At 40.6% G+C, this 72,089-nt stretch overlaps 1 protein-coding gene across 1 annotated transcript; it reads left to right on the top strand.

Moving 5' to 3' along the window:
• The first annotated feature begins 16,104 nt into the window (after window positions 1-16,104).
• Window positions 16,105-64,504, top strand: LOC118851355 (sodium-coupled monocarboxylate transporter 1-like). The gene is made up of 15 exons (XM_036760800.1): window positions 16,105-16,455; window positions 17,456-17,521; window positions 20,228-20,279; window positions 25,732-25,799; window positions 27,562-27,716; window positions 28,856-28,996; window positions 38,943-39,072; window positions 41,694-41,782; window positions 44,199-44,311; window positions 47,350-47,417; window positions 48,126-48,212; window positions 49,937-50,148; window positions 51,488-51,591; window positions 53,672-53,751; window positions 64,403-64,504. Exons 1-15 carry the CDS (start codon window positions 16,105-16,107, stop codon window positions 64,502-64,504), a joined length of 1,818 nt encoding a protein of 605 aa, XP_036616695.1.
• Window positions 64,505-72,089: the final 7,585 nt, after the last annotated feature.

Raw genomic sequence — 72,089 nt, 5'->3', positions numbered from 1 at the left:
CTTTGCAGACTCAGCAAGCCTGTGTTATTTCACTTTTTATGACCATGATACGTTAGAGGAACCTCCTGAATAGATTGTAAATACTGTGGAAAATATTATACTATTTTATATCATTTTTGTAATTTCAATAAGACTCAGGGCCTGAACTACTTAACCAGAAGAAAAGCCTGATCCTAACAGTCTCTTTGTTCTCTGAGTAAGCTCAGAGATATCTCTATCTTGTATCAACAAATCCAGATGGAGCATTTCTTGCTCTGTCCACGGCCATTAAGGGTGAAAACCTTGACCCCAGACACTATCTTGAATTATGTGACTTTTCCTTATCCTAATATTTTATGGGCATATACTATGTTGTGGAATGTTAATGGCCAATTAAACACGGAGATCCTGGGGTTGTAAATCTAATTGACACTTTGACAACTATCTAATTTGTTGTATTTACAATCTATTCCATTAAGGAAAATCCTCTTCTTGTATCATGGTTAAATATACATGGGGGTCATAAAAATGAGATCATACAGGCTTGCTAGCTCTGCTAAAATAACGTATATAAGTTTTCTCATTCCTTTGTTCAGGCAGCCAGAGTTTATACTCTGACTCCTTGTATGTACAAGTAAGCTAGCTCCGCTATGCTTTAAGGGAAAATAATAAACAACATGGATTTTTCTATCACCTAGCTCTGTTGTTTCCTTCAACCAAATTTTCAGGTTTAACAGTTATGGTGCTGTGACTTTCGGATGGAAATGATGGAAACAGGACAACGCAGCCCAACCTTGCCAATGCTTTTGGGCGCCATAGGATTAATTTTTCCTGGAATTTTGGCCTTGACAAGGTGGGGTAAGTTGTCTCTCTTCCCAGCTTCCAAAAAGAACTCCCACAAAATTGGTTGAAATCTGGAAATTCCCTTTAAGCTAGCTCTGGGGGCAGGGATCAAATCTGTGGTAAAACACAGATCTGCGGTCAAACGCACATAGATCCCCTGGAAACACTGATTGATCTAGAAAATTAACTATGGATCAGTCAAAAACTAGAATTAGAAGTCCAACTGTTCCTCCACTCCCTCTCTTCCTTCGCTTGGAGGCTCTGGTCCTGGGGAGAAAAACTGCACTTTGCTTTTTCCCTCCCCTTCTGCCTCCCAGGAAAGGCTCTGATCCAGAGGGAGGTAACTCTGTTCTGCTACCGTTGCCTTCTCTCTCTCTTCCCTCCCCACCCCTTTCCCCCTTCCCTTAAGGGCTCTGTTTTTGCCTTCTGCCCTATTCCTGCTTCCTTCCCTTGAAGACTCTGATTATGGGGAGGATAAATGCATTTTATCCTTACTCCTCGCCTTCCTTTACCTGTCCTAGTCCTCCTCCATCTCCCCTTTCCCCCTTCCTAAGGGATAAGATATGGAGAGTCAGAAAAATCAGGAATGCCAAGGCTTCCCCAAAGACCATAGGGGTGCTAATAGCTAACTCTTGAAAGCTTCTAATTCTCTGTTGTTTGAACTCTGAGCTCAGTCTGTATTTGTTCTGTATTTGTTTTGTTAATTGTCTGTTAACTGTCTGTGTGAGAGTGTGTGCTGTGAAATGTCTATACCGTGTAAAATCTGAAACGCAGGTAGCCAGAGAATTCTAAGGCTGCAGTTAGGGAAACAGAGACTCTATTTCCTTTTTCAATGTTTGGCCTGGCCAGCCGAACTTGAAGAAAAAAATAGAGCTGAAACATTTTAACATATTCTGGGATTGATTATTCATTAAAAGTTTGGAAATTGGTTAGTTGGATTTTGGGACAGAACTCCTGAGACTGTAAAATCCCTCCAGGAGCTCACTGGTGCTAAAACACCCTCCCAATGCTGATCACTTAGGTGAAGTTACTTGAGTTACCATCATTGAGATCTTTTACTATTGTTGTCTTGTCTCTGACCAAGCCAGAGCTGCAGTAAAAGAGCAGCTAAAACAAACTCCTCTCTCCTCCCAGATCAGATTAGGAGAAGATAATGCAGGAGAACTGTAGGGAAAACTTAAATCACCTTTCCCCACCTGGCAAAAGGAGGAGAAGGACAGAAATTCACAGACTGACAGTATTCTGACAGTCCTGTGCCCCTGGGTACCTTTGTAGCCCATCCTTGTTGGCAAAGTTTGGAATTGTCACCAGGTCCTATGCATTCTGCCCACTCTGTCCCCAGCAGCTGCAAACCGCCCTAGGCTCAGTAACTTTTGCAGTTGTGGGGGAAGCGTGAGGTAGATGGATTTGGACTTTCTGCCTCCCAGAATTGTCACCACTGGGATACTAGCTTCTGCTCTAGGTAACTTCTCTAGGTAACTTTACACTTCTTGTTCCAATTGCAAAACTGTATTTTAATCTCTGTTTGACCTGTTTCCTGAGTTTTAAAGGGAAAATAATAAACAACATGGATTTTTCTATCACCTAGCTCTGTTGTTTCCTTCAACCAAATTTTCAGGTTTAACAATACAACATATCAGATAGTTGACAAAGTGTCAATTAGAATTACAACCCAGGATCTCTGTCTCCAACTTTTGCCATAACTCTTGAAGCTAGGAAGGCTCAAGATAAGGCAAAAGTCATATAATTCAAGATAATGTCTAGGGCCAAGGCTTCCATCCTGGTAATTAGCTTACATTCCTTGGAAATGTCTTAGGGGCCCAGGACACTCGCCAAACAGCAGGAACTAAGTCTGATTTTCTTACACAAACTGGGGTTTGCAGTTAGGGGCTGGGGGCAGGGTTTTTCTAGCAATAGCTGGCTACTCAAGTATCACCCCTCAACCTTAAACCTCTTCATATATGGTGCGTTGGCCGGGAACGACAGCTAATCTCAAGTTTTTCTCCAGCCAAGACTGGAAGGTAAGCCTCTCCCTAACCCAAACCCTTTCTCGTTCTCCAAGCATTTTGGAAGTGCTTTTCGGGCCTGACTTCCCAGGTCCCCAGTAGGTCAAACAGCTGCTTGCTGTCTTGGACTCAGCCTGACGCTCTCAGGTACTCGGTCCAGTGGTTTATGTTCAAGGCCATGGACCTGGGCACACCTTCTGAAGCATAGAGGACAAGGATGGACGCCCTACCCGGAAGTGCGCCCCCAATTTTCCCAATTCTCTCAGCGAGAGGGAATGGGAAAATCTCAGGTACCTTTTTGTGTTTGTTTTTTTCTGTCTTGCTTTGTTCCTTTTTGAGGCTTACTCCCAGATCCTCCTTGCAGAGGAAGGGACTTCCAGCCCCCTGGGCTCACAATGGGTCAAACCTCCTCGATTCCCAAAAATTCGCCCTTAGGCTGTCTTTTACAAAATTGGAAAAAATTTAAGTTCTCTAAAGAACTTAAAAAGAAAAAGCTGGTATACCTTTGCAATACTTCTTGGCCACAATATCGCCTAGAGGGCCATGAAGATTGGCCTGTTTTTGGGACTTTACAATATAATACTCTTTTACAGTTAAATTTATATTGTCAGCGGGAAGAAAAATGGACAGAAATTCCTTACATAATGACCTTCATCGAGCTGTCTCGGAACTCTGTTCTCAAAAAGATTGCAAAATGCTCATAGCTACAGTCCCCCCACAAAGGGGCAATGGGGGTCAACAGGACATTTTGGATAATCCTTTCCTTATGGCCCCCAGGGCTTCAGCCCCAGCCCCTCCTCCTGTTCCCCAACCTCCTCGGAGCACCTATGTTTCCTGTGCTCCCCCTTCCATGGCCATCCCCTCTTTCTCTTGGTTTCCTGTAGTGCAACCCTCCTCTTATCCTGCCTCCTTCACAGTCCAAGTCTCCTACCCTGCATCTCCTCACATGGCCCCTGCCCCCTTGGCAACCCCTGCTCAGGTCCCAGCCAAGGGTCTTGTTGCGGTGCCTCCCTCTGTGGCCCCTTCCCCTGAAGGGACCCCTACTCAGGTTCTGGCCTCACGGCCTGCCCCTATTTCAGGCCCTGCAGTATCTACCACCATGAGCCCTACCCCTGAGGCAACCCCTACTCAGGTTCCAGCCTTGGGCCCTGCCCCCAAGGCAGTACCTCCTCCCCTGGCCCCTCTCTCTGAGGTGGCTCCCACTCAGATCTCTTTGGTATCTCCCTCTCTGACCCCTACCCCTCCTCAGGTACTAGCTGATCTCCCTTGCCAGGCAGATGCCCTGGCCTTGCAGTCTAATCTACCTCAGCCCCAAGCTCCAGGTCCCACAGCGCCTTCAAGGCTTTTTCCCCTGAGGGAAATGCCTGCTTCCCCTGCTGGGACAAGGAGAATGCATGTTCCATTCTCCATTTCAGATCTCATCCAAATTAAAGAAAAACTGGGGAGATACTCAGAAGATCCCACTAAGTTTACTGAGGGTTTTAGGGATCTGTCCCTGCAATTTGAACTTTCTTGGTGTGATTTGCATATCCTTTTCTCTACCTGTTGTACCACTGAGGAGAAGAGGAGAATCTGGGAACAAGCCCAAAAATTTGGGGATCATTTGGCTAGCAATAACCCAATAAAATATCCCCCAGGTACAGCTGCTGTTCCCACCAGTGACCCAGGATGGAATTATCAAAGGAGTGAGGATAGAGAAAAGAGAGACCATATGGTAATTTGCCTGTTAGAAGGCCTAAGAACTGCATTTCAAAAGCAAATAAATTTTCAAAAAATCAGGGAAGTTACTCAGGGAGAAAAGGAAAACCCTGCTCTTTTCCAGGCCTGGCTAGTAGAAGCTATTAAGAAGTATACAAATTTGGATCCTGATTCTGTTGAAGGGGCAGCAATACTTAACATGTATTTCATTAATCAGTCTGCCCCAGATATTAGGAGGAAACTGCAGAAATTGGCAATGGGACCCCAAACACCTCAGGTCCAGTTGCTGGAGACAGCCTTTGGAGTCTTCAACAATAGAGACCTAGTTGCAGCAGAGGAAAGGAAACTCAGGCAAAGAGCTAGAGACAGAGAACATGCTCAATTCTTGGCTGTTGCCATGGCCAGGAAAAGACCCAAGGAGCACCCCTCCAGGGAGCCCCCTTGGAAGCCCATTGGGTTGGGCAGTGGGGAAACCTGCTTTCGATGCCACAAGGAGGGTCTAAGGAGTGCCCCTCTAGGGCGCCCCCCTGGAAGAAGCCTCCAGGATCCAGGCCTCCATGACCGTGCCCAGCATGCAACCAGGAGGGACACTGGAGGTGTCCCCGAGGTTGGAAAAGTGGTAGAACCTCCTCCCAGTACCCTGTCCTCCAGTCTTCTCAAGACTCAGAAGGAGGGGAAAGCCTGGGGCTTGGCTGTGCTCCCACTTTCTCCACCTCTCTCTAGGAGCCTGGGCAAAATCGAGGCAGAAGGTAAGGTTACCCACTTTATCACGGCTATGTTCTCTTGCTTTAACTAGTGGCTCTGGCCCCACATGCCCCTCGACCCATCAGGTCATGGGCATCAAGGATCTGTTGTCTGAACACTCCTTCTCTGGCCCTGGCCCCCTGTTGGGAAGGGACCTGATGGTGAAATTGGGAAGCCAATTTTCTCTAGTTAAACCTCATAACTCCCTTTTCCCTCTGTTTACCAGACCTCCCCATGTTCCCTCAGAGGTGTGGGAGAAGGTTGAGCCAATTGTTTGGGATCAGGGAATTCCTGGGCAAGCTACTTCTGCCACCCCAGCCATAGTTCCCCTCCATAGCCTTCAATATCCAATTAAGCCCAAGGCTTGGGAGGGACTGCAACCATTAATTGGCACTCAAGGCCCTGACTCACTCCCTCTAGAGTGGGGCCCCTACCCAGCACAAGCTTTTGGGACTTTGAAAACTAAACTGATCACCACTCCAGCATTAGCTTTACCCAATCTAGAAAAACCTTTCACTCTCTATGTTGGTGAAAGGAGAGGACAGGCCTTGGGAGTCCTAACCCAGGCTTTAGGACCTGACTCCAGACCTGTTGCCTATTTTTCAAAGCAGTTAGACTCTGTGGCTACTGGATGGCCTGCATGCATCAGGGCCGTAGCTGCTACAGCCACTCTAATTGAGGAAGCTTCTAAACCTCTAGCAGACCAGCCCTTAGGAGCTCTGACTCCCCATAGAGTTCAGAGCATACTGGAAGCAGATGGCCACCAGTGGCTGGCTAGCCACAGGCTCACCACATATCAAACCTTGCTCTTAGATACCCCAGACCTAATTTGGATGTGCTACACACTCGTGAACCCCTAAGCAGTGTGGTACACAGAACTAGTGATTAGGGGAGCTAGGTATGAAATAGTCATCTTTAATTCCCACCAGGGATATTGTCTTCTCTCTATACTCCTATACTGCCTGTTTGCTGCTTGTTTGCTTAACCTCTTTGCCAAGTTTGTCTCCTCCAGGCTCCAAGCCATCAACTTCCAGATGACCACTCAGACCATGCACCCCTTGAACTGGACCCATCAAGACAGGAACAGATCTACACCCCTTGCCAGCAGGAAGCAGTTTCAGAAGCTGAGATCTTCGTCCCTGACCCCAAAAGAATTTGGGTCCTATTTGTTTGAGGGGGGAATGATGAGGGCCCAGTCTCTGGGAACCCCCTTGAATCTAGAATACAGTCTCTGGGAGCCCCCTTGAACTGTCCTTGAATCTTCCAACTGGATCTGGCCTTCCCCTAAGGCCACAAGCCTCACATTATCATTAGGCCCAAATCTCTACCTAGCCTAGCCCTTTGTTGTTCAGCTACTTCCCACCCTTAATCCCATTACCTCACCTTGCCCTCCTTGGACTTCCCCTCAAGACCCTTCCTAAACCCCTCCTCTAGTCACCCCAGACCACCCCTCAATCCCTCCTACAATCTTTGTGTATATAATCTCCATCTTGCCTCCGTGAAGGTGCTCAGATTCAATCTAATTCAGTAGGTTGAATCTGGCCCGCTTGTGGAAACAGGCGTCACAAAGGGGGGGATTTCTTAAGACAGCCCATTGTGGTGAATCCCTAATAAACTTTGTCTTTTCCCTTGGCTGAGAAGGCTTGAGTTGAATTCTTTCAGCAGGACCCGGTACGTCAATATTTTGGAGTGTCCAGCACCTCTCAACTTTTTACCTCTTCATGGACACTCATGGACGGTCAAGCAGAGAATTCACATGATTGTGAGTACCAGCTTTTCCTATACATTCCTCATTTATGCCCTGTTTGATAGTTCAGGAAACTAACCTCAATTCTAAATTCCAACCCTTGAGAATGTATTTCCCTGTAAAATTCAGCACAAATCTTTATATTTTGATTTTTTTTTTACTAGTTCTAAGAATCCATCCATGTAGGGGACAACTGATAAGGAGATTTTCTTTTCCACCCCAGTTCAAATCCTTATCACTTTTGAATCAAAGTGGCCTGGACTATTACAACAGCTTCTTAATTGGTTGGCCTGCCTCAAAGAATTCCTCTCTCCAGTCCAATTTCCACACAGGTGCCAAAGTGATTTTCAAAAAGTACAAATATGACTATTTCATTCTCCCCCTCTAGTGAGAGTCGCTCCCCATTACTTACAAGAACAAATGTAAAATCCTCTGTCTAGCATTCAGAGTGGTTCACAACTTGGCCGCTTTTTGCCTTCCATCCTTATTACTGTTCCTCATGTACAAATTCAATCTCCAGCCTCTGTGCCTCTAACACCCAAATGGTGCCAACACCTAATAGAATCCAATATAAGCCAAGACCAATTCTGTTTGACAGACTTCCATGGCCAACTCAATAGAAGTGAAGAATTTTTTAGACCATTATAATAAGTTTCCTTTTTTGGTTCTGAGCTGCCCACTTTTGCTGACTCTTCATATAGCCCTCTGGAATCTAACCATTTGAGAAGAAAATTAAGTCTATCAGAAACAAAAAGAGGTATTTGTGCACATTTCTGTTCAGGTCTGTGTTTATAATCACCTTATATATCATATACAGTAAGCTTTAAGTTATGCCAGTACATCTATTCTTTAAACTTAACAGAGTATTCAGTGCTTCACACAATGCCTAGAACATAGTAGGTATTTAATAAATGCTTGTTGACTTGACTTAGTTTTAACAACTATATTAACTACCCAGTCTAGGACCGAGCTAATTTTAGCCACACTGGACCACTTGAGATCCTACAAGAGAGAAGAAGGAGCATACATCTTGTCTGAGACCAGCAGTTGAATTGCTCTTATTTCCTCTGGGAATTCTATGAATCCCATTGGGACTCATCCAGGGACTTCTAACTGGCTTCGAGTAAAGTTTGGTGTTTCTTCTCCTTGCACTGCTACTGAATTTAGCATATAGAGTTTTGGTCTGTGTTTAAAGACATAAGAGCCTAAGAAGAGGAAGTGACCTCAAGATCAAGGAAACCTCCAGAAATGCAAAACAAGGTAGGTGATATGTCTTTGCTCAGAAAAAGGAATATAACCTAGTTCCCTGTAATAAGAGTGGAGCTGAAATTAAGCTCCTGTGGGTCAATAAGCTTTAAGGCAGATGTCCTGCTCTGTAGATAAGATCAGTACTGAGTGTCTTACTTGAGGAGGTATGGGGAATAGAATATACAAAAATATCTCTTACCCAGGAAAAACTGACAATTTATCTCAACCACTAGAGAAAGGAAACTTTCAAATTCTTTAGCAAAATGGATGGGCTAAAAACTTAAAAAAAAAAACCAAACATTTTGTTTTCCCCCCAAATTATATGTTAAAACAATTGTTTAACATTTTTTAAAAATTTTCAGTTCTAAATTCTATCCCTTCCTCCCTCCCCTTGATGAGGGCACAGTCTCTGGGAACCCCCTTGAATGTGGAATACAGTCTCTGGGAGCCCCCTTGAACTGTCTTTGAATCTTCCAACTAGATCTGGCCTTCCCCAGAGACTATAGCCTCACATTATCATTAGGCCCAAATCTCTACCTAAACCTTGCCTTCTATTGTTACTATAGATATACATGCCTTCAGTTACTTCCCAACCTTGATACTATCTATATCCATGCCTTCAGCTACTTCCCATCCTTAATTCCATTCTCTTGGTTCCTGGACTCTGACCTCATCTGGTCCTCTTTAGACTCCTCCTCAAGACCCTCCCTAAAGCCCTCCTCTAGTCACCCCAGACCACCCCTCAATCCCTCCTACAATCTTTGTGTATGTAATCTCCATCTTGCCTCCATGAAGGCACTCAGGTTCAATCTAGCTAGGCTCAGATTCAATCTAGCCCAGTAGATTGAATCTGGCCTGCTTGTGGAAACAGGAGTCACAAAGGGTGGGATTTCTTAAGACAACCCATTATGGTGAATCCCTAATAAACTTTGTCTTTTCCCTTGGCTGAGAAGGCTTGAGTAGAATTCTTTCTGCAGGACCTGGTGTGTCGGTATTTTGGGGTCTCAAGCACCCCTAAAAACATATGGTTCCCCTACAATCATCATTTTTGCTTTAACTTCTTCACCCTCACCCCTCCTTAAGATGATAAACAATCAGATATAGGTGCTAAAGTTTTTTTAAAAGGATCCTAAATTAACAATACACTCAATAGATTTTTGGTAATGTGAATGAATGATTACTATTAATGAAATATTTGTTTTTGTCTTATCTTATGAGTCTATGTTTATATATATATGTATATGTATATATATACATATACATATATACATATATATGTCAGAAAATCTGAAATGAAAATCTTATACAGGAGTGGGTGAAGAAAGCCTTTATTAAGATTCTCAAGAAGCCGGCACACCACATATCTTAAGGTACTGAGGGCGCCTAGTACAGAAGCAGAGCTAGCTTTATATAGCTTTATGTTTCACTGTCCCTCCCTTCCTGATGATGATCAGTCATCATCCTTCCTGATTGCATTCTTCCTTATACTCCCACTTCATATCACTCCTTAACATGTTCTCCCCTCCCCCCACATACATCTGCATAGATCGCATGTGCATTAAAATGGCCCTTAGCTCCTGCTGGGGAGGAGAAGATAATGTTAATGAAACAATTAACCATCCATATTTGAAGCCTGACTGACCAAGTCACCCTATCTTAACCACAAAATATTGGAGATCAAAACCAAAGACAAAGAGAGATAACATATACAATGGGTATTTTCCTTTTGTTAACAAGCAAGATGATTTTTTTCCAGTGATTAAATGCTACACTAATGAATATGTTCTTAGTATAGAATGATGATGATGAGGATGTGTTTCTAGCATGAGTTGCAGTTTACCCTACTGCCAAAGCAGACTCCAAAGCAGTCACAACTGCTGAAGTTTTGTAACCAGATTACTGTTAACCATTCTGAAAGTAGTATCTTCAGTACTGAGATCATTGATCCTGAGAGAAAATAGCCTTTGCTCTTCCGGAGTTCGAGGCAAAAGGACAGGACAATTGTGCTAGTAATCTCTTCCCTGACCAAAGAAGAGGATGTACCGCTTCCAAGCTTCCAAGCACAAGACTGTGCCTTTAGGCAAGATAAAAACAAAACTAGAATGTCTGTCATTTCTAGAGCAAAACAATTGTAAGTTCATTCATGATGTTTTGGAAGGAACTGTGAAACATTTAGTGGGGAATGTGTGATCTATTGTAACCAAAATTTTGAAATGGCCAGCTACTTGTGTGGTCACATCCAGCTTCGGTGGCTACAAGTGTCTATTTTTAGTTAAAAAAGCTTTCTGTTGATTTTGTTGTTTTCACATTGCCTAAATTTCCCCTGTAATCCTTCTCATTCTCCCCCCAGAGAGCTATCTCATATAACAAAATATTTTTATAAGAAAAAAAAGAAGTGGAAGAAAAGAAAAACAATTAGCAAAACTAATCAATATACCTAAAACATTTGGAAATATATGCAAATGTACCACTCTGTGGAATTGTCTTCTCATATTTCTTCTTTGAGGTCAATGCTTGCTTTACCAAATTTACTTTTGATTATTTTGTAGTCAAGTTCTTGCTGTTTACACTGCTGTAGTCGTTGTATATGTTGTTTTCTTAGTTCTGTTTAACTCACTTTGCATCATTTCACGTAAATTTTCTCATGCTTCTCTACATACATTATATTTGTCATTTCTTACAGTACAGTAAATATTCCATGACTACAGATGTATTCTTGAAGAAGGCATTTAACAAATGCATGAATGGTAGACCAAACACTTGTAATGTTTGATGTGCAAATTGTTACTACTGATGATCATATTGGTCTGTGCTTTGATATCACTAGCTACATTTTGTAAGGTAATAGAGAGATTGGGTTCCTGGTACTGATAATTTGAGTGGGATGGGATGGCTATCTGACTGCAAGATCTAAAACTGAGAAAGAATCCATCCTCCTTATACCTTGCTTCCTACTATGTACTCTTTGATCCAGTGACACTGACCTCCTTGCTGTTCCATGAACAAGACACTCCTCTAGACTCTTGGCATTTTTTCTGGTTGTCTCCCATGCCTGGAATGTTCTCCCTCCTCAACTCTACCTACTGATTTCATGGGATTATTGTAAATCCTATCTTCTATAGGAAGCCTCTTAATTCTCACACTTTCCATCTGTTAAAGATTTCTTATTTTATCCTGTATATAGCTCGTTTGTAAATATTTTCTTTGTTTGTTGTCTTCGACACTAGACTGTCAACTCCTTGAGGTCACAAATGTCCTTTTTCTCTTTTGGTATCCCAAATACTTGGCACAGTGCCTGACACATAGTAGATGCTTAATAAATGTTTGTTGTTTGATAGATAAATGGCTGGGAATATGTAATGGTAATCAGGATGGGACTTTTTTTTTTTTTTGCTGTTTTCTCTTTTTGAGTACTAAATGCCTTTAAAGAGTCTCACCTTTGTTTGAATGGGGCAGGTAAAGTGGACTCCTTTTTGTTTTGGAGAGTATTTCTAAGGCAATCCAGGGTCATTGATTGGAAACAATGTACGTGATGAGGTGCTACCCTAAATGGTAGGCCCTGAGCCCTCAGGGCCCTGAGCAGAGTATGTGGGCTAGAAGGCTAGAGGGGGTACACTCATTGAAAGAGTGTTGGTGAATAGACTCTGGGTAGCTGATTGAAGGCCCCCCCCCTTGAAAAAACCCAGATGTTGGTGCTTCTCTCTGGTAACTATGTTTGCGGTGTCTTGATCAGACAAAAGCCTATCTGTTTTTGCTTCTTTCTGGTAACTATGTATGTGGTACCTTGATCAGACAAAAGTCTATCTGTTTATATGATCTGTTTGTAATTTGTGTTTGTATTTGCTCTGAAGTTCAGGGTGCTGACTTTTTTCCCCCTGCACTAAGTGAATGATATATGTATGTATGTCTAATTAAAGTAAGATTGTTAACCCCTTAAAGTTGCTTTCCTTAGGAAAGCAGATTAAAGAACCTTTGTTAGCAGCCCTTCTGTGTGCTGGTGTTATTGGTCTTACACAGCCACAGTAGCTGCTAGCAACATTGTTACAGAATGGATTATTAAAATGACTTTTTCTTCAACAACTTGTGGATTCACAAAATCCTTATTGGTTTTTCAGGTCCATGCCCCATGGGAATGAATTCAGGGCAAAACCAAAAATAACAAGACACTTAGTTGTTGGGTATTGAGGTTATTTCATTCTTTAATTTTTCTACTTATTACATTTACATCCTAGCCATAGAAAAAACTTATCCATATACAAGTGTTTTTTTTTTCTTTTAAGTTATTTATATGAAGCAATGTGGCATCCTGGAATATGCCAATGCTGGACTTTGGTGTCAGAAAAACCTCAGTTCAAAACCTCAGATACTTATTAGTTGGGTAACATCAGGCAAGTCACTTAACTTTCTGTGCCTCAGTTTCCTCATCTGTAAAACAGAGATAATAATAGCACCTACTTCACAGGGTTGTTATGAGGAGCAAATGAAACTCTCCTACTCCCTCTTTTCCTCCTCCCTCTCTTCTCTCTCCTTCTGCTTTTTTCCCTCCTCTTTCTTTCTTCTTCTTCTTCTTCTTCTTCTTCTTCTTCTTCTTCTTCTTCTTCTTCTTCTTCTCCTTTTCCTTCTCCTCCTCCTCGCTCCATATATACACATACAAATATTACTTTGAAAATCTAAGTATTATTATTATTATTGGCTCTGGAGTTAAGATCTGGGTTCAAAACCTACCTCTAATAATATTTCTGTCACTTTGGACACATACTTTTACTTCCCTAAACCATGGATTCCCTTGTAAAATGAAAGGGTTAAATTAGTTTGCTTCTCAGGTTCCTTTCAACTCCAAATCTATAAGCATAAATCACATTACCTTCCTGGGTCTCAGTTTCTTCATTTGTATAGTGAGCGTGTTTCACTATATAGTCTCTGAGGTCCCTTTCTCTAGAGTGAGACTGATGAGGTTAGGGAACCATATGTTTTTCGGGGTGCTCGAGACACCAAAATACTACCAACAGACCGAGTCCTGCCAAATGAATTCCATTCAAGCCAAAGAAAAACAAAGTTTATTAAAGATTTCGCCCCAATGGGTAGACCCTGAGGGAGCCTGAGCATTTGTGATGCTAGTGTCAGCAGGCCAGATGGAATGTAAGCTGAGCGCCCTCTTGGAGGCAAGATGAGATTTAGATATAGAAAGATTGCGGGAAGGATTGAGGAGTGGTCAAGTAGTCTGGGGTGACTAGAGGAGGGGTTTGGGGAGGGTCTTGAGGAGGAATCTAAGGAGGGTCTTGAAGGGACTGGGGTTATTAGAAGTCAAGATTCCAGGAACCAAGAGAATGGGATTTTTATGGGATCAAGGGTGGAGTGCACCTAAAGAGGGCTAGGCTAGATAGAGATTGGGTCTAGTGATAAAGAAAGGCTTATTTGTGGCTTCAGGTGAAAGCCTGATCAAGTGGGAAGATTCAAGGAGAGTTCAAGGGGGTTCCCAGAGACTGTACCCCATCAAGGCAGCTAGGTGGTACAATGGATAGAGTATTATAGCTGGAGTTAGGAAGAATTGAGTTTAAATCCTGATTTTGAACGGTCTCACATTACTTGTGTGATTCAAGGCAAGTCACTTAACCTCTCTCTGCCTTTTCTTATCTGTAAAATGGGGATCAGTTTTCTTATCTCTAAAATGGGGATAATAATAGTATCTACCTCCCAGCACTCTTGTGAAAATCAAATGAGATATTTGTAGATCACTTGGCAAACTTTAACGTGTTATATAAATTTTAGTTATTATTATTTGGCTAAAATTCTATGATCTTCTGTAAAATGGGGATGATAATACCCAAAGTGCTCACCTATCCCACAAGGCTGTTGCTAGGTTCAAATGAGATGATGTACAGAAAGGATTTTGCAATTTTAAAAGAACGATATGAAGAAATGAAACAACATTTATTAAGAGCTTGTTAAGTGCAGCACTGTGCAAAGCAAAGACAGGCCAGCAAGACAGTACAAAAGTCAGTTACCAGTACCATTGGGAACATTCCCCAACTGGGGAATTCATAGAGTATGCCATTATTATTATTATTTGGAGCGGGGCAAGGCAGGGCAATTGGGGTTAAGTGACTTGCCCAAGGTCACACAGGTAGTAAGTGTGTCAAGTTGTTGAGGCCTGATTTGAACTCAGGTCCTCCCGACTCCAGGGACAATGCACCACCTAACTGCCCCAGGTTGTGCCATTATTAAGGGGCTTGATCTTGATTCCCAGGCCAGATTGCCTTCCAGAAAGAATGCACCTGACTGCACTGCCAGTAGCCAGGAATGAGTGGAATTGTTGATTTTATCTTTCATCTTCTCTGTCCCCTCCTTCCCATTCCCCAATCCCAGGTTAAAGTGTGGTGAAGTGGTGCCTCATAGTTGCTCTTGTCGACCTGAGAAGTTTGGTTAAAGGAGACAACAGGCTAGGTGATATAAAAATTCATATAGTTTTATTCTCTTGAAGCTAGCCGGCACATGATCATGGTTCTGATTGATTTTGAGCAAGAAGGACAAGGTTTTAAAGTTTCCCAACTGCAGTTTTATGATCTCCACATCAAAGAAAAGAAGTTCTTAGGTAAACAAGGCCATCAACAAGATAGGGTCACTTAGGCAAATGTAGACAAGGTACCTTCTGTCGATCTTATCTGGTCTTTGAAGCTGCTGATAGAGAAAGGGGGATTTTTAGAATAGAGCAAAAGCGGTTTGGATTCCCTGAACATTATTGGGGTTCAAATAATCTGAAAGGATTGACACTTTAAATTACATTCCTGTGATTGTTAGTTGAACTCCAGACCAGAAAAAAAAAAACCACCGTTTTTTCAGGACAGAAATTTCTTTACCAGCCTGCTACACAAGACTCCTGTAAAATTCCCTCTACTTCCGTTTCCTAAATTTGTCTGACCAGGACATTCCCAACTCGCTGTTCGGGAGACACCCAGTAGGCTCTCAGTCATAATGCCCAGAATGAATCCCTTATAATTTGTCAAAAAGGATTTACCCTCACTCAAGATTGGATGAATTTCCCACAAGTTGTGTGTAAACTGATTTTTCGGTCAATTTAATTGTATTTGAGAAGCACTTTGAGGGACACGCGTTTCCTTCATTGATTTGCTTTGTAAATTGAGGCTAAGCAGCATTCCTGAACCGGAAGCAGGAGCGGTGGTGTTAATCTTCCCACAAAGCTGGGAATCGCAGAGGTAAGATTTGGACCCATATTTTATGGGTCCCCCCCCCCCTTTTTAAACATTTGCATTCTCTTTCCCTAATAGGGTGACCAAAATTTTGTGCTGGTTCAAGGTTCAAATACGTTCAACTCCTTACCTTGGTCACCAATCTGGCTTTGGACATTCAAATCACCAGGGTCCTCCCATCCACCCCCTACGCGTCTAGCAAAGCAAGCAGAACCGGAGAAGCCAGCCTGACCCGAGCCTAGAGAGCCCAGCAATTTAGCACAGACAGAACTTGCCTAGCCTTGTCTCCTCTCGCCTCTGCTCTCTCACACCACTCTCTCCTGGTTCAGGCGCCTTTCCGAGAGGATCGCTCCCCTGCGTGGTTCAGCAGGAGCCTCAGCCACGCTCATCCCATCCCCAAGCTGAACCCGCCGGGTCCAACGTCTGCCCTTGGGGGGTAGGGGGCGGCAGAAGCGTGGCGCTCCTGGAGTCTGGACCACGTGGGAGATACTCGGACAGATCCGCAGACTGAAGATCTGGAAGTCAGCCCTCCCTGGCACGGACGGCTGCCGTACCCGGAGCAAAGCAGCGGCCTAAGCGGACAGCTCCCCTCGACGTTTTTTGGGGAGAAGAAAGTTTGAGCAGCGCAGCCATGAGCGCGCAGCAGGAAACCAGGACCTTCGTGGTGTGGGATTACTTGGTGTTCGCGGGGATGCTGCTCATCTCCGCAGCCATAGGCATTTATTATGCCTTCTGGCGTGGCGGCCAGCAGACCCAGGCAGACTTTCTGATGGGCGGCCGGAAGATGACGGCGCTGCCCGTGGCGCTGTCCCTTACTTCCAGTTTCATGTCCGCCATCACGATCCTGGGTATCCCCGCCGAGATCTATCGCTTCGGGGCCGTATTCACCATCTATGGGTTCTCCTATATCATTATTGTGGTCATCACCTCGGAAGTCTTCCTTCCAGTCTTTTACAAACTGGGAATTACCAGCACCTACGAGGTAAGGAGATATCACTGCCCCTTGCCTTTCGGAGTTTAAGGAAAATGGGGAAGAAATGTTATCAAACTGAGTTTAGATTTAGAGCAGGAAGTGGTATTATAGAGTATCCCTCTAACAGAGACCCAGAGTCCAACCTCTTCAATGCACACACGAGGAAGCTGCTCCAGAACAGGTTAAACCAGTGACTTGACTAGTGACTAGGTCACCAAAATAACAAGGGGCGGAATTGAGATTCAAGCATAAGACCTCCGACTCCCAATCCAGAGCGCTTTCCTTTGCATCCCTGCTGCCTCCTCTCTAGGTAAACAAACGCGAAATTATTGGATTCTTCTGAAGAATGTTAAGTTCTTTTTGGAGGGGCTAAGTGACTTGCCCAGGGTCACATCGCTAGTGTCTGAGGTCAGATTTGAACTCAGTTTCTCCTGATGCCATGGCCAGTGCTCTAGCCCCCCTGTTAAATTCTTTAAAAGAAGGGACTGTTTTCATTTTAATCTTTGTAACTCCTGGCATCTTGTATAAAACCTTGCACTGAATAGAAGCTTAATTAATAAATGCTTGTTGGGATAAATTGTATTGAAGAGTAATATTTTTAAAAATGAGCTGGAGAATTTTGATCATTTTCCAAGAGGTTGCTTTGTCATAGCCCTTGGTGTTTTCTACAAGTTTAGACAGGTTTGGTTGAGCCTCTGAGAGAATGTTCTTGCAGAGTGAAGGACGGGGCCTGTTGGCAGATAGTCTTGATGCTTAGGGGTGCCTGAGGCAACTATCCGGTGCTGAGCCAGAGGAAAGACAAATCTATCAAAACCTGGCTCTGCCAGATGTTAACTCTGTGACCTTGGGCGAGTCACTTAATTTCTTAGAGCCTCAATTTCTTCATTTCTAAAATGACAGGGTTAGACTCAATGACCTCGAGGGTCCCTTTCAGCTCCAAATCTGTAATAGTGTGGATAGGGTGGGTCATACATACTAACCATTTTACCTTCATTTTGATCTTTGAAAGTACCTAGAGCTTCGTTTTAACAAACACATCCGGCTCTGTGGAACGGTTCTGTTCATCATTCAAACGGTAAGCGGTTCTCCAGTGTGTCCTGCCCCCTCCCCACCCCACTCCATTTTGTTGTCTAAAATGTTTTTTTGCAAAATGCTTCTAGTAATGGTGCATTTTGTTTATCAAAACACTGCTAGATAGTGGAATGTGTAAGTGAAAAATGGACAAATTAAAAAGAGAGCTGGAAACAGGAAGAGGATGAACAAGTTTTTGCCATTGCAGAGGCCTGAGCACAGAGATATTGAGAGCTTAGCTTCCTGAAATGATAGTAACACACTGAATTTCTCACCTGCACAAGTGGTAGAGTTCACTTACTTTGGGCGATAGCTCTTTATTCTTAATTCTGTGAACTAAAAAAAAAAACAAAACTCCATAAATGTAATTCAGGTGACAGTGGTGTTTGAATGATTCATTGAGAATCAGGAAATACTAAGAACTCACAAGTCCCTATAACTTTAAAGATTGCAAAGGATTTTCCTCCTAACTACCCCAGGAGGCAGCTGGGCCTTAACTATACAAAGGCTGGTGAATATACGAAGGCTGTGAATATACAAGGCAAGTGATGCCTTCTGAATGGGGGACTCCCATTGTAGGAACAGGTTCCATCACCTGATCCAGATGGCAACTATGACTTCATAAATAAGCTGTAAGCAACACAATGTCATTATAGATTGTGAGCTAGAAGGGACATTTGAGGCCATCAAGCTCAATCCTCATTATCTTACAGATTGGGAAACCGAGACCCAGAGAGGTTAAGCCCAAGCCCACACCAGTAGTAAATTAATGTTAGAATATGAACCCTTTGACTTCAAGGAGTTGCCTGAGGCACGGAGATGTTTTTGTCTGGTTTTTTTTTTGTTCTGGTAAATGTTTATTTTTTTTAAACTTTTTAATATTTATTTATTTTTTTAAGCACATTTTATTTTTTTTTTGTTCATTGTTTTTTTGGCAGGGCAATTGGGGTTAAGTGACTTGCCCAAGGTCACACAGCTAGTACATGTGTCAACTGTCTGAGGTCGGATTTGAACTCAGGTCCTCCTGACTCCAGGGCTGGTGCTCTACTCACTGCACCACCTAGCTGCCCCTCTTTTTAATATTTATTAAAAAATTTTTTGAGTTCCAAATTCTCTCCCTCTCTCCAGTCTGTCCCGCACCCATTGAGAAGGCAAGTAATACCAATTATACATGTGAGATCATGCAAAATATATTTTCTTATTAGAGATGTGGAGATGTTATGTAACAAGCTCCCATGGCTACTGTCAGTCCTAATTTGAACTTAAATCTTCCTGACTCTATTTTGTACAGCAGAAAATCACAGAATCCTAAATGACCTTAAAAGCCGGCTAGTCCAAACTTTTCACTATACACTTAATGAAACTGAGTTTCAAAGAGACTAAATAACTCGCCCAAAGTTAGGACGAGTCAGGATTTGAACTCAGGACCACAGCCTCCAAACCTAGTACTCTTCTCTATGACACTGTGCTGCTTCTCGTGTGGTCACTCACTTTAAAGAGTTACTCTTATTGCCACCACTGTCTCCATTGACCCCTTTGTTGTCACCCTCATTTCACAGATGACAGTGCTAGTGCTCAGAGACTTCGCGATCAGAGCTGGGTTTTGAAGCCCAGGTCTCCAGAGCGGCGCTCTGAGCTCCGCTGGAATGAGAGCGATGCCCGCGATGTGCCAGGCGCTGTGCTATGGGGAGTAGGGGCTATTATTATGCTCATTTTACAGTTGAGGAAACTGAGGCAGACAAGGTTAGGTGACTTGGCCAAGGTCACACAGCCGGTAAATTTCTGAGGTTGGATTTGAACTTAGTTCTTCCTGATTCTAGGCCCCAGCTCTCTCTATTCACTGCAATACCTAGATGCCTTGAGAAAAAAATTTTGAAAACCTTTATGATTTACTCTAGTAATTGCAAATTATGTTGCCCCAAAGACAAACATGAAGACACTCATCAAAGTCCTACAAAATCAAAAAAGAAAGGGGGAAGTAGGAGCATTGGAAGCAGGGTTCTAGAGCTGGAAGAACTTCAGACGGCCATCTAGTCCAACAAGACATCTCCTTTATAATATCCTCCCCAAATCTGGTTATCTGGTCTCCAAATGAAAACCTCAGTGATGGAAGGTGAAGAGAAGGCATTGTTTTTGTTGAGTTACATCCAACTCTCTGTGATGCCGTTGGCAGTTTTCTTGACAAAGATCCTGGAGTGGTTTGCCATTTCCTTTTCTAGCTGATTTTACAGATGAGAAGACTGAGGCAGACAAGGTTAAGTGACTTGCCCAGGGTCACACAGCTAGTAAGTCTCTAAGGGCAGATTTGAACTCAGGTCTTCCTAACTCCAGGCCCAGCACTCTATTCACTGTAATATCTAGCTGCCCTCATCTGTAAAATGGGGATCATAATAGCCCTTACCTTATAGGGTTGTGGTGAGATAGATACCTATGGCATTTTGCAAACCTTAAAGCGCTTTTTAAATGCTGGCTATTATTATTATTATTAAATATAAGATCCATCAAGCACAGATGAATTATTGGGTTCATTCAGGGAGCCCAGCTGTGCTGGAGATAGAGCCAGATATACTGGAGAACAGGAGGGATTAGGAAGAGATGGTGGCTCTTTGCTCCATGACCAAAATAGAGGGAACTTGAATGCTAAGTGGGTTGTCGTTAAAACGTTCTTTTGTATTTGATATGTACACATTTCATGATCTCACTTTTCTAGATTCTGTACATGGGAGTTGTCATTTATGCTCCGGCTCTTGCTATGAATCAAGGTAAATCTTTGCACAGAAACAGTGTTTTTATCTCTTATGGATGGGGGGGAGGGGCTGACAGAGCACCAAGGTGGAGGTGAGCTTTGGATGACCTTCATGGGTTCATAGGATCCCAGAAAAAAGATCAAAGTCTCATAGATGTGGTGCTAGAAAAGACCGTTGCTGTCGTTTGGTCATGTCTGACTCTTTATGTCCCCATTTGGGGTTCTCTTGGCAAAGATACTGGACTGGTTTGCCATTTCCTTCTCTAGCTCATTTTATAGATGAGGAAACTGAGGCAAACAAGGTTATGTGACTTGCCCAGGGTCACATAGCCAGTAAGTGTCTGAGGCTAGATTTGAACTCAGGAAGATGAGTCTTCCTGACTCCAGACCTGACACTATGGTGCCACCTAGCTGCCCCTGGAGTGAGAATATCATAGAGAAATTCCTGGAGGAGAGCCTGGAGTGGTGCCTGCAAAGGACAAAAGGCATGGATGGCCTGAATTTCCTCTTCCTTAAGATGGGGGCACTGGGAGGAACCTGCCAACCAGAGGGAGGGGCTGGAAGGGGAGAGGGTACTTTCAAAGATGAAGTTCAGGGATGGAGATTGGACTTCCAGAGGGAAGAGATAACAACAAAATGACTGGTCCCGACAGCAAAATGTCCATTGAGATTACAGGTCATAGGATGATATGAAGAGGTTTATGATGATAAGTAGGGAACCATATGTTTTTAGGGGTGCTCGAGACCCCAAAATACTGAAATGCTGGGTCCTGCCGAAAGAATTCGACTTAAGCCTTCTCAGCCAAGGGAAAAGACAAAGTTTATTAGGGATTCACCATGTGGAACATTTTATACCATTTTATATCATTTTTAATTTCAACTAGACCCAGAGCCTGAATTAATGAGTAACTGGATGAAGATCCAGGACCTGGGCTTCTTTGTTCTCTCTAAAAGTTTGCTCAGGAAATACCCTTACCTCTGTCAACAAGGCCAGATCAGACTGATCTAAGGACATTCTCACCCCTGTTAGCCATTGAAGGATGAGACCCTAACCCGAAGAGAGACTACCTCGATTAATATTAACTGACCTTTGTCAACATTCTTTCCATTAAGGAAAATCCTCTTCTTGTATCATGGTTAAACATACATAGGGGTCATGAAGGTGAGGTAACACAGGCTTGCTGGGTCTGCTAAAATAATGTATATAAGTTTTCTCATTCCTTTGTTCAGACAGCCAGAGCTTAAGCTCTGACTCCTTGCACGTACAAGTAAGCTAGCTTAGCTGTGCTTTAAGGGAAAATAATAAACAACATGGATTTTTCTATCACCTAGCTCTGTTGTTTCCTTCAACCAAACTTTCAGGTTTAACAACCATTATGGGTTGCCTTAAGAAATCCCACCCTTTGTGATGCCTGTTTTCACAAGCTGGCCAGATTCAATCTACTGAACTAGATTGAATGTGAGCCCCCACCCTGTGGTCTGGGGTGACTAGAGGAGGGTTTAGAGAGGGTCTTGAGGAGGAGTCTAAGGAGTCTAAGGTCAGACTTCAGGGTGGGGAGATAGTTGAAGGCTACCTGGAGATGAAAGACAACTGAAGGCTAGGGTAATAGGCCTAGGGTATAGATATTTTGATGAGGATTAAGGGTGGGAAGCAGCTGGACAATAGAGGGCTAGGCTAGATGGAGATTTGGGCCTAATGATAATGTATGGCTTATGGCCTTAGGGAAGGCCAGATCTAGTTGGAAGATTCAAGGAGAGTTCAAGGGGGTTCCCAGAGACTATATTCCAGATTCAAGGGGGTTCCCAGAGACTGTGTCCTCATCAGATAGATTTATACTTCATCCAATCTCCTCATTTTACAGATGAGTAAATTGAGGCTTATAAGAGGCTAATTTATTGGCCCTACATCCTAGGACAATAGATTTGAAGCTGCAAGGGACCTCAGAGGTCATTTCCAGTTGAAAAACCCCACTCCCATTTTTCAGAAGAGAAATAAAACAGGTAGTGGACTTCATGTTTGAAAGAGTAGAACAAGATTCATGTAGTTACCATTCTGCTCTTGGTCGAGCAGTGAAACACAGCCTCAGCCTCCGGGCTGATCTCAATAATAGATACAGTGATGTTCATCACCTGGTATTGATAGAGCATCTTGGAATCATTGCTGGAAATGACATTGAAATTTCATGATTTTTATAATAGATTTGATAACAGTATTAATCAGATGTTTTGGAAGTCCTGTGGAATCACCGTAAGAATGGAACTTTGTGTATCTAAATGGCCATTCTATACGGAATGTTCGGCATGCCCTATAACATTGTCAGGAAGTGCCAACAATGACTTAATGTCACTTTTCATGAATCTGTAGTCAGAAGCAGTCTTTATAAATTACCCATTTGTTTCTAAGTTCAAAGTTTTTGGTTTAAATTCAGATTTAATTTTGGTTTAAATCTAATTCTAAAAATATTAACTTTGATTTGTTAGGATATATGGCCTCTATTCTCACTAGTCCCCAAATCACTGGATTAGGGGCTAAGAGGGTTTTGTGGAACATTTTATACCATTTTATATCATTTTTGTAATTTCAGTAAGACCCAGAGCCTGAATTAAAGACCCGCTTGAAGAGCCAGGACCCGGACTTCTTTGTCCTCTAAGGTTTGCTCAGAGAATATCTTTTCTCTGTATATAAGGCCAGATAGGGCTGACCTGAGAACATTCTTTCTCCTGTTAACCATTAAGGGATGAGACCCTAATCCTGGGAGACTGCCTCACTTAATATTCTACAAGTGTATACTTTAACTGACCTTTGTCAACACTCTAGTATTTACAAACCTATTCCGTTAAAGGTCTTGTGGTTAAACATACATGGGGATCCTAAAACTAAGTAACATGCTGAATTGTGATGGTTCTAAAAAAAAATACAAAAACCTGTTCATTCCTCTGTACAAGTCTGGCTCAATCCATGATCATGTCTGTCCGCTATGTTTAAAGGGAATGAATAAATGTATAAGTAATATAAATTTTCTATCACCTAGCTCTGTTTGCCTCCTTTAACCAACTTTCAGGTTTAACAGTTGAGTGGGAGGTTAGGAAAGGCTACTAGAAAAACACCTGTGCTTTATACCTTGTGACTTAGGAAGGTTAAGACCTTACAGTGACTTGAGGTTGAATAAGACCAAGAAGGCTTGCCAGAAGGCGGGCACAGTGATGAGGACATACAACAAAAACTGCTTAAGAAATGATGCTCGATTGCAGTGGGTGGTGGTGGCCAATGCACTGACTTTGGTATCAGAGGACCTGGGCTGGGGTTGAATCCTGCTTTTGTAACTTCCTGCCAGTGTGACCTTGCGCAAGTCATTTCAATCACTCTTCTCATCTCTAAAATGAGAGCGTTGAGCTAGACAACTCTTAAGAGCCTTTCCAGTTGAAAAAGCTACTGTGATCATGTTTGGAATGGAGTGAGACATTAAAAAAAAAAAAGAATATGGGACAGCTAGGTGGTGCAGTAGATGGAGCACCAGCCCTAAAGTCAGGAGGATCTGAGTTCAAATACAGCCTGAGACACTTGACACTTACTAGCTTGTGTGACCCTGGGCAAGACACTTAAACCTGACTTCACTTAACCTCACCCAAAAAAAAAAATTTCCACCCAATTACATGTAAAAACAGTTTTAACATTTCTTGTTTTTCCCAAGTTTTGAGTTCTAGATTCTATCTCTCCCTCCCTCCCCTGCCTCCCTGAGACAGTAGACAATCTGATATAGGTTATTATAACAACAATCTGGCTAGCAGCTACTGTTGGGGTGAAAGACCAACACAAGACCAGCAACAAGAGTTGTTGAAGAGGTTTGGGGTTGAGGGGTGCTCGACACCCCAAAATACCGACATACAGGGTCCTGCCGAAAGAATTCGACTCAAGCTTTCTCAGCCAAGGGAAAAGACAAAGTTTATTAAGAGTTAGCCAAATAGGCCTGCCCCAAGAGATCCCACCCCTTGTGACGCCTGTAACGCAAGCAGGCCAGATCAATCTGAGCTAGATTGGATCTGACCACCTTCATGGAGGCAAGATGGAGATTATATACACAAAGATTGTGGGAGGGATTGAGAGGTGGTCTGGGGTGACCAGAGGAGGGGTTTAGGGAGGGACTTGAGGAGGAGCTTGATGGGACTGAGATGAGGTCAGACTCCTGAGTGGGAAATAGACAATAGAGGGCTGGGGTAACAGAGCTAGGGTATAGATATTTTGATCAGGATTAAGTGCGGGGAAACAGCTGGACAATAGAGGGCTAGGCTAGGCTTGGCAGAGACTTAGGCCCAATGATAATGCAAGGCCCATGGCCTTAGGGGAAGGCCAGATCTAGTTGGAAGACTCAAGGAGAGTTCAAGGGGGCTCCTAGAGACTGTATTCCAGGTTCGAGGGGGTTCCCAGAGATTGTGCCCTCATCATTGCCAGCACAGGTTCTTTGCTCAGCTTTTCTAGGGAAAGCAACTTTAAGGGGTTAACAATCTCAGTTTAATTAAACATACATATACCATTCACTTAGTTCAGGGGGAAAAGATCAGCCCCCTGGACTTCAAGGGAAATACAAACAGAAATTACAAACATCAACAGACACACCTTGTCTGGTCAAATCACAATTCATAGTTACCAGAGAAGGACCAATATTCAATCTGTCTGGGATACAAAGCCGGGGGGCGGGGTGTGGGTTCAATAGCTTGCCCAGAGTCTCCTCACCCACATCCTTTCAGTGAGTGTACCTCCAAAAGTCAAGTGCCAACCTCAAATCTTATATATCAGTCTCAGGGCCCTGGGGCACTTGAAGCTCATCATTTAGAGTGTAAGAAACCAGTGTGGGAAAACTCCAACCACCAGCACAACATCATATACAATTCAATGACTCTTGGTGCTGAGAAAGATCCCACTTTACCTGCCCTTTTCAAACAAAGACCAGAATCATTAAAGGCACTTAAGAGAAGAATGGCAAAAAACCCCGCCCTGATTACCACTACAGTTATGCATATGCAATCATGTAAAACATTTCCATATCAGTAATTTTGAACAACAACAAAAAAGTGGAAAATGGTATGCTTTGGTCTGTATTCAGATACCATCAGTTCTTTCTCTGGAGGTGGGTAGCATTTTTCATCTTGAGAGCTTTGGGATTGTTTTGGATCATTGTGTTGCTGAGAATAGCTAAGTCATCCGCCATTGTTCATCATACAATATTGCTGTTATGGTGTACAGTGTTCTTCTGGTCCTGCTCACTTCACTGAGTAAGATGTTTTAAATGTGGGGGTATTTCACAGAGGTCACCTAGTCCAACCATGATTTGAATCCAAATTAAAGGGTCTTTCCACCGAAGCTGCATTTGTTTTGTGAAGAAGTCAGGAATGTCATTTTTGAGAAGAAGGTGGAATGTACAGATTTCATGAGGATGCACTTTTTTTGCTTTTTTTTTTTTTTTTTGCAGCCACGGGACTCAATTTGTGGGGCACGATTATTGTCACAGGAGTGGTCTGCATCTTCTACAGCTCAATGGTATAACCATCACCTATTTCCACAGGGCCTTGCTGATTACTTATACAGTTATTCCTTCCACATCATGACTTTCCCCATTGCAGTTTCAGTATATCGTGAATCGGTGTAAGAAATTAAATGGGAATTCAGGGGGAGTTTTGCAGAAGCCACAGACAACACACAAAAAAGCTTAAAACTCAGAATGCATAACATATATGTATAGTATTGTATATATTTTATGTTTTAAACCATAATAACTCAGACTTTGTCTCTGGTACAAAGAGAGGGCCAAAAGATTTTCCAGATCACAAGGGTGCTGCTCCCCTAACCCCTGTGATATGGAAAGGATAGCTGTACTTCTCACTGACTCAGTAGCATTTAAAGGTCTCCTGGGTAAGCAGCATATCTTGTACTTTTCTAACTAAACCTGAAAAGAACTATTGTAGTGAAAAGTAGCTTATATTTCCTCTCCAGGTTGGTTTGTCTGTTTATTTGGGGTGACACTAGAGGGAAGAGAGTGTTCACATACTTTTCAGTGGGAGAAGGAAACTTGCAAGTTTCTATTGTTAAACCTGAAAATTTGGTTGAAGGAAACAACAGAGCTAGGTGATAGAAAAATCCATGTTGTTTATTATTTTCCCTTAAAGCATAGCGGAGCTAGCTTACTTGTACGTACAAGGAGTCAGAGTATAAACTCTGGCTGCCTGAACAAAGGAATGAGAAAACTTATATACGTTATTTTAGCAGAGCTAGCAAGCCTGTATGACTTCATTTTTATGACCCCCATGTATGTTTAACCATGATACAAGAAGAGGATTTTCCTTAATGGAATAGAGTTGTAAAGGATGTTGACAAAAGTCAATTGAAACTACAGCCCAGCGTCTCTGTGTCTCATTACATTCCATAACATAGTATATACCTGTAGAATATTAAGCAAGGTAATCTCTCTTGGGGTTAGGGTAATGTCCTTAATGATCTGGCCTTGTTGACAGAGGTAAGGGTATTGCCTGAGCAAACTTTTAGAGAGAACAAAGAAGCCCAGGTCCTGGATCTTCATCCAGTTACTCATTAATGGAGGCTCTGGGTCTGGTAGAAATTAGAAATGATATAAAATAGTATAATATTTTCCACACTATGCACAGACTCATATGGGATTCCCCTTCAATCTGGACTCAGAGGGTCTGGGTGAAAATCTTTGCTCTGCCTCTTACCACCTGTGTGACCTTAGGAAGGCTGTATAACCTCTCTGAGCTTTACTTTCATCATTTATGGAATGAGTGAGTTCAGAATTTTCCTTTCAGTTCAAATCCATAATCCTGTGATGAGAATAGTAATATATAATATAAAGCAACACTATGATTAATATAACAAATAATATATTATTATCATGTTTTATAAAATACATATGTTGTGGTATATTTACATGATGTAATTATAATATAACACGCTACAAATGATATATAAGCATATAACACATAGTATAATATAACATACATTATATTACTTGTGTGATATTATATTGTATATAATATTTATATATCACATATATTACAACATATTTTATGTATTACATGTAACAAGTGTAGCATATAACCATAGGTATTTATAGGTAGAAGGGATGTTATATTGTGCAATGTAATGTCACATATACCTACAAACATATTTGTGTGCTACATGTGTTCTATGTCATGTTGGACTCTATTATACATACAATATTCTATGTGCCATAACATATTGTGATATTATACATAAGATTTTATAACACAACTTTTTTTTCCCAAAGGGTGGATTCAAAGCTGTTGTCTGGATACATGTTTTCCAACTTGGAATTAAGATGGCTGGATTTTTTTCCGTGATCATACAGGGTACTGTGGTTCAAGGTGGAATTAACAATATCCTAAATGATTCCTATCATGGAGGAAGATTAAACTTCTGGGAGTAAGTTTCCATTTGTTTACTGGGAATGTGTATGTGTTTCTGTGTATTTTCATGATAAATCTTCAATAAAAATACAGTAGAATTTAAAGACGGCATCAAGGATGGTATGCAGTCCATCAGCAAGCCCATGCTGGCTCTTGTGCTTTGCGCAGGGGGAACAAAGATATGAAAAGATTAAAAGATGCCACCCTCAAGGAGCTTACATTCTAATGGGAGAAACATTCTATGTAGAAGTAGAAAATGACAAATAAGCTTCTAGGGCTTAGACGACAGGCTTTGGACCCCATATTTCAGTGTGGAATAGTGTAGGGGAAAGAAAATCACCCTTGGAATCAGGACGGATTTAAGGTCAAAAGCCGATCCTGACATTTGTTAGCTATGTGACTGCGGGCTAGTTACTTGACTTCTTTCTCCCTTAATTTTCCCAAATATGAAGATGATACCATTAGTGTCTTGTAAGAGGCAGCATAATGTAGCAACTGTAGGGTTGGCCTTGGAGGTATGAGCATCTGGATTCAAATTCTGCCTCTAAGCCATTCTAGCTGTGTGACTCTGGGCAAATCATAACTCTAAGGTTATGATTTACAGTAAGTTTTGATGGCCAGAAGCTGCCCACTTAACTGGGGGTTTACTGGCTGTATTCCTTCTTTCCTTCCTTCTTTCCTTCCTTCCTTCCTTTCCTCCTTTCCTCCTTCCTTCCATCGCAGTTCACTCTGAAGCAAGAACAAATACATGAATGATTAGAATCACAGCATGTTGGAGGTGATTGGGAGATTATCTAGCAAGAAAATCATGGTACAACCCCATCATTCGACAGATGAGGAAACTGAGGCCCAGAAAGTTAGCAACTCATCCCACATCACAAAGGAAGCAAATGGTGGAACCAGAATTCAAACTCGATTTCAATGCTTTTTATGTTGTCATCCACAGCCTCCTCTAGGCCAAACCTCTCATTTCATAGAGAGGGAAATGGAGGGTCATTGACAGTTATGATCATTCAAATATAAAGACCAGGTTCCTAATTCTTATGTCTCGGATTTCAGTGGGAAAACTTTACTTCACTGACTTCAATGTGAAATCTTTGGACAGTGTTCCTTTCTTTCTGACAGTCTCACTTGGTTCCTCTATTACTTGTTCAGCTTCAATCCCAGTCCTCTTCGAAGATACACCTTCTGGACGATCATCATTGGCGGTTCCATCACATGGCTCACCATCTTTGGTATCAATCCAGCTCAAATCCAGAGGTACAATGCCTGCAAAAGCCGTTTCCATGCAAAAATGTAAGAGCCATCCCGGTATTGTATATATAACCACACTCTTAAATGTCTTTTGGTTTTTTATGAAAGACTTTTTATAGAATAATTTTTATTTAATCCTCTTAATGATATATATTTTATAGGATATATTTATATGTTTTATATAATCCTTTTGCATAATAAATTAATAGTATTGATGAGGGACAGACAGTATGGTCTTGTGGTTAGAGAAAATTGTTCAGGTCTTGCTTCTGACCTATACCAGCTGTAAGACAACTTCTGACATATACTTGGCAAATCGTTAGCCTCTCAAGTCCTTTGGCAATTCTTTTGTCTAAGGAAGGCAAAGACATACAGGTACTGTATGGGGCTCGGAGAGGTTGAGGGATTTGCCCGGAGTCACACAAGTAGTAAGTGTCAGAGATGGGATATAAGCACAGGTCTTCCAGCAAGCCAATCAGTCTTGCCACTGGACCCAATATCCCCGGAGGAGAGAGTGAGGCTGATGACTTTGTGCAGCCCTGCCTTACTTATATCCGGTTCACTTGTAAGTCATGACATCACCTTCCTGATGTCATGGTCCTCTTTGAGAATGAAGGAGCTGGGATAGCTAGGCTGTGCAGTGGAGGGAGTGCCATGCATGGAATTAGATAGATTCATTTTCCTGAGTTCAATTCTGACCTCAGACACTTACTAGCTGTGTGACCCTGGGCAAGTCACTTAACTTTTAGTTTGCCTCAGTTTCCTCATCTGGGCTAGAGAAGGAAATGGCAAACCACTCCAGTATCTTTGCCAAGAAAACCCCAAAGAGGGTCACCAAGAGTCAGACACAACTACAACAACCTGGCAACAAAATTATGAGCCAGTACCATACTAGGCAATGTACCATATCACACACAAAAAAACGAAGCAGTCCCTGTTCTAAAGGAGTTTAGAAGTAACATTTCTAAATGTTATTTACCAATAAATATTTACCATTGTTTATATTACCAAATAAATACAGTATAACACTAAGGTAGTTAATACAATGTAGTTTGGGAGGGAGGTCACCAACTTTCTGAAGGGATCAGGAATGCCTTTATTTGAAGGGTAGGGCTTGGTTTACATCTTGAAGGAAGAGAGAAATTCTAAGAGGCAGAGAAGAGGAGTAAGTTCATTCCAGGTATGGAAGCCAACCAATGCAAAGACACAGATGTGGGAGATAGAATGCTGTCTGTGGGAAAGAGAAATACCTGGCCGTTTGTCTGGAGAATAGAGTTAGGGAAGGGAAGGGGTAAATAATACTGGAAAAATGGAAGAGGGACCAGGTTGTAAAGGGCTTTAAAAACCAAACACAGGAATTTGTATGCTAGCCTGGGGGAAATAGAAGAATGAATGAAATTATTGAGTAGAGGATGTCTGATCTCAACATAAAACTCCAGATCTGCCTTTTTAGGAACATCTTTTTGGCAACTTCATGGAGGATGGGCTGGAGTTGGAAGACCCTTGAGGCAGGAAGACCAATTAGGAGGCTGTTGCATTAGTTTAGGAGAGAAGTGAAGGCCTGTGTGAGTAGAGAGCAGGGGTGAGATGGGAGAATTGTTGTGGAGGTAGAAATGGCAAGACTTGGGTGCTGATCTGGTATATGGGTTGAGAGAGAATGAGGAGCTGAGGGTTAGAAAATGAGAATTTAAGGGAGGGGTAGGGTAAGTTTCTTTTCTGTACAGCACTTGAGGGGAGTATTGGAAAGAGTACTGAACTTGTCATCAGAGGGCCTGAGAATCAAACCCAAGCTCCATCACTTGCAATCTCTGTGGCCTTGGGTAAGTTGGTTAACCTCTTTGGGCCTCAGTTTACTCATCTGTAAAATGAGGGAATTGGAAAAGATGATCTCTTGGGTCCAGCTCTAGGGCTATGTAGCCATCATTGACTGTTCTCCCAAAAAATAATGGTAAGATATTTAAAAAGCAGTTAAAATTGTTCTGGCTTTTGAATCTTACATTACAAGAGGGAAAATGTAAAGATTTACATGTGCGTCATCACTAAAAAAAAACCTCAAACCACTTGTTGAGCTTCTATCATGCTACGAATTGATGATACAGGGTAACATCAAGATGAGCTCTGTCTCCAAGGAGCTAGGAGTCAAGTCAACAAAGATGTATTAAGCACCTACTCTATGCTAAATACGGAGGGCACAAATACATAAGCAAAAAGAAAGATGAACCCTGCACCCAAGGAATTTACATTGGAAGGGGGTTTCTAGGCGGCGCCATAGTGCACTGAGTGCTGGGGTGGAGTCAGGAAGATTCATCTTTGATTTCAGATCTGGCCACAGACACTTACTAGCTGTATGACCCTGGGCAAGTCACTTAACCCTGTTTGCCTTAGTTTCCTCATCTGTAAAATGAACTGGAGAAGGAAATGGCAGACCACTCCAAAATCTTTTCCAAGAAAACTCCAAATGGGGCAACAAAATGTTGGACACAACTGAAAAAAAAAAAGACTGAGCAAGGGGAAAGACAATACCCACTCTACAGCCCCACTCTGCAATCCAGTGAAACTGGATCATATATCTTTATATAAAAGTTAGCTGAAAAGCAGGTGGGTGAGTAGGTTCTCATAAGGGGAATGGCAATGGGAAGAATCAGAAAAATGAAATTTAAACACCTGAAAAGCCAAATTATCCTAAAAGGGGTAACTGATAATCCAGCAGAATATTACAAGTGGTGTTAGTCTACATGTCAGTGCCAAATGGGCAGTAAATACAGAAGATGCCCTATTAGTTTAGAAGAAGGACACAATGCTGGGACTTGCTCTTAGAAGGCTTCTTGGAGGTGGAGGGATTGAAGGTCAGTCTTAAAACATGCTTAGAATTTGCCTCAGGAAAGAAGAGGTGAAGATCTGACCCCACTGGGAACTGATATAGAGTTAAAAGAATGAGGAAAACTTATGTCTGAGAGAGTGTTAGCAGATGGTTTTATGTGGAGCAAATATTTGAATAGAAAGAAATAAGGTTGGTTGGGGCCAGTTCATGGAGCCCTTTGAATGCTGGGCTAAATTTGGAATTTATCCTATAGGCAAAGGGCAAGGCACTGGTGATTTTGGAGCTAGGAAATGACCTGACCAAAGCAATGTTTGAGGAAGCTTATTCTCTACCTGGTGTACAGGACTGAATTTTCAAGAATTGCTTCTAGGAAGAGATAAATTAGTACTATAGACTTAAAAGATGATGGTGGGTGGGGACTAGTAAGGAAGAAATGGTGAATCAAGTAAGCAAGCATTTATTAAATTATGTCAAGTCAAGAAACATTCATTAAGTCCTTACTATGTGCCAGGTACTGTGCTGTGCACTATAGATACAAGGGCAGAAACAAAACAGTCTCTGCCTTCAGGGAGTTTATATTCTATTAATTAGCCAAGCAATATGCACAGTTTTAAAGATACATAATATATATTTGAAGCATTTACAGAGATTTATATTGCTTTAGAGTGTAAGCTTGTTGAGGGCAGGGACTGTTTTTCTTTTTGTTCACTATATCCCCAGCACTTAGCAAATGTCTGGTACATAGTAGGGAGCACTTAATAAATGTTTATTGGATTGGATATACAAGGTAACTGGGAGGAAGAGGTTACTAGGAAATGGGAAATGGATCAGGAAAGCCCATGTAGGAGGTAATGTCTGAGCTGAACCTTGAAGGAAACTAAAGATTCTAAGAGACAGAGGTGCTGAGGGAATGTATCCTAGGCGTGGGAGATGGGCTGTGCAAAGGGGGAAATGGGAGATGGAATCTTATGTGTAAGGAAGGGAAAGATGTTTGGCTGAACCAAAGCCTATATGAAGGGCAAGTGCTGGGGATACAAAGAAAGGCAAAAGATAGTTCCTGCCCTCAGGAAGCTCAGATTCTAATGAGGAAAGACAACAGACAAACAGAAGCTGAAAAGCAGGAGAAGTTCTGAGAAGTGCAACTGGGTGGGAAATGAAGAAATGACTGGTCTGGGTATCCTTGAGAGGAGAATCTGAGAGGAGCCTCTCTACCCTCCATTCAGGGAGAAGGTGGGGCTCCAGGGGCAAGAAAGTATTGATGAGCAATATATGGAGGATCTGAGAGGAGCCTCTCTACCCTCCATTCAGGGAGAAGGTGGGGCTCCAAGGGCAGGGAGTATTGATGAGTAATATATAGTAAGAGTGAAAATATGTTGAATCCAGGTTCTGAAGGGCTTTCAGTGCCCAAAAGAGGGATTTACATTTGATCCTACAAGTAATAGTAAGCCAGTGGAGTTGGTTGAGCAGGGGTGATTCTCAAGTGTTTGAGTACAGATTAGATGAAGGGTGGGTCCAAAGTTTTAAAACTGGGCAAGTGGGATTTTCTTTTGGAGTGTGGGATGGACTCATTGACCACTGAGCTTCCTTCTGACTCTAAAATTCTGTGATTCTGAGAAGACAGAGAAGGATATGTAAAAGAGGCATGAAGCAAATCTGGAAGGCGTAGCATCTTGGAAGTCAAAAAGTGAATTTTCATCACTCAATTGGTCAATCAACAAGAGGTTAGTAAATTTCTTTTTATGCTTCAAGCACTGTGCTAGGTCCTGGGAAATATAAGTAGGCCATTTGTCACTAGATTACAGAGTATATGAAGAAGGGGGTTTGAGGCATAAGGTGTAAGAAGACTAGAAAGGTGGGGGGAAGGCAGGTTATGAAGAGCATTGAATGCCAAGCAGGATTTTTTTTTTGATCCTGGAAGTAATAGGGAGTCACTGAAGTTTATTTATTGAGGGAGTGACATGGTTAGACTTGTGCCTTGGTTAGACAGCTGAGTAGATGATGAAATCAGGAGAGACTTGGGGCAAAGAGATCAACCAGAAGGCTGTTGTAATAGTCCAGGCATAAGATAATGAGGGACTACACCATTGGATTTTTGAGTTCCTTGAGGGCAGAGGTTACTTTATGCCTTTCTTTGTATCTCTGGCATTCAGAATGTCATCTAGAACATAGTAGGCACTTAATAAATGTTTATTAATTCTGACTCAGGGTAGTGGCGGTGTCAGAAGAGAGAAGGAGTTATAGTTTAGGGATGTTACAGAGGTAGAATTGATAGAACTTGACAACAGACTGGATTTGGGGAATGAGAGAGAATAAGGAGTTAAGGATAACACCTAGGTTATGAGCCTGCATGACTGGGAGGATGGTGGTATTATTCCACAGTAACAGGGAAGTTAGGAAGTGAGGAGAGTTTGTGGGGGAAGGTATTAAGCTCAGTTCTGGACATGTTGTATGTACAATGTGCACAGAACATTTATTTCAAGACACCAATAGGCAGTTGGAGATGTGAGCGTGAAGGTCAGGAAAGAGGTTAGAGGGCTGGATAAGTAGATCAGAAAGTTAACATAGAGATGATAAATGAATACATGAGAGTTGATCCGATCACCAGGCAGAAAGTATATAGGAAGAGAAGACAAGGGGACCTAAGATGAAACTTTGAAGGACAGTCATTGTTAGTGGACATACCCCCATAGTTAATGTCCAAGTGGTCAATGAGTTAGATAGGTACAGGGTTAGATGGAATTAGGGTTATGGGTCAAAATTCATAAAAAATAAAATTTTTGCAAGGTTGGCCCTATCATTACAGGAGGGAACAGGAGAGGCTTTGTGTAGAAAGTGTCTCAAACAGTTTTTGAAGGAAACAAGGGATTCCTAAAGGTAGCAGTGAAGTGAGTATACATGCTGAACGTGGGGACAGATAGTGCAAAAGTTCGGAGCTATGAGTTGGATTCCATTGTCTAAGGAATAATCAGAACACCAGTTTGTCTAGATGTTCCTTTGTGGAAAGGGAAGCAGTATTATAACACTGTTTGAAAGGTAGGTTGGGTCTAGGCCAGGGCTGTCCAACCCTAGGCCATCCCAGGGCTCAGCTTCATTTACTGAAGCATTAATTAAAAATCTAATATGCATTCTATGCATAAAATCGCACAAAGTCGCACCACGGGCCACATCTTGGACAGCTCTGGTCTAGGCTATGAAGGGATTCAAAAGCCAAACAAAGGAGATTGTATTTGATATTAAAAGCAATTGGGAACCACTAGAGTAGAGGAATGACATGGTGCAATCTGAACTCCAGGAAAATCACCTTGGCAGCTGTGTGAGGATAGACTGGATAGGGGAGAGACTCAACGTGGGGAGATCAACAAGAAGGCTAATGTCCAGGTGGAGCCAATGAGGGGCTGAGCCAGGAGGGTGGCTGTGAATATGAGAGATATTGTGGAGGTAGAAATAATTTGGAGAATGTAGGAGTGATATTAAGAATGTTCAATGCTCCATAGCAGTCAAGAAGAATGACTGAGAAAAGACCATTGAATTTGGTAATGGGAACACAGAAGACCTCCAAAATTTTAATTTCAGTAGAGATAGTAGGAACCAGATTTCAGGGTACTGACACTGCACTGTATCACTGAACAGAGTCCTTGGGAATTAGAGCTTCTCTATGAGCACAGACCCCTTCTCGAGAAAGATTTTTAAGGTGCATAGAGATACAAAGAATTTCCGTTTAATCTGCAGTGGATATATGAAACTAAACTGGTAAATTACGGGAAAACTGTGTCAGAAATATGCTCTTTTTAGATACAAAGTACCTCTGGGTTGTTTATACATCCATAAGTTCATTGTTTCGAGTATTCCCTCCTGCAGTTCAGATCAGAGATCATTAGTGCCCTCTCATCTTGCCCACATCCTCCAATAAATCCTTCAAAGAGAGTCTACTCAATGGGTTGGAAGCCTTACTCTAGAGTCTAGGTCTTTTAACATTTCCATGAGTAGAAAACTGTCAAGTAATTTGGCAGAAACTAAGGACACACCAATATCTCACACAATGTACCAAGATAAGCTCAAAATGGGTACATGATTTAGACTGAAAGGGTGATATCATAAGGAAATTAGTGGAGCATGGAAGGAATTATGTGTGACATCTATGGAAAGATCAAGAGTTCATGACAAAAGAAGAGAGAAAAAGGTTCACAGGATGTAAAGTGGATGATTTTGATTACATAAAAATAAAACATTTTTCACAAACAAAACCTTGCACCTAAAATTAGAAGTAAAGCATGAAATTGAGGAAAAATCTTTGCAGCAAGTTTCTCTGATAAAGGTCTCATTCTAAAATATATAGGGAAATTAGACAAATTTATAAGACTAAAAGCCATTTCCCAATTGACAAATGGTCAAAGGATATCAGTAGGTAGTTTTCAGGGAAGAAATCAAAGCTGTCAATAGCATTATGGAAAAATGTTCTAAATCACTAATAATTAGAGAAATGCAAATTAAAGGAACTCTGAGGTACCACCTCATATCCGTTAGATTATCTAATGTGTGGGATGAAAGACCTTCACCAATTAAATTTGTAATAAGGAGCCATCTCAGGGTGGGAACAGAAATAAATTTTATTCAGTTCTTGAGAATTGGGTGTCCTGTGCTAGCACAGAGCAGAACCAGCAAAGGAGGCGCTTTACAAGGGGCAAAGCACCCATAATTATACCTAACACAAGAGAATTCCTGCCCACCTCTGATCCTTCTCACCATTGGCTGGGAGGTGGGCTTACAATCTGAGCATGAAAGCTAGACAAAGAACTGGAAAGTTGAGGCACAGAAACTCCAATTCCCATTCCCTTAGTGATTACAACTGAGGTGACATCTATAAATCTAAAGAAGGAGAATAGGATAAGGGGAGGGGGAGACCCTCTCCATTCTTTACAGTAGAGAAAAACAGGTCATTATGACTCTGTTCTTACTGAGCAAATCTTTAAACTAGCACCAGAAGAAAGAACAAAAGTTTCAGGGTAAACTTTCCCAGAGGCTGAGCCATCAGAGTCTCACAGCCTCAGAATTTTTTTTTTCACTTCCCTATTTCTTGATTTTTAAACATTTCTTAGTATAGATGTAGATAAATATTTACACATATTTTCCCTGTGAAGTCTTCACATTTTATTTACCTCACACAGCTAAGATGACAGCAAAAGGAAAATGACAAATGCTGGAGGGGATATAGGAAAAATAGATATATTAATACACTGTTGTTAGAACTTTGAAGTAGTCCAGGCACTCTGGAGAACAATTTGGAACTATGCCCAAAGGGCTATAAAACTGTGCATCTCCTTTGTCTCAGCCATGCCATTACTAGGTCTGTATCCCAAGGAGATCAAAGAAAAAGGAAAAGAACTCATATGTATAAAAATATTTATAGCAATTCTTTTGGTTGTGGCAAAATTTGGAAGCTAAGAGGATACCCATCAATCAGGGATTGGCTGAACAAATTAGGATAAATTAATGTGGTGGAATGCTATTGTATCATATGAAGTGATGAAGGGGATAGCTTCATAAATATCTGGCAAGACGTGTATGAATTAATGCAAAGTGAAGTGAGCAGAATCAGGAGAACAATTTATACAGTAATAACAATATTGTAAAGATAATCAATTTGAAAGACTTGGTAATGACCCACTATAGTTCCAAAGGACTCATGATGAAACAAGCTACCCTGTCCACCTCTAGATAGAAAATTGATGAGTTCATGAATCCACACATCCCATTAAGAGTACTTTTGACAAATGTTCTATTTTTCCAAGTCTAGCCTTGATTATAGCCCAAAGGTTTTCTTTTCTTTTCAGTGCCATGTTGTAGAATGGACACTGGTAAAGTGGAAAGTTTCTAGAAGAGGGCAGCCATGATGGTGAAAGAACCCAAGTTCATGTTATTTGGGAGGGTTGACTAAAGGAACTAGGGATATTTAGCCTAGATTGGGGAAAACTGGCCAGGAGGTGGGGGTGAGAGGAGAGACACTGTCTTTAGGTATTTGAAAATCTACCACATTGAATAGGCATTAGATTTGTATTCTTTGTCCCTAGAGGGCAGATTTAAAAGCAAAACATGGAAGTTACAAAGAGGCACAGTTAAAAAATTTCCATGACAGTCAGAACTATCCCCAAGGCTAGATGAATGAAGGCTAGATGAACCTTTGTTGCCTATATTGTAGTGGGCATTCCTCATGAGGTAGGGCTTGCAGTAAATGGCTACTGGGATCTTTCCAACTGTTGAAACATGCTTAGTCTACCATGCATCTTTCTTTTGCCTGTGGTTGACCCATAATTCTGTTTCTTCAAGAAAATTCTAGTGTTTCATGATTTATAGCCATACTGTGTCATCAGAACATTACTATTATTTAAAAGATGGGGTTTTTTTGTGACAGAAAATGAGTAATTTAGGATCATTCAAAGAACTACACTATTTCTCAAGTGCAATCTAGCTTGCTTTTTTGGGAGGAAGAGGAGTGCAGTTCTCTGGAGTCAGAGAACCTGGGTTCAAATGCTACCAGCTCTCTAGCAGCATGACCTGGGGCAAATCACTTGACTTCTTCTTTTGTTTTTGTGTCTTAGTTACATTTTTTTTCAATTAACAAGCATTCATTTTCTGTCCCTCCCACTCTTCCCCTATTAAAAAGAAAGAGGTATCCTTTGCAACAGATAAGTATGAACAAGTAAAATAAATTTCTCCATTGACCATCTCCAAAAATGTATATCTCATTTTGCATGTTGAATCCAGCATTTTTCAGGAGCAGGGTAGCATTCATTCTTCATTATTAGTTATCTGGAAATATGGTCACGGTATTGCTTATTGTTCTTCTGGTTCTGCTCACTTCACTTTGCCTCAGTGCATACAAGTCTTCTCAGAATTCTCTGAAATTTTCCCTTTGTCTTTAGGTTTAGAGAGCAAAACACATTCACGGTCAAATTCATCTGCTTTCCTTCATTAGTTGCTGTTATAAAGAGAAATGGTTACACCAGAATAAACCAAACAATTTTCTTTTTTCCAATTAAAAGATGATATTTATTTACCCAATGAAGTATGGAAGCAAAATGATGATGCCTGTTTTTCCTCCCAGATGATGTTTCCTAAAAAGCCTTAGCACATTAAAGATGGCATTTTATTTATTGTTTGTTTTTGTAGGGCCCTTTATATAAATCTTATAGGATGCTGGGGAATTCTTGCCTGTACAACGTTGTGTGGTCTTGTCCTTTATTCAAGATACCATGACTGTGATCCATGGACATCAAAGAAAGTATCGGCACCAGACCAGGTTCAGTACTACAACTATTTTATGAACACATTAGCCATAGATCATGAAATAAAATTGTTGCTTCAGAGTGCTCCTACATGTTCAGTGAACAATAGGTGGGCACACTAGAAACTATTAAAAGATTAGGCAAATTTGTGTATTAGGATGTACATAGATGTGTATATGTACAGCTGTTTGATGAATCCTGGATGTAAAATTAAAATATGGAAACCTGAAGAAAATATTAAGAGAAACTGATACTTAATAGAAATATTTCTGGCTGAGTAACAGCTATCATGGGTTGGTCTCAACCATGAATTTTAAAGGTCAGTTTAAATATAAATGTAAAAACCAGTAGGAAAATAGCAGGAAATCTTGTAGTGCCAGAACATAGTGTGTCCTTTTTCCAGACACAGTCTAATGCTCACACAGTTTTCTAATCATTGATGAAACTAAGGGTGTTTTCCAAATTCTACCTTTGAATCAAATCCCCCAGGTTTAAGAATGTGCTGCACATTCACATAAAATAAACTCTGGAAAATTCAGTGTATACTACTTTTGAAGATTCTAAGGCATATTTTCCAATATAAATGAATACTTTTCTTTTTTAAAGTTTGTGTTACTTTCTTTTGTTTTTATGTCATTTTTATTTCTGAATAAATCTCTCCTCTCTTATCCATCCAACCTCTTGCAACAAAGAATATTTTTTAAAAAACAAAAAAAATCTGAATACAACAAAACAAAACAAAAAAAATCATACCATTCAACAAATCCAAGCACACATCAACCATTATCTGACAACTGCCAGATGTGGTGTATTCCGTTCCAACAGTCCCCCATTTCTGTACCTGAAGGGAGGTCCATTTTTAAAACTTATTTTCTGGGACCAAGGTTGGTCATTTATTATAATGAAAAGGACATTTATTCTGACTAATTATTCGATCATTGAATACCTTCAGTAAAACACCCTTGGCTTTGAAACTCTAGGTGCATCTAGCAATAGCAAAGCTCTTATACTACTGGATTTTGGTGCAGCTTATTGTGAGGTAAAAGATTGGGATTTGGTATATTTTCACCATCTGTTTATGGGACAGTGATACTTCATTTTCCTTGTGGACTAAGCTTTTATTAATAAGAAATTGGAAGTATGAGCTCTTCTGTAGAGAGGACTTTAAGGTTCACAAAGAACTTTCATTATAGTCTGTGAGGCAGGTAGTATAATTATTATTGTAACCATTTTATAGATGATTAAATTGATACTCAGAGAAAATAAGTGATTTGCTGATGGTACCACAGCAAGTATCAGAATCCTGATTTGAACTCATTTCTCCCGAATCCAAGTTCCACGATCTTTCTTTGTGACTGTTTATTATAGAACCATTACTATAGAAAGAATTTTATGAAAATAGAAATAATTTTATGAAAAAAGTAGATCTAATATGCAAAGATTTTAAACTTCATTATGATATTAAAGATGATTCAATGTTTAATGGATCTTGTATTTAGAATTTTGTTCAAAGTAGAATGTTAAAAAGGACATGGAAGAAATTGTTTGGTTGTCATGCCTGCAGAAACTTCATCTTTTCTTGATGAAAAGAATTTATAAACTTTGGAAAAACCATCCCTGATCTGTTGTTAAATTTGTTAATGTTTTAAATGAACAATATTGGTCAATATGGTTAAAATTATCAAAATGTATACATAATGTGCCTTCACACTCTATTATTAATCAATTCCATTGAGGTTGACCCTGACAAGAAAGGTGCCTGTGATCCATTGGGTTATGGTTGTAGAAATCACCTTTAGAAGATTATTCACAAGTCAGAGGATCAGGAAATAACCAAAAGTTTTCTGGAAAATGAGAAAATTTCTTTGGGGAAGGCCATTTCATCTTCTTGTTCAATAATCTATGTCCCCAAAGGGCAATCACATCACATTCCCCTGAATATATATAACAAATTGTGGTCCTAGAATATAATGGAACATTAATGTTCTGTAGGAAATGATGAGCATGATGAAATGGGGAAAAACTTAAATATTCTTGTACAAAGTGAAATAAGCAGCACCAGAAAAATGATATACATAATGACTATAATAATTTAAGTTGAAAAATGAACAACCACAAAACATTCAAAACTGAATATTGCAAAATTGCAAAGAATGTGCTTGGCGATAAAGAAGAGATATGGGAAAACACTGTTCCTCCCCATCCCTCACCCTATTCCTTTCAGAAGGTCAGAGGTCTAGTGGTGTGGAACTTTGCAAATAAAGCAATATTGTTTTAATGTGTTGATATCTTTCACTCAATTTTTCTCCTTCCTCTTTCTTTTTCTTTTTACAAAAATTCCTTTATACAAGGGATGGTAGCTCTTGGTTGGGGGCAGGAGGGAAGAGGTACTCAATAAAATTTAGGTGGTATAAAAACAAAAGAAACCAATACAATCTATTTAAAAGCAAAAGAGAAATATTTACTTTTTAAAAAGGCAAAGTTTTGTTACTGAGTTAGTTATCTTAAATATTCATCCATTTGAAAGAGCTCATTCTCTGACGATGCTGGATAAATGAGAAATTGATTTTCTTCATCACTATTATACATTTATTTCTATAATAAGGAGTAACATTAATAAACTTTGGACTTTCAGCTCATGCCCTATTTAGCACTGGACATTCTGCAAGATTTTCCAGGACTCCCAGGACTCTTTGTGGCATGTATATATAGTGCAACACTGAGGTATGAACTTTATGTAATTAATGAAGTATAATTTTGGAGTGCTTTGTAAAAGAGCTTTATATTTTATGAGCTGAAGTTGAATTCCAACCACAGGAATGATAAGCTTGCAACCTAGGCATGTATTCTATTTAATACTTCCAGGAACCATGATTTCATCATTGGGTAGTTTACTGATACCTTCATAGGCATAAATATATTCCCTATATCTTTATAGATGGTTTTCATCAGTTGTCACAACTAAGAAATATCTCCTCAAGGTCATACATGGTTGATCAGCTTCTTTGGACTTATGCTGCCTGGTTATCAGGCAATCGTCCTTTGTTGGGACCACATTGGAAGCCTTTCCATCTGGCTCACTTCTCCCAGAGCTAATGTTTTGCTCTTGGAGTCCTAGAGAGCTCAGAGTCACCTCATTGTCACAATGAGGGACCCAAGTGTTGTTTCATTACCTGTATTAACCAAATCAGAGAGATAGGTTATATTATCCCCCATCCCCACCCCCAGGATGTTAGCTATTCAGTGGGAGGTTTCATGTTTAATGAAACTCATTCTCATGTAGTGTGTTTCCATATTCCTAGTGAGGTTTCAGTAATAATAATTCAGTGTCATCAGTTTTCCCTTTTCCCTAAAGATTTCACTATTGGCCAAAAATAGAAGCATGAGTTATTTGTCTTAAATACATGAATGGGGCAGCAGCAAGGAATAGTAGATAGAATGCAGAAGTCAGAAAGATCTCGGTCCAATTTCTGCCTTTCATGCTTCCTAGCTTTGTGATCCAATGGACTTTGATATCTCTGGATTTTGGCCAATGCTCTAATGACAGATATTCTCCACCTTTCTTGTGTGTCCTGGACCCCATTTTGGCAATCTGGTGAAGAATATGGATGGACTCCTTCTTAGAATAATACTTTTAAATGTATAAAATAAAATACATAAGATTGCAAGAAAACCAATTAATTATATTGAAAGTCACATAAAAATATTTTTAAAAACAGGTTGACGAGTACTAGGTTAAGAATTTCTGTAGAATCTAAGAGTTTAAGATAGCAATGGGTTGTGATTTCCATTGGTGGATGGAGATCCTGCAATCACAAAATCCTAGGTTGCTGATGTATTAGCATATAGGCATGGTTACAAAATGGGAAGACATGCAGAATGTAGAGTATCTATTTCCTTGTTGAATTTATTGAATTTATGTGTATTGCATATGTATACTGAATTATATGTATTTGCTTTTCCAAGGATCCCATTTTTATGTTCAAACCAGTTTATTTTTTGTTGTAAATTATCTCTTGAAAACTTGAGTTCTTAATATGATTTCTTTCTAGGGAATAAGATTTATTATTAATATTTTTGGCATTAGGGGTATGGTGGCATAGTGGATAGAGAGTTGGCCATGGAGTAGGGATGATCTGGGCTCACTTCCACCCAGGAATCATATTGGTTCTTTGGCCATGGGCAAGTTACTGCTCTTCTCTATTCCTTAATGAATTCCCTTAGATGACAAGTTGAGAAATAATTGTTGATTTGCATCGGCAGAGGGTGTTTCCATACTGGGAGGGACCCACTCCAGTGGTCTTCCCACTTCTGCCCACCATACCCACCAAAACAAATTTGTAGCTTATTTTCCATGACTACCTTTAATGATTCTTTTAGAACTGTGATTGGCACATAGTAGGTACTTAGTAAATACATAATTTTCATTCATTCATTATCAATATGTAATTCAGTTCAGGTGAAAGCTCTGGTTAAAGTCTCTTAATCATAATGAATACCATAATCATACTTTCTTTCCTCATGTACAGAAGAGTGACTGAAAAGTTAGAAATATTAAAGAAAAACCTTGTTGTCTTCAAGCATTTCTATTCTATCTTTCTGAATAATGGAAAGTAGTCTGTTATATTGAGAAAAGCACAGGATTTGGAGTCAGAGGGACTGGTTCAAAAAACCTTCATCATGCCACTTGTTACCTGTGTGACCTTGGACAGGTCATTTCCAACCTCTGGGCCTTAGTTCTCATATACAAAACAAGGGGGTTGGATTAGGGTCTGTTTTTCATTTTGTATTTGCATCCCCAGTGCCTAGCCTGGCTCATGGTAGAAATTTAAAGGATATTTGTTGGATTCAATTGAATTGAATTGAATTTGACAATGTACCACACTGGAAAGAGTACTGGGTCTGGGTTCAGCTACCTGAATGACCTTAAGTGAGTCATCTAACTTCTCTGGGCCTCAGTTGGGATGGTTATATTACGTGGCTTCTGAAGTCCCTTCCAGCTCTAGATCTGAGATCCTAGAAATAGAATTAAATACTGAGAATCGGTACCAATTTTTAAAAATTCTTTCCAGTTTCTGTCTTCGCAATATTTATTAAATGGAACAAACCACAAAACAAGGTTTGCCCTTGTCCTCTCTAGTACCGTGTCTGCCAGCGTCAATGCCTTAGCTGCAGTAACAGTCTCAGACCTCATCAAACCTCACTTCCCATCACTCTCGGAAAAGACTCTGTCTCGGCTTTGTAAAGTGACAAGTAAGTGACCTTGGAATAGCTTCACTTTTCCATGTTACATCAAAGAGCGGGATATTTGCAGTGTCAAATGTTATCTGTCTCTGGAGATCTGACCCAGTGTGGAAGGGAAAAATGTTTTTGCGTTAACATGAGATCCTAGATTTAGAGCCAGGAGAAATTTCATTTGCTATTTATTTAGTTTGTTCTGTTATCTGAATTGGTGTCCCTTCTCCATCATACACATCAAGTGATTATCTTGGAGACTTCTGAAGGGGAGGAGGAAGGAAGGAAGGAAGGAAGGAAGGAAGGAAGGAAGGAAGGAAGGAAGGAAGAAGGGAAAGAGGGAGGGAGGGAGGGAAGGAAGAAGGAAGAAGGGAAAGGCAAGAAGGGGAAAAGGAGGGAGGGAGGGAAGGAAGGAAGAAAAGAAGGGAAGAAGAAGGGAGTATAGGAAGGAAGGAAGGGAAAGCCAAGAAGGGAAAAAGGAGGGAGGGAAGAAAGGGAAGGAAAAAAGGAAGGAAGGAAAGGAGGAAAGGAAGAAGGCGGAAAGGGAGAGTAGGAAGGAAGGGAAGAAGGAGGGAGAGAATGATGGAAGGAAAGAGGAGAGGAAAGGAAAGGAAGGAAGAGAGGGGAGAAGAAGGAAGGGAGGAGTGAGTGAAGAAAGGAATAAAAGGAGAGAAGAAGGAAACCAGCATTTATTAAATGTTTTATTATGTGTGTGACATGGATAGCTAGGTGGTACAGTGGATAGAGTCCTGGGTCTGGAGTCAGAAAGGCTCATTTTGCTGAGTTCAGATCTGGCCTCAGATACCTACTAGCTGTGTGACACTGGGCAAGTCATTTCACCCTGTTTGCCTCAGTTTCCTCATCTGTAAAATGAACTGGAGAAGGAAATGATAAACCACGCCAGTATCTTTGCCAAGAAAACCCCAAGTGGAGTCACGAAGAATCAGACGTGATTAAAAATAACTGAATAACAATGATAACATGTGCATGACTACATCCTAACGTAGCCCATTCCACATTCAGATAATTCTAATAATTAAAGAGTCCTTGGTACCTCTGCCCTTTAATCGAGGCTGATTTTTTCTCTTTGCGACTCTCAGTTGCTCCTGGTTTTGCCCTCTGGAAACAAAAATCCCTCTTTTAGGTTACAGACCCTCAAATACTTGAACAGAACTATTAGTCCCTCCCTAGGTCTTCTCTTCACTAGATTAAATGATAATAGCTAATACATACCGATTTTAAAGCTTCCCAATTACATTCACTATTTTGCTTGATCTTCATCACAATCATGTGAGTTCGGTGTTATTACTATTCCCATTTTTATAAAGGAGGAAACAGAGAGGTTGAATGACTTGCAAAGGACCACACATCTAGTAAGTTCCAGAGGGAAGATTTGAACTCGGGTTTCTCGACTCCAGGCCCTGTTATTCACTATTCAGTCTATCAGATATTCACTATACAATCTATCTACCTAAACATCTTTAGTTATCTGGTTCAACTGCCTGATTTTGCAGATGAAGAAGCAGGCTCAGAGAGGCTAAGGAAACTGCACACAATTACATAGTAAGTAGCAGAGACAAGATTCAAACTCATGTCTTCTGAGTTCATATACAATGGAGCAGAGACTGGAAGCAGGGATGTCAGTTCAGAAGCTTCACTTTAGACCAGGCAAGAGGTAATGAGGCCTGAACTTGGGTGGTTGGGGCTGTGTGAGTATGGCTGTGAGAGAGATTGCAGAGGTTTAATCAACAGACCTTGGGTGTTAACTGAATTTGGAATATGAGTAGTGTGACTGTATAGAAAGAGGCAAAGCTGGCTTTGAGGTCTTAAATCTGGATGATGCAAGAGAAGGGTGGTTTCTTCAATAGAAATAAGTAACTTGGGGATGGGGATGGGTAATTATTTGGAATTCCACAATGATGTAATTTTATCATCTATTGAATGAGGAAGAACCAAGCCAAGAGTTGCCAAGAGCTAGGGAAGAAAATGTCTTACTTCTGAAGAAGTGGCATGGAGTAAAGGATAGCCTAGTGCCTGGAGTATAGTAGGTGCCTACTGTGTGTCAAATGCTGTGCTTGGCAATGGTGATGTAAACATGGAAGGAAGACATTTCTGGCCCCCAAGGAGATTACAGTCTCCTAGAATGATACCAATCTCATCACCTTTTGAAATAGCCTCCTAATTGTTCTCTAGGCCTCAACTGGAGGCTCCAAAAATCTATGTATATATACTTGGGGCTTCCTCTTCCTCTCTACTTACTATTGAAATAGCCTTCTGGTTGGTCTACTTGCTTCAAAGCTCTCCCCACCCCTGTCCACATTTTACACAGCTGTCAAAGTGATTTTCCTAAAGTTTGGGTATGATCATATCAGCCCCCTACTCAATAATCTCCAAGGGCCAAATGTAAACTTTTTGGCTTAGCATTTCAATCTCTTCACAACTGTATCCATGTCTATCATTATGATCACCTTACACATCATTCCCGTTAATGCACCTGATGTCATCTATCCATTCTGATTTACTTGCTATTCCTCGCACGTGGTGGTTTTTCATGTTTAGAGTGTTCTTCCTCTTCTCCTGTGTCTCATGGAATATGTGGCTTCCTTCAAGACTCAGCTTCAGCATCTTCTGTAGGAGGTCTTTCCTAATCCACTTAGCTTCCAGTGTCCTCTCCTCTAAAGTTGCCTTTATGTACATATTGTCTCCCATATTGAATATAAGATTCGTAAGGCCAGCGAATGTTTTTGTTTCATCTTTGTATCCCTAGCACTTAACAGAATGCCTGACACATACTAAGCACTTAATAAATGCTTATTTATTATTGATTAATTTTGACTAATCCTCAAGCACAACCCAGGGGTCTTAGTCATCAATTTTGCATGTACTTGTTAGGAAAAACACATCACATTTTTCACTTTTTACCTGCTTTGATCTCTAGGGCAATCCTTCAGGACAGTTCAATTCTCTACAGTTTTGAAATCTTTGATGAACTTATTCCATTGAGAATATTAATTATCTTCATCAAAATAATCTTAACTTTATGTCTGCTCCCCCAGGTATGCTGTATGGAGCCCTGTGCATTGGAATGGCAGCTTTGGCATCACTTATGGGAGCTTTGTTACAGGTAACAGTTTTATAGAACATTCAGAGATCATCTTGAATATATATCATATACTCTAGGTTTTGTTCTTTTGGGTTTTGTTGGAATGGCCTTCACTGAATTCTGCCATGCTGTTGCTCAAGATATTGTCCTAAAGATCTCTTCCCTTTCTTAGTCAAATTCCTAGAAAAAGCTGTTTACTCTAGCTATCTCCACCTCCTCTCTTTGATTTCTCAACTCTCTGTGGTCTGGTTTCTGAGCTCATTACTTGACTGAAGCCACTTTCCAAAGTTGCCAGTGATCTGTTTGTTAGTTGATAAATCTGATTTTTATTTCTCAGTTCTCATCTTTCTTGACCTCTCTGCTGCATTTGGCATTGCTGAACATACTGTCTTCTGTGGACTTTTGTTATACTGGTCTCTCATATATCTTCTCTTACCTGTCTGACCACTCATTTTCAGTCTCCTTTGCTGGTTCAACATCCAGATCATACAACCTAACTATGAATATTTCCCAAGACTTTGTCCAGTGCCCTTTGACATGTTTCCAAACTTAGATTTTCACTCTAGCTCTGTCATAGTAGTCCATCAAGCCCCTTTTCCATTTCAAAAAAGCCAACAGATATTATCATTCTGTTATTTCTGATCCATTCTTTCTAATCCAAATTGGAAAGCTAGCTACTTGAAAATGTGCCTCTCATGGCTAATCCATGATATTTCAATCTCCTCATAGGTGGTGCTCAGTATCTTTGGTATCATTGGTGGGCCTCTTTTGGGTTTGTTTTCTTTGGGCATCTTGGTCCCCTTTACCAACTCAATGGTAAGTATAAAATAAAATATGAATGTGAGTACTGTGTTTTTCCTTAAAGTGCAGTGGAAATTAGCTATTTTTCCCAAAGATAAAAGTATAACCTCTAACTCTTTTCCAAAGAGTCCTCTTCCATACATTCCTAGCCCCACTGCCTTTTTTTTCTCAAGGTCTAAAGCACTTCAAAGATTGCTGTTTGTATGAAATAGTTATGTAGCTCCCTATGTGGAAATCTGCTCTTTGGGGACCCTGAAAAGTTCAGTGACTTGTCTATGATCACACAGATGCTAGATAACAGTAAGGATTTTAGTGCCTCTGAATCTTACGCTCTTTGCACTATAACACTCTTAAAAGTAAAACACTGTAATTATGGTGCATATACTTTCACGCGCACGTGTGTGTGTGTGTGTTATATATATATGTACTGTCTCTCTTTAGTAGAATGTGAGCTCCTCAAGAGGAGGGACTATTTCATTTTTGTATACTCATTTTGTATACTCATTGCCTCACATAGTACATGATACATTGTAGGCACTGAATAAATGTTGATTGATAAATGAATGCCTGGTACTATGCTAGGTTCTAGGGATACACAGCCTCAAATGATAACCACCTCTGACCTCTCAGTTATATTCAATTATACTTCAAGATGACTCTAAGGATTTGAGCCTTGAATGACTGGTCAAATGCTGTACTGGTCAAATGTCTCTAACCAGTCATCTTTATTTTGCAGATGACTGGAGCTGAACAAGGTAGAGTAGGCAACAGACAGGAATCAAATAGAAGTTTAATTTGTTTGCGAGGGAAACAGCTTGTGAATGGATCCTCCTAAGGAAGGAGGGAAACTGGACACATGTTCCAGGGGCCCCCAAATCTCAGTATATATACCAATGGCTACATGGTGAGCTATAACCCTGACAGTGAGGGGTAACAGGAACAATGAGACAAGTTTGATTCCTAGCAGGGCCTCATAACCAGAACATGAGTACTTGTCTGGTGCTTGTCCGAGTTTGGAGAACACCTGGGGCTGATGTGAAACAATTCTGGGATCTTGCTCTGGTCAAGATCATCTGGAGGGTGAGCACAAAGGATTGTTGTTATGCCAAGCTCAGGGCATAGCTTGCTTGCTGGGCCTGAGCTCTGGAAAACAGGGTATCTCTTAATAGTATCCTGACACTACCATTGATAGAGATAAGGAACTCGTAAGGAGAAGCTGGTTAGGGAGAGGGGATGTATTTGTTTTTGAGCGTAGTGGGTAGATCCTTGAATCGAATTTCACAGAACCACAGTCACAGAATTTCAGAGTTGGAAGCAGCCTCACAGGCCACTTACTAGACCCAACCATGCCTGGACACAAACCCCCTTAACAGCATTTCCATTCAATGAACAAGCCTTTGCTTTTAGACCTCTAGTGAGGGCAAACCCACTACCTCTCCAGGCACATCATTTCATTTTTGGACAGCTCATTTGGAAAGAAATTGGCTTCAATATCCCACACATTCCTTTTTCTTTCCAAAAGTGGTAGGGGATAAGGAAGAGGAAAAAAAGAAATTTATGTGATAATTTTGTTTCATATCTGAAAGGAATAGCAAGTTGCACATAGGTAGATTTGCCATTTCATGTGAAATCTTTTTTTATTGCATGACCTTGTGGAGATGCTTGTTTTATTTCATAAATTTAAAATAAATTAAAAAAGAAACCATTGTTTTCCTCTCATAAGCACTTCTGTTTTGCAGGGGGCATTTGTAGGGCTCACTACAGGATTCATCATTTCCCTTTGGGTTGGAATTGGAGCTCAGCTTTATCCTCCCCTTCCAGAGAATAATTTACCATTGAGCCTTATTACAGATGGTTGTAACATAACCAACTTCCACCGCCAGAGGAACTGGAACTCAACTACAGAAACACCATTTTCTCCAAATGCTTTTCAAGTTCATCGTGCTGAAAGGTATTGAAATAAATTTTACAATATCACTTAAAAAAACCCCAACAACCTAAGTTAAGGAGAAGACTCCTTAAGGTTATCATCACTTTTCCTTGGGGATCACTGATGTGTGCTTTGGATTATGATGCTTTGTTTTTCTTGACTATGAATATCTGTTATAAGGGTTTTAAAAGTTTTTATTTTTTAATGGGAGGAGGAAATAGGGGAATCTGTGACCTTACCAATATGTGAACACCCTGCAAAAATGCAAATCTTAATCCATCAGTACCTCCCAACCTGTTTGACCTTCATCCATGTCTTCCCATAAGTCCTGCTTATGCCTGAGAAATTGACTTTTTTTAGCTTACATTTTTAAATTTTGAATTTAATTTTTTAACGAATAACGGTTCATTTTCTCTCTACCCTGCCAACTGAAAAAAAAGAAAAATAATAGTAAAAATTCTTGCAGTAAATAAATATATGCATGTACATACACACATATATAAGAGAGAAAGAGAAAGGGAGAGAGAGAGTCAAAGTTAGGTCTACCTGACTCCAAGTCCTATACTAAACACTGGGCTACCTATGACAAATGATGTCATTATAATTAAAAATAATTCCATCTCAATCTCTCTTAATGTTGCTGCCTTCCCTTTAAGATTATTTCCAATTTATCCTGACTGAATCTTGTTCATACATAGATGATTGCATGCTGACTCCCTCAGTAGACTGTGAGCTCCTTCAAAGAATGGACTGTTGGGTTTTTTTGTTTGTTTGTTTTTTGGTTTGCTTTTCTTTGCACCTCTAGAACTTAGCACAGTGCTTGGCACTACAGTAGGTGTTTATTAAATACACACACACACATATGTATATATAATATAGTCAAGCAAAATAAATTCTTTCATTGGTCACATCCAAATATGCATTTCTTATTCTGAATATTGAGTCCACCGCCTCTCTGTCAGGAGGTAGATAATGTGTTTCATCATGAGCCCTCTGGAATTGTGGTTGATCATTATTCTGATCAGAGTTCTTAAATCTTTTTAATTTATTTTTCTTTATAAGGCTATTATACATGTTGCTCTCCTGGTTCTGCTCATTTCACTCTGTTAATACTAGTTTTCCCAGGCTATTCAGATATCATGTTTTTGTGACTTCTTATAGCATAATAGTATTCCATTATGTCCACATGCCATAATTTGTTCAGCCAGTCTTTAATTGATGAGCACAGGGAGAGTCAACAACATAATGGAGTCCCTCTTTTGTGCTTTTAGTGTTTTATGGAACATAATGGCTGTCTTTTGTTTTTTATTGAGATCTGTAGATTAATCTTGTAATGAAGCTTTCTTCCCTTTCTTTCTAGAACTCCCCTAATGGACAACTGGTATTCCTTATCATTCTTGTACTTCAGCACCGTTGGAATGTTGGTCACTATATTTGTGGGAATAATTGTTAGCCTTCTAACAGGTACCTGTTTCTGCACTGTTTTTTTTTTTGAGGTAACTTTTACATGGCAATTTATGGTCTCTTGCATCAAATATTGTTTATTATGGTTCTGGTAATATACTATAAGAATTTTTTCTTTATAAATAAGGAACCTGAGAAATTAATTTCAACAGTAAGTGCTTATTAAGTACTCACTGTTTTGGGGGCAACTAGGTAGGTGCATAGAGTGCTGACCCTGGAGTCAGAAAGACCTGAGTTCAAATCTGGCCTTAGATATTTACTAGCTGTGTGACCCTGGCAAGTCACTTAACCCTATTTGCCTCAGTTTCCTCATCTGTAAAGATAATTTAGAGAAGGAAATGGCAAACTACTCCAGCATCTTTGCCAAGAAAACTCCAGTTGGGGTCACCAGGGGTCAGGCATGGTTAATTGACTAAACAACAAATGTTTGGGGCACTGTGCTAAGTGCTGGGAATACAGAGGCAAAAATCTTATTTTTGTCTTTGTGTTTACTTTGCTGGTACATAAAAGGATTGTTGATTTTACCCTTTCCGGACTGTTACCTTGTAATTTTGTAATAGAGAAATTGTAGTTCACATTTTCACTGAGTAGGTTACTCAAGAACCTAATGTGTCTTCCTCTTTCCCAATATTAGACTGTGTAAAATTCAAGCTCTTTGGGCCTAACCTTCAAAAGTTATGACCGATGTTTGCTTCTAACCCTGGTTCTAGTATAGAAGATGAATGAATTACAATACTTGCATAGATGAAATAGAAAAAGGGAATTAAAAAATTGTTAGTCTATTGTTCTGCGGAGTATTTTCAGGATTGTTTTATCTTCATAAACCTCAGAATGTTTAGACTGGAGAAAACTTTGGAAGCTAATAAAGGCTTTATTACAATATTTAAAGGACTGTCAGGTAGAAAAGGAATCACTCTTCTCTCCTTGACTCCAAAGGCAGAATTGGGACCAAGTAGTAGGAAGCACAGAGAGATTAATTTTGACTTTCATATAACATAAGTAAGAACTTTTTAACAATTCGAGCTGTTTAAAAAACAGAATTGGTTGCTTCATGAGGTAAGGAGCTCCCTGTCACAGGAGGTGTTCAAAAGGCAGGTGGATGGCCACTTCAGTTAGAGGTATAAGAGAACAGATTTAGAGCTGGGAGGGAGCTCAAAAGACATCAAATCTAATCCCTTAATTTTATGAAGGAGGAAACTGAGTAGGCGAAAGGAAGGAGAAGTGATTTACCCAGAGTCACACTGCTAATATGTGTCAGAAGTGGGATTTGGCCTCAGGTCCTCCTGGCTCCGAGCCCAGCACTTTGTCCACTGTGCCACCTATGACAAATGATGCCATCATAATAAAAATAATCCCATCTTCTTCAAGAAGACTTTTATGCCTTCCCTTTAAGACTATATCTAATTATTCTGGCTGCATATGGTTTATGCATAGATGATTGCATGCTGACTTCCTCTTTAGACTGTGAGCTTCTTCAAAGTGTGGATAGGTTTTCTTTTTCTTCTGTTTGTTTTTTGGTTTGCATCTCCAGAATTTGGCACAGTTCTTGGCACATTGTAGGTGTTAATTAAATGTTTGGCTTGCTGTATGACTTGCCGGGGATACAGAGGTGAAATCAGACAGCCCCTACCCTCAAGGGTATCATTGCAAGTGACTGTAATGTAATTTAAAATTTGGTGACTATAAGAGAGAGAGGTCCAAAATGTTAGGAAAATGCAAGGAGGGAAAAATGGTTTGCTGGTAATGTTCTAAAGGGGATTCATGCTTCAGATACAGGTTGGATTAAGTCAGTGGCATCAAATTCAAATAAAAATGAGTCAGTAAACTGAACATGTAATATCATCTCTGTTTTGTTGTATTTATATTTATTTTGTTAACTATTTCCCAATTACATTTTAATCTGGTTTGGGCTGCACCCAGAAATGTTGTGGGCTACATTCAGCCCACTGGCTATGTGTTTGACACAGGTAATTAAAACTTTAGAGTTTACTTTTCGATCAGAAATTCCGAAGAATTGTTTCACAGAGTAATTGCTAGCACAATTGTTTTTCCAAAATTACAAACAATGTCTGTTTTTCAGGAGGAAGGAAACAGAGTATAGATGACAGATTCCTACTAACCAAAGAAGACTTTTTATCCAACTTTGATTTTTGCAAGAAGGTATGTTGCTCTTCATCTTTCTCATAATAGGAACAGATTGTACTTTTCCCTAGAAATGTGGTAGGAAAAAAAAGAGACATTAGTGATCCCGTAATGGAGGGATTCTTTACCTCCCTTTGTCAGTCAGTCTGGTGAAACATGTGGACCTCTTCTTAGAATTGTGTATAAAATAAATGCATACATACAATAAAAGACATAGGATTACAAAAGAAATTTATTGTGTTGAAAAACAGTTATCGCAATATCCCCAAATCCAAAAACATATTCATACACCCGAGGATAAAAATCTCACCAAAATCTCACTCCATTGTGTGATATAACTTAGAGAGTCTTCTTTCTTGCTCCTGACAAGGCTGCCAAACATGAGAGTCTGTGGTGACATGGGTCATTGACTTGGTCCTCACAAATGTCAGTCAGTCAACAAACATTTATTAAGTACTTACTAGGTGCCAGGCAGGATAACTAGGTGATAAGAGTGCTGGTCCTGGAGTCAGCAGGACCTGGGTTCAAATCCAGCCTCAGATATTTACTAGCTGTGTGCCCTTGGGCAAGTCACTTAACCCTGTTTGCCTCAGTTTCCTCATCTGTAAAATTAGCTGGAGAAGGAAATGGCAAACTGCTCCAGTATCTTTGCCAAGAAAACCCCAAATAGGGTCCCAAATAGTGAGGCACAACTGGAAAATGACTAAACAACAAAAATGTGATTGGCTCTAAGTGTACAAAGAAAGAGAAAAGATGGTCCCCACCTTCAAGGACCTCACATACTAGTGCAGAAGCCAACATTCAAATGACTATGTATGCAAACTATACATTAAATATAATAGGTATATATGTTTATATGTGTATGTGGATATGTACTGCGGTGTTGGGCTTAGAATTAGGAAGACCCAAGTTCAGATTCAACCTCAAACACTTACTGACTGTGTGACCCTTGGCAAATCCCTTAACTTCTGTTTGCCTCAGTTTCCTCATCTATAACATGGGCTAATAATGGCACCTACCTCCCAAGGTTGTTGTGAGGATTGAGTGAGATAATAATTGTAAAGCGCTCAACACAGTGCCTGATACATAGCAGGCACTATGTAAATGTCAGCTATTATTATTATATACTGTTAATCTGAAAGTTTGATTAAAGGAGGCAAACAAGCTAGGTGACAGAAAAATCCATATTGTTTTTTCCCTTAAAGCATAGCGGAGCTAGCTTACTTGTATGTACAAGGAGTCAGAGCATAAGTTCTGACTGTCTGAATAAAGAAAGGAGAAAACTTATATACATTATTTTTGGCAGACTCAGCAAGCCTGTGTTACTTCACTTTTATGATCCCCATGTATGTTTAACCAGGATACAAGAAGAGGATTTTCCTCAATGGAATAGGTTGTAAATACAATAAGTCAGGGTAGTTGACAAAGTGTCAATTGGAATTACAATCCAGGATCTGTGTTTAATTTGCCATTAACATTCCACAACATAGTATATGCCCATAAAATATTAAGATAAGAAAAAGGCACATAATTCAAGATAGTTCCTTGGGGCTAAAGGTCTCATCCTTAATGGCTATGGACAGAGGAAGAAAAAATGCTCTTAAATCAGCCCCATCTGGGCTTGTTGACATAAGATAGAGGCATCTCTGAGCTTATTCAGAGAACAAAGAGATCAGGTTTTTCTTGTTAATCAGTTCAGACTCTGAGTCTTATTGAAATTACAAAAATGATATAAAATGGTATTAAATTATGCTCAATACATATGCATGCATGGCAACAGATACTTTAAGGGAGATAATCGTTTTTTTTTTCTTTTTTTTTCTTTATTTAGTTTTCAGCATTGATTTTCACAAGAGTTTGAATTACAAATTTTCTCCCCATTTCTACCCTCCCCCCCACTCCAAGATGTCGTATATTCTGGTTGCCCTGTTCCCCAGTCAGCCCTCCCTTCTGTCACCTCACTCCTCTCCCATCCCCTTTTCCCTTCCTTTCTTGTAGGGCAAGATAAATTTCTACGCCCCATTGCCTGTGTATCTTATTTTCTAGTTGCATGCAAAAACTTTTTTTTTGTTTTTGAACATCTGTTTTTAAAACTTTGAGTTCCAAATTCTCTCCCCTCTTCCCTTCCCACCCTCCCTAAGAAGTCAAGCAATTCAACATAGGCCACATGAGTATCATTATGTATAACCCTTCCACAATACTCATGTTGTGAAAGACTAACTATATTTTGATCCTTCCTAACCTATCCCCCTTTATTGAATTTTCTCCCTTGGCCCTATCCCCTTTTGAAAGTGTTTGTTTTTCGTTACCTCCACCCCTATCTGCCTTCCCTTCTATCATCCCCTCCTTTTTTTTTTATCTTCTTCCTCCTGTTTTCCTGTGGGGTAAGATACCCAAATGAGTATGTATGGTATTCCCTCCTCAGGTCAAATTTGATGAGAGCAAGATTCACTCATTTCCCCTCACCTGCCTTCTCTTCTCTTCCTACAGAACTGCTTTTTCTTGCCACTTTTATGCAAGATAATTTACCCCATTCTATCTCTCCCTATCTCCCTCTCTCAATACATTCCTCTCTCATCCCTTAATTTGATTTTATTTCTTTTAGATATCTTCTCTTCATCTTCAACTCACCCTGTGCCCGCTCTCTCTCTCTCTCTTTATATATATATATGTCTATATATACACACATACATATATACATACATACACACTCACATATACATATATATACATGTATACACACACACACACATATATATGTATATATATATATGTATATGCATATTCCCTTCAGCTACCCTAATACTGAGTTCTCATGAGTCATACACATCATCTTTCCATGTAGGAATGTAAACAAAACAGTTCAACTTTAGTAAGTCCCTTGCAATTTCTTCTTCTTGTTCTTTCTCTTGATTACCTTTTCGTGCTCCTCTTGATTCTTGTGTTTGAAAGTCAAATTTTCTATTCAGCTCTGGTCTTTTCACTGAGAAAGCTTGAAAGTCCTCTATTTTATTAAAAGTCCATATTTTACCTTGGAGCATGATACTCAGTTTTGCTGGGTAGGTGATTCTTGGTTTTAATCCTAGCTCCATTGACCTCCGGAATATCGTATTCCAAGCCCTAATTGTAGAAGCTGCTAGATCTTAGGTTATTCTGATTGTGTTTCCACAATACTCAAATTGTTTCTTTCTGGCTGCTTGCAATATTTTCTCCTTGATCTGGGAGCTCTGGAATTTGGCCACAACATTCCTAGGAGATTTCTTTTTGGGATCTATTTGAGGAGGCAATTGGTGGATTCTTTCAATTTCTATTTTGCCTTGTGGCTCTAGAATATCAGGGCAGTTCTCCTTGATAATTTCTTGAAAGATGATATCTAGGCTCTTTTTTTTTTTGATCATGGCTTTCAGGTAGTTCAATAATTTTTAAATTATCTCTCCTGGATCTATTTTCCGGGTCAGTGGTTTTTCCAATGAGATATTTCACATTGTCTTCCATTTTTTCATTGCTTTGGTTCTGTTTTATAATATCTTGATTTCTCATAAAGTCACTAGGTTCCACTTGCTCCAGTCTAATTTTTAAGGTAGTATTTTCTTCAGTGGTCTTTTGGACCTCCTTTTCCATTTGGCTAATTCTGCCTTTCAAGGCATTCTTCTCCTCATTGGCTTTTTGGAGCTCTTTCGCCATTTGAGTTAGTCTATTTTTTAAGGTGTTGTTTTCTTCAGTATATTTTTCAGTATTTTTTTGGGTCTCCTTTAGCAAGTCATTGACTTGTTTTTCATGGTTTTCTCACATCCTTCTCATTTCTCTTCCCAATTTTTCCTCTACTTCTCTAACTTACTTTTCCAAATCCTTTTTGAGCTCTTCCATGGCCTGAGACCAGTTCATGTTTTTCTTGGAGGCTTTTGTTGTAGGCTCTTTGACTTTGTTGACTTCTCCTGGCTGTATGTTTTGGTCTTCTTTGTCACCAAAGAAACATTCCAGAGTCTGAGACTGAATCTGGGTGCGTTTTCGCTGCCTGGCCATATTCCCAACCAACTAACTTGTCCCTTGAGTTTTTCAGCAGGGTATGGCTGCTTGTAGAGTTAAGAGAACTATGTTCCAAGCCTGGGGGGATGCACCAGCTCTGCCACACCACCTTCCCCAAGAAGCCCCAACCTGGACTGGACTTAGATCTTCAGCAGGCCCTGCACTCCTGCTCTGATCCACCACTTAATTCCTCCCACCAGGTGGGCCTGGGGCTGGAAGCAACTGCAGCTGTAGTTCTGTAGCTGCCCCACCTCTGCTGCCCTGGGGGCAGTGGCTGAACCACAAACTCCTTTTTAAACTCTGTCCTCAGCAGCCTTTCGCACTAACCTTCTCTGTTTTTGGTGTTTATGGGTTGAGAAGTCTGGTAACTACTGCAGCTCACTGATTCGGGGCACCAGGGCATGCTCCACCTGGCTCCTGGTCTGGCTGGTCTGCGCTGTCCATGCTGGGCTCTGCTCAGCTCCACTCTGCTCCGCTCCCAGCTCCGTGCGCGATAGACCTCACCCAGAGACCATCCAGGCTGTCCTGAGCTGGAGCCCTGCTTCCCTTTGCTGTTTTCTGGGTTCTACAGTTCTAGAATTGGTTCAGAGCCATTTTTTATAGGTTTTTGGAGGGGCTTGGTGGGGAGCTTATGCTAGTCCCTGCTTTCCAGCCGCCATCTTGGCTCCCCTCGAGGGAGATAATCTTAAAGGAAAAGAGTAATTAAGTACCTCTTGGACCACTTTATCTTTAGCATCTGTGGTCCTTTGGCATCTTTTGAGGATGATTTATTCCAGGAACTCAGTTCCAGGAGGAATTCTTTAGTGCTGAACAGGAATCTGTCCACAGCATATATCTCACCTTGTTTGAACAATCTTGCTAGCCACTGCTGTGGGGCTATAAGATACGCCAACAACCAGCACCCAGAAAGCTGCCAACACAGGTCTTTTGATCTGCTTTACTAAGGAAGGTGTTAAGGGGTTAATAATCTTATTTCAGACCAACACACAAATATTCATTTAGTTCCGGAGGGGGGGGAAAGCCAGCACCCTGAACTTCAGAACAAATACAAACAAATTACAAATGTCAACATACTGACCTTGTCTGATTCAAATCACAACACATAGTTGTCAGAGAAGAACCAGCATCTGAGTTGTTAAGCTGGGGGAGCAGTTGCAGCTTAGCCAGAGTCTCAACACTCCTTCCACACCCCAGGCTGGGTGTGGGATAGTTCCCTATCCCCAGTGTCATATCATATACAAATGACTCCCAATTGTCTCTCTGCTGAGAAATAACCAAGACAAAAAGATCCCACTTTATCTGGCCCTTTCAAACAAAGGCCAGAATCATTAAAGGCACTTAAGAGAAGAAAAGCAAAAAGTCCCAGGCTTATCAACTCCAGCCCTTACTCCAGCCATCCACACCTCCCCCAAACCTCAGGTTGGTCTCCTCCCACAGCCTAATGATGGTAGTAGGGAACCATAGGTTTCTAGGGGTGCTTAAGACCCCAAAACACCAACACGCCGGGTCCTGCTGAAAGAATTTGCCTCAAGCCTTCTCAGCCAAGGGAAAAGACAAAGTTTATTAGGGATTCACCATAATGGGTTGTCTTAAGAAATCCCACCCTTTTTGATGCCGGTTTTCACAAGAGGCCAGATTCAATCTACTAAGCTAGATTGAATCTGAGTGCCTTCATGGAGGCAAGATGGAGATTATATACAAAAAGACTGTGGGAGGGATTGAGGTGTGGTCTGGGGTGACTAGAGGAGATGAGGTAAGACTCCAGGGACTGGGATGAGGTCAGACTTAAGGGTGGAGAAATAGCTGAAGGTTACCTGGAGATGACAGACAATAAGAGAACTAGGGTAACTGGGCTAGGGTACAGATATTTTGATCAGGATTAAGGGTGGGCTAGGCTAGGTGGAGATTTGGGCCTAATGATCATGTAAGGCTTATGGCCTTAGGGGAAGGCCAGATCTAGTTGGAAGTTTGAAGGTAAGTTCAAGGGGTTTCCCAGAGACTGTGCCCTCATTATTCCCCCCCCAAACAAATGGGACCCAAATTCTTTTGGGATAAAGGGAGAAGGTCTCAGCTTCTGAAATTTCTTCCTGCTGGCAAGGGATGTAGAGCTGTCCCTGCCTGGATGGGTCCAGTTCAAGGGGTACATAGTCTGAGCAGTCATGTAGAAGTTGATGGTCTGGAGCCTGGAGGAGATTAACTTGGCAAGGAGATTAAGCGAACAAGCACCAAACAGACAGTATAGGAGTATAGAGAAAGGACAATTTTCCTGGAGGGAATTAAAGATGACTTTCATACCTAGCTGCCCTAATCACTTGTTCTGTGTACTGATGAGGGTGCAGTCTCTGGGAATCCCCTTGAATCTGGAATACAGTCTCTGGGAGCCCCCTTGAACTGTCCTTGAATCTTCTAACTAGATCTGCCTTGCCTTCTATTGTTACTATGGACATGCATGCCTTCAGTTACTTCCCAACCCGGATATTCCTACAGTCACTTCCTGCCCTTAAGCCCATTCTCTTGGTTCCTGGACTCTGACCTCATCTCATCCTCCTTAGACTCCTCCTCAAGACCCTCCCTGAACACCTCCTCTAGTCACCCCAGACCACCCCTCAATCCCTCCTACAATCTCTGTGTATATAATCTCGATCTTGCCTCCATGAAGGCGCTCAGGTTCAATCTAGTTCAGCTTAGATTGAATTTGGCCTGCTTGTGAAAACAGGCGTCACAAAGGGTGGGATTTCTTAAAACCACCCATTATGGTAAATCCCTAATACACTTTGTCTTTTCCCTTGGCTGAGAAGGCTTGAGTAAATTCTTTTGGCAGGACCCGGCATTTCAGTATTTTGGGGTCTCAAGCACCCCTAGAAACCTATGGTTCCCTTACCTATCATTTTGCTTAAACCCTTTCAATACCACACTGCTTCAGGGTTTAGGAGTGTGTGGTACACTCAAAGAATTAGGTCAGGGGTATCTAAGAGCAAGGCTTTATATTTGGTGAGCCTGTGGCTAGCCAGCCACTGATGGCCATCTGCTTCTAGGATGCCCTGAACTCAATGGGGAGCCAGAGCTTCTAAGGGCTGGTCAAGTAGAGGTTTAGAAGCTTCCTCAATTAGAGTGGCTGTAGCAGCCATGGCGTCTAATTGCCTTGAAAAACAGGCAACTGGCTTGGGGTAAGGCCCTAAGGACTGGGTTAGGTTTCCCAAAGCCTGTCCTCTCCTTTCATCAGCATAATGAGTGAAAGGTTTTTCTATATTAGGGAGAGCTAATGCTGGAGTGGTGGTCAGTTTAGTTTTCTAAGTCTCAAAAGCTTGTACTGGGTCAGGGCCCCACTCTAGAGGGAGAAAGTCAGGGCCTTGACTGGCTATTAATGGTTGCAGTCTCTCCCAAGACTTGGGCTTAATTGGATATTGAAGGTGATGGAGGGAAACTATGGCTGGGATGGCAGAAGTAGCTTACCCAGGAATTCCCTGATTCCAAACAATTGGCTCAACCCTCTCCCATACCTCTGTTTTGTTTTTTTTTTGGGGGGGGGGGGCAGGGCAATTGGGGTTAAGTGACTTGCCCAAGGTCACACAGCTAGTATATGTGTCAAGTGTCTGAGGTCAGATTTGAACTCGGGTCCTCCTGACTCCAGGGCCAGTGTTCTACTCACTGAGCCACCTAGCTGCCCCTCTCTCCCATACCTCTGAGGAAACATGGGGAGGTCTGGTAAACAGAGGGAAAAGGGAGTTATGAGGTTTAACTAATTGGCTTCCCAATTTCACCATCAGGTCCCTTCCCAACAAGGGGGCAGGGCCAGAGGAGAGTGTAAGGAAGGAATGTTCAAACAATAGATCCTTGATGCCTGTGACTATGGGTTGAGGGGCATATAGGGCCAGAGCAATTAGTTAAAACAAGAGAACATTGCCAAGATAAAGTGGGTAACCTTACCTTCAGCCTCGATTTTGCCCAGGGCTCTGCGAGAGAGGTAGAGAAAGTGGGAGCACTGCCAAGCCCCAGGCTTTCCCCTCCTTCCAAATCTTGAGAAGACTGGAGGACAGGGTACTGGGAGGAGGCTCTACTACTTTTCCAACCTTGGGGACAATCCTTCCTCCAATGTCCCTCCAGGTTACATGCTGGGCACAGTCCTGGAGGTGTGGATCCTGGAGGCTTCCTCCAGGGGGGCACCCTAGAGGGGCAGTCTTTGGACCAGTGACCCTCCTTGTGGCATCAAAAGCAGGTTTCCCCACTGCCCAAGTCACAGGGCTTCCTCCAAGGGGGCTCCCTGGAGGGGCACTCCTTGGGTCTTTTTCTGGCCATGGCAACAGTCAAGAATTGAGCATTTTCTCTGTCTCTAGCTCTTTCCCTGCATTTTCTTTCCTCTGCTGCAACCAAGTCTCTATTGTTCAAAATCCGGAAGGCTGTCTCCAGTAATTGGCCTGAGGTATTTGGGGTTCCATTGCCAATTTCTGCATTTTCCTCCTAATATCCTAATATCTGGGGCGGACTGATTAATGAAATACATGTTAAGTATTGCCTCCCCTTCAATAGAATCAGGATCCAAAATTGTATATTTCTTCATAGCTTCTACTAGCTAGGCTTGGAAAAGAGCAGGGTTTTCCTTTTCTCCCTGAGTAATTTCCCTAATTTTTTGAAAGTTTATTTGCTTTTGGAATGAGGTTCTTAGGGCTTCTAACAGGCAAGTTAGCATATGACCTCTTTTTCCTCTCTCCTCACTCCTTTGATAATTCCATCCTGGGTCACTATTGGGAACAGCAGTTGTTCCTGGGGGATATTTTGTGGGGTCATTGCTAGCCAAGCAGTCCCCAAATTTTTGGGCATGTTCCCAGATTCTCCTCTTCTCTTCAGTGGTACAACAGGTAGAGAAAAGGATATGCAAATCACACCCAGAAAGTTCAAATTGTAGGGACAGATCCCTAAAACCCTCAGTAAACTTAGTGGGAGAGAGAAGGAGAGGTTATCTTCCAGAGCCACTGCTCTGGGCTCCTAGGAAACCACTCCCATCACTGCCACTTGCCTGTTCTCCTTCAGGCCTTTGTTGCTCCTGGGGCTCCATAGAACCATAGCCACCCCAAGTACAGAGAGCAGTCCAAAAATGAGGAAGCATTCAACCACCCCAGTGCCCCAAAATGCCATACTTTCCTTTTAAAATGCAGATTCTGTCAGGACTACACCATTTGTTTCAACAATCTTGCTAGTAGCTGCTGTGGGGGTTTTAAATCCACCAACAACCTGCAACCAGAAAGCTGCCAACACAGGTTCTTTTGATCTGCTTTACTAAGGAAAGTAGCATTAAGGGGTTAACAATCTTATTTCAAACCAACATGCAAATATCAGTCACTTAGTTCAGGGGAAAAAGCCAGTACCCTGAGCTTCAGAACTAATACAAACAAATTACAAACATCAAATCACAACACATAGTTATCAGAGAAGAACCAACATCTGAGTTGTAAAGCTGGGGGGGCAGTTGCAGCTTACCCAGAGTCTCAACACTCCTTCCATGAGTATGCCCCCAAAAATCAAACGCCAAACTGTCCTCTATTATGTCATGTTCAGAGCCCTGAGGGCTCTGACCTCACCCAGGCTGGGTGTGGGATTGTTCCCCATCCCCAGTATCTAATAATGTACAAATAACTCCCACTTGTCTCTGTGCTGAGAAATAACCAAGACAAAAAGATCCCACTTTATCTGGCCCATTCAAACAAAGGCCAGAATCATTAAAGGCACTTAAGAGAAGAAAAGCAAAAAGTCCCACTTTAATTACTATTACACACCTGCAGAGCCAGGTACTACAAGATCTTTGCAACTGTCTAGATTATTGAAATTTTATTAAAAATTAAGTTATTTACAAAGTAAGATAAAAAAACTATTCTGGTTTAGGATGAAAGGCTGCTGTATGGATGGAGGCAGTGTTTTGGAGACCTTTGACTTCAGATCCTTTCAAATGGGTTCAAATCCCACCTTTGGGACAGGCTCTATTACTTACTGTTTGTGTGACCTTGGGCAAGTCACTTAACTTTCCTGGACCTCATTTTCCTTGTCTATAAAATGAAGAATTTAGAGTACATGGCTTCTGAGATCCTTTCTGGCACCACATCTGTGATCTATGAATAGCTATTGATAAGCATCACTTCTGATGCAGTGAGGTTTCATGATATGTGTCTGCTCTGTATTATACCCTCTTTATGATAAGACGGCAACATAAGGAAGTTTGTTGGGTTCTTTTTAGAGAATCAAAAGTGTTTAGTTGTGGATGAATACACCTTCTCCTGTCTCCTCATTCCATTCCTTTATTAAACTTCATTTTTAATACCTCATCATGGTAGGGAGTTAATTCTGGGTCCTCAAAAGTTATACTAATGGAGGTCAAGCTCTAAGGGGACCACTAAGCTGGAAAGGCTTCAATTATGGGTCTAGTGACACATCCTTTTTTTTCTCTTCCTTTCATTGGAGGACTAGCCTAGGTAAATTCAGAGAAGCTCACACCAGAAACTTAGTCATCAAGAGAAGATTTTTGCAGGCTACCACAGTTCATGAAGACCATCTACTGTGGCAGAGAGGGGTTATGACATGCTGTAGAGAAGGGAGAACCTAAGCCAATGGAACCATCTTTCTTGGAAGTAATCTCTGTTAACTTTTCTTTTAGGGGAAACTAGTTTTAAACCAGCCACTTTATGTGATGGAAGATGAAGGTACTAAAACACCTGACTTCAATCAACCAACCGAACAGTCAACAAAAAATTTTTAAGGGTTAACTATAGTTAGGTCCCTATTAGTGTGAATAATGAATCCATGAAGTGGTCACATTATTTGAATCTTCATTGCAGATTTCCAATGGGCTGGAACCAATAACCATATTTTACATATAATTAGAACTTTGAATAGTTTAAATTCAAATACAGTTATCTCTTCCATGTCATGATTTTTTCCATTGTGGTTTTGAAATATCATGGGTTGACATAATAAATTAAATGGGAATTTGGGGGGGGAGTTTTGTGGAAGCCATGGATGACACACAAAAGTCTGCAGATGTCACAGAAAAAGTGTAGAAACTCAGAAATGCATAAAATATATCTATTGTATTGTCTAATATCAACATATTTTATCTTTTAATACCATAATAATTCCAACTTCTGTTCTGGTTTGAAGGGAGGGCCAAAAACTTTTATCGAGATTTTCCAGAATTCAAGGGTGCTGTGCACCTAATCCCTGCGATATGGAAGGGATAACTGTAATACATAGGAGTCATAATTCACATTAATTGAGAACTAGCTGCCAGACAGCTTCCTCACAGACAAGTCAGTCAGTTTGTGAGGATGTGTGAGGTACTACTATACAAAAACAAATGTAATCCAGTTTTGCTGCCAAGGAAGCTCTAACTTTCAACCACATTGAAATGAACTTTGCAGATGACAGTGGAGAGGACCATGGGGTATGCTTTTGAGAACACTCTTGCACCAGGTAGACAAGCATTTATTTATTAAGTTCCTACCATGTTTCAGGCACTGTGTACAGTGATTTTTAAAGACAAAAACAAGACAGTTCTTGTCTTTAAAGATCTTACATTCTTTTGGAATGTAGAATGTCCCCACATGTGGATCATGCAATGTGCGTGTTCTTCGTGTAGTTAGGGAATTATGGAATTGATGCTTTTAAAAGTAAGTATAGGATGAAGGGGAGTCTTGGATGGTTCCTAGCTGGGTGAAAATTGCTTAGCCATTCTGAGCCTTCAGGTTCTTTATCTGTAAAATGAAGATATAATCCCTACCTCACTGGACTGTTGTAAGAAGAGTGGTTCCTTTGGGAACCTTGAAGTGCCATGGAAATATGAGCTGTTATCATTATTATTATCATTAAAAAAAAATAAAACTGTCTGGTGATTTTGAAATTTGTGGGATTATGAAATTTATATTTTATATCTATTTATTGTTTCTATCTTTATTATCCATCACTTTTATATTGTTTCATAATAACCAATACCATTTTGGAAATAGAAATTAACCATCCATCTCCATTTAACAAATAAATTGCTGCTGGGACCTGGTGGGTTGAGGCACTGAACCCTCTCCAAAGAGACCCATCTGCCCTAGAGGCACTCATGCTTTTGGACCAAGTTTAGTCCTGGGGGAGCCTAACTTCTAATAAGAGAGGTTAGACCTCCCTTTGTCATACATACTCTATGGCTAAATATACCTCTACCCTCATGGGGGAAAATGACTTTAAGTTTAGGTTTTGATTCATGTCTATGTTTCTCCAAAGGGGGGAGTAGAAAGAGTGCTTATAACAACTAGATTGCTAGCTAGATGGATGGATAGATGGATAGATAGATAGATAGATAGATAGATAGTTAGATGGATAGATAGACAAATAGATAGATAGCATAAACAATAAGTAAATAAATGAAAATAGCCACAAAACAAACATACTGAGCCTTAAGGGAAGATTCAAAGTGGGGAAGAAAAAAGAACTAGAATCCAAAGTAGGTGCCTTAAATTTCTTCTTATATAGTTGGGGAATGGCTGAATGGATTATAGCATATAAAAGTAGGGTAATATTGCTTCAGATGATATGATGAAAAAAATAATTCCAGAGCATTGTGGGCAGTATGAACCAATGTAAAGTGAACCAAACCAAGAGGACAATTTATATAAACACGAGAGCATCAGTTTTTTTTTCAATTTTGCATTATTTTCAGTTCCAGATTACCTCCCTCTGTCCCTCTCCCCTCCATTGAAGAAGAAAGAAAAAATCTAGAGAAAGAACTATGAAGTTTGAATGCAGATCGAAGCATACTATTTTCGTTTTGATTTTTGTTTTTTTCTTGTTTTTTCCTCTTGTTCTGATTCTTTCACAACATAACCAATGTGGAAAGATGTTTAAAATGGTTGTACATGCACATGTGTCACCTATATCAGATTGCTTGCCATCTTGAGGAGGGAGGGAGAAATATTTTGGAACTCAAAATTTTACAAAAATGAATGTTGAAAGCTATTTTTACATGTAATTGGGAAAAAATAAAACACTATTAAGGAAAAAAAGCAAGAAAAACAAAACCCATTACAAGCAAATATACTTGTGCAAAAGAAATTTCCACATTAGCCATGAAGATAAACATCTTTGAAAGACTTGAGAACTCTGATCTAAACAGTGACCAGCTATATCCTTGTAGGATGTATGATGAGGCATATTACCAACTCTTTTTTTAATATTGCCAACTCTTGCCAGAGACGTGATGGATGTGAGGTACAGACATATACATTTGTGCACGTGGCCATTGTGTGGATTCATTTTGCCATACTACATTTATATGTTATGAGGGTTATAGGAGGTGGGGGGAGGAGTCTGAAGGGATGGTAGTTAGTAATGCCAAAAATAAGAGGGCCATTTTAATACTTTTAAAAACTCCTCAGAAGAGAACAGAAGGAATCCCAGACAAGAAGGACAGCTTAGAAAGTAACATGTAGAAATTGTTAGATACTTTTTGGAAGAACAAAGTGTAGAAATGTAGATTCACAGTTACACATAGAATCCTCTTTTTGTATTTGTTTTGTGTGTAATGCTTCTATTTTGTTGTTTAAGTTCAAAATAAAATAATAATTTAAAAGAAAAAGCAGAAACATCTACTCTTTAGTTGCCAGTTACGATTAGTACTTAGCTCTTAAAACAGGTGTACTTAGCTTCACACTATAAGGTTGTTTCAGAAAAAAGTTTTTGTCATCTTAATATTTTTCATGTCTTTGGGGGAACTTGCAGCTTAAACAGATTCTTTGACAAATGACTTTTCTAAGGTAAAGAATTATGCCAAATAGCAGATGATCACTCTTGAATTAACTTTATGAATCTGGGTTTTCATATTTCAGAGTTGATTCAAGTGAGATGTGCCTGCATTTCTTCTGAGACATGAGGAGGCTTAAGGGTGATTTTTGCTTAGATGTGGTAGCAGAATGTCATGACCTGCTCTTTATCAAAACTCCTGCTCAGTAGTAGGGCATGTAACCAATGATTAATAAAAACTTATTTAAGCTATCATTAAATACCAGGTACAAAGAAAAAATACATACAAAGACAAATAAAATATTCCCTGTCTTTCAGGATGTTTGCAGTCTAGAAGGGAAACACTTTTACATTATAAGTATGTACAAAATACAGGCAGAAGGAGAGGGATTACCTTTCTGATTTTGACAGTATATAAGGTGAATTTGTGGACCAAAAAAATTCTCTCTACTACTGCAGGTTGGTATCCTCTTTAGTATTAATAATTACCTGCAGCACCAAAAGGTTAAGTAACTTGACTGGTATTACAATGCCAGCTTGCATCAAAGATGGTACTCAAACTTAAGTCTTCTTGATTTTGAGGCCAACTTTATTCATTTGCCTCTTGTATACAAAATATATGCAAAGTAATTTGCAGAAGCTGGAGGGGTCAGAAAAGATCTCATGTAGAAGGAAGCATTTGAGCTGAGTTTTGAAGGAAACTCAAAATCTTAGGTGAGGAGGAAGTAGATTCTAGTCATGGGGCACAGCCAGTGCAGAAGTTCAGAGATGGAAGATGAAATCAAATTATTCTTGGTGTAAGAAAGTATTCAACTTAATCTTCCAACAGAAATGATTGAGTCTGTCCTATTATCATGGAGGAGTGCCACTATTTCATACAAGAAGAAAATCAGTAATGTGGAAATATGTTTAATATGATTGCACTTGTATAGCCTATATTAGATTGCTTGCCATCTTGGGGTATGGGGGCAGGGAGGGAGGGGAGAAAAAATTTGGAACTCAAAATCTTATAAAAGTGAATGTTGTAAATACATCAATAAATAAAGAAGAAAGTCAAGAGGAGATAGACCCACAGAATATTAGGACTGTAATGAAATAAAGGCTCAGACATCGTATTGGTGCTTCATGACATACTTCAAATTTCTGGGAAACACTTGTTCACCTGCCAATCCTAGAACAAGGGAATAAAGTGGAATTCATCCCTAGAAATAAATTCAGTGCAATAGAAATTATGAAAAGCTTTAGAATATCACACCTCTCTCACTCTGCTTTCTTTAGAATTAAGTGCTACGTGTGACTAGTTTAATATATATATTTTTTCTGTCGAGGAGACATTTTTTTCTTCCCCTAGAAAACCAGTGATTCACATGTCTTCAGTCACACAAAAAAATGTCATTTTTTACAAAAGGAGAATTGTGCTCTTAATGATAAAAATCATGTCTTTTTATGGAGTTACCAAAACATTGGGCAAATCGAGGTTTACCACAGTCTCCAAGGAACTGAGATTGTGAATTGCCTACAAGACAATGGGAAGGCACATGGTGGGCATGAGCAGGTACTGATGTATTACCAAGGAGTGATGCCAGGGAAGTGGTTAAAGGAAGGCATCAATGGAAAAAAGTGAGAAAAAAATCATGAATGAAAAAGTGAAGTGATAAAAGAAAAAAGATGGTTGGGTCATACACCAGGAGTGGGAGCATAACTTGTGGAGAGCTCTGGAGTTCTACTGGTATTCCCCAAGTGTCAAGAGATGTAGACACAGGTTCTCTAGTCAGGTTGGGTAGTTCTTCCATGAAGGATTCGAGGATATAAACAAGTGTTCCTCTGGCTGGGCAGGCATGTTTGGATCTGCATCACTAGAAGGAGTACCCACGTGAGATTAAAGATCTGTTAATGTATCAAAATAACCAGAAATCTGCCACTGTAAAGTAGACACCAGAGGAAATCTACCTTGTCCAGAGAAAAGGAGGTAGAAGGCTCATAGGTAGTTTCAGAGACGAGAACTCTTGAGTATACACTACTGAATACAGTCATACATCATCCCACTTTCCATTCCAAGTCCTTCCCATTCTATCCTTAACCCATACTGCCCACCCTGTATCTGACATCTTCAAACTACAGTGAAATCATTTCCACCACAACATGGTGATTTACAATGCAGAAGTCCACATCCTGGTTTCTGATGTCAATGTTAGTAGAGAGACCAATCTTGATCAGCAGAAATAAAGACTGAGGATTCTAAAGAATGCAGTTTCAACCACCCTAAACACCATTTACTTCTGTATTTTTCCCACTACAAGTAACTTCTATTCCCCTCAACTTTGAAAAGAAAGGTGATTTTTCTGTGTAAATACTTACTCTATGGTCTAATTTCACAGGAATAGACAATCTCAGAGTCAGGAGGGATTTCAGAGGTCATTTGTTCCAACTCATACCTGATCTAGCACTTATCACAGTTCCTGGCACATAGCAGGTGCTCATTAAAGGTTTACTGACTGACTACACAGAATATTAGGGAAGGGGGCATAGAATAGAGGGAAAAAGGATGGAGCTCGAATCAGCAAGCATCTCTACTCTGACCCTGTGGGCTCTTGGGTAATTATCTTAACATTTCTGAGCCTCTATTTCTCCTGTAAAGTGAGAGGGTAGGACTAGATGATCCCTAAGGTGCCTTATGGCACAAAATCTATGATCTTGTCTTCTACAGTGTCACTGACAGTCATCCACTTCTTATGCAATTCAAATAGCAATGTGCACTTTGTATCATTGTGGATAGGTATAGAAAGGAAACAAGCATTTATTAAGTGCCTACTATGTGCCAGAGCCTGTACTAAGTGCTTTAAAATGTTATTGTATTTGATCTTCACAACAACCTTGGGAGATAGATGCTATTATCCCCATTTTATAGTTGAGGAAACTGAGACAGACAGATGTTAGATGATTTACCCAGGGTTCCACACTGAGAAAGTTTCTGAGGCCAAATGTGAATTCAAGACTTCCTGATTCCAGAGCTCTATCCAGTACACTACCTCGCTGCCACAGTATTCCCAATTATATAATTTTTTTTTTACTTTGCAGGTTTTCCCATATTTCTGTGTATTATTCACTCTTGTGAATCAGTCCATCATCAGACATTTACTAAACACTTACTATTTGTCAGGCAGTGCATATTTGTCATTAGGGTCCTCACTGACCTACTTGACATTAGTTTTAAAAATCAATACCAGCAAATGCATCCCCCAGTCTCTTTCCCTTGGGATCCCAACCAATGACCTGTGGGCAGGGAAACACACATGTCAGTTGTTGTTGCTTTCACCACAGTAGAAGTCAAACTAATCTAAAATCTTCTATTAAGAATTTACCATTCTCTAGACACCTGAAAAGTGTACATTAGTATGGAAAATACAGACAAAAGTGAATTAGGCCCTGCCCTGAAGGAGTTTATATTTGAAGAGGGGAAATGTACACATGGAAATGTACATGCAATATTTATAAAATGAATACAAGTCAGTTTTGGGAGGGAGTAAACTGGGGGCTGGGGGGAGGAAGGGAAATCAGATAAGATTTCATGAAAAAGATGGAGATTCAACAGAGTAATGAAGAAATTAGAGATTCAAATGGATGGAGGTGAGGAAGAAGTGGATTCATCCCCAGCCTGGGCACAGACTAGATGCTTAGTAATTTTTTTTGGTAAAGTTTTAAATGTAATAGAGATGAGAAAAGAAAAAAAAATGCCATGTACACAGCAGAACATTAGAGAAGATTCAATATAAAACAATAGATTTCCATTTCAAGAAAACTTACATAGTAAATACTAAGTATTGTTTTCAAAGCTGCCCAGCTTTTCTTTGCATCCTTGTAGGTTTTCTTTTCTTCTCTGCTGTGCATTTTTTTTTACTTTATTTTTCCCCACCTTCCCCCAACTCTAAGTCATTATTCGTTGAATGTATTCATCATAACTCATCTTAATAGGATTGATCTCAGTAAGTATTAGGTGAGTTTCTGACAAGTGTGTCTTTGTAAATCAAGTCTTTTGTAAATTAAGCAATGTTTGAACTATTCTAACTCTAATCCAATTACACACATGTCGATTGTGTAATATGGATCAAAGGTAGGGCTGACAGGTGGGGCCTTAATAAGGACGGGTCTACTGGGGTTTATTTTCCCATAAAGAAGGTAGTTGCACAAATAAGACTCGGACCTACCTTCTTTCCCTCTCATTTAAATGCGCATATTCTACTTCCCTAATCGAGCGGCTAAAACTTTCGTTTTCTTCTGGTTAGCTAGGGAAAGTTCAAGGAAGCAGGTATCCCTACAGTGGCCACCAGCCCAACACCAGCATTGAAACCTTCAGGTTCCCTCAATCCCCCTTCGGTTCATTGACGTCCAGCAAACTGGCAAATGCAGAGGCCAGCCTCAGTGGAGCCTAGAGAGCCCACCCAATAGCTCAGCGCAGACGGTTCCTCCCAACCTCAATCTCCTTCCAACTCTGCTCACACACATTTCTCTCTTATCGGATCAGGTAGGCTTCTGGGTGGACAGCTCCCTTCCTAAAATTC

This window comes from Trichosurus vulpecula, chromosome 5 (assembly GCF_011100635.1).
Source record: "Trichosurus vulpecula isolate mTriVul1 chromosome 5, mTriVul1.pri, whole genome shotgun sequence".
NCBI lineage: Eukaryota > Metazoa > Chordata > Mammalia > Diprotodontia > Phalangeridae > Trichosurus > Trichosurus vulpecula.
Note: the sequence above shows the minus strand (reverse complement) of the source record. Positions and strands in the feature narration are given on the sequence as shown.

Coding starts and splice junctions, on each gene's coding strand:
- LOC118851355 (XM_036760800.1), top strand. CDS start 16,105: ATGAGCGCGCAGCAGGAAACCAGGACCTTCGTGGTGTGGGATTACTTG. Junction 39,073..41,693: donor AAGTATCGGCACCAGACCAG/GTTCAGTACTAC, acceptor TTGGACTTTCAG/CTCATGCCCTATTTAGCACT. Junction 50,149..51,487: donor CAAGTTCATCGTGCTGAAAG/GTATTGAAATAA, acceptor CTTTCTTTCTAG/AACTCCCCTAATGGACAACT.